At 49.1% G+C, this 57,642-nt stretch overlaps 1 protein-coding gene and 1 pseudogene across 1 annotated transcript; both read left to right on the top strand.

The window, feature by feature from the left end:
• The first annotated feature begins 13,824 nt into the window (after window positions 1-13,824).
• On the top strand, window positions 13,825-24,858 carry TBX21 (T-box transcription factor 21). Its single transcript, XM_004434605.3, has 6 exons — window positions 13,825-14,413; window positions 21,644-21,798; window positions 22,150-22,271; window positions 22,903-23,061; window positions 23,198-23,259; window positions 23,501-24,858. The coding sequence occupies exons 1-6, from the start codon at window positions 13,923-13,925 to the stop codon at window positions 24,117-24,119; spliced, it is 1,608 nt and encodes a 535-aa protein (XP_004434662.2). The 5' UTR covers window positions 13,825-13,922; the 3' UTR covers window positions 24,120-24,858.
• A 19,674-nt stretch (window positions 24,859-44,532) lies between these two features.
• On the top strand, window positions 44,533-45,199 carry LOC101390929 (protein S100-A11 pseudogene; annotated as a pseudogene).
• The last annotated feature ends 12,443 nt before the right edge of the window (window positions 45,200-57,642 follow it).

Genomic DNA, 57,642 nt, shown 5'->3' with positions numbered 1-57,642 from the left:
CCATGGGGGTGCCTCCCCTTCCCTATCTTCTCTCACCCCCGACTCCTGTCCAGACCCCACTTCCTGCCCTTCTCGCTTCTTCTTCCCTGTCACTCAGGGCTGCGAGCTGTGTTTGGTACTCATGCACGTCTCTCTCACCCTTGCTCCCTCCTTTCTTTCCTGGCCACAGCCACCAGGTGTGGAGGGTGAAAGGCCCGTAGCTAATTCAGGCAGGCTTCCAGGAGGAAGAGGACAAGGAGATGCCCGTGTTCCCAGAAAAGCTCTAAACCTCTCTCTGCCTGGCTGCTGATGCCCTGTACCTGCCTCCTTGTGCCTGGCCTGCCCCTAGTTCCCTTATTCTTCTCCTGGTCATCAGGACAGAGTCTGGTCAGGTGATGGTGTGAGAGTGTGAAGGGGAGAGAATTTGCACTTGGCGGGGCAGTGAGGGGAGGTGGTTAGAGACTGAGGCCCTCTTGTTCTAACCATGCTCTGGGAACACTGCATCACTTCTCAGAGCTTCTGTTCCACAATATGAGAAAAAAAAAAAAATGCAGGGACTGGATGAGGTGATTTTAATTTTCTTCTCAGCTCTGACACTTTGGCATTCTATATTTCTGAGATTCTTCCAAAATCTACTCTGTGGGATGTATCCCTTATTGCTAATCCTGATCTTTTCCCAGCTCATGAGAGAGGTGAACAGATGTGGTTTGGGGACTGGGGGCCAGTAGGTGCCACAACTGAAGGAGCTGGAGGCTGGGCCCGGGCGCCAGTAGGTTTGGGTTTGGCGCCTGGCAGGCCATGTACATTTGGGGGGACCTTCCAGCAGCCTCTGTTCTCTTTGCTGCCACACACATACATAGAAGGAAAAGGGGCGGGGAGGGAGAGAGACGAGGGAGGGAGGGAAGAAGGAAGGAAGGCAGGAAGGAAGAGGGGGAAGGAGGAAGGGAGGCAAAGAAAGAAACAAAACGAACAGAAGAAAAAGAAAAGAGAAGGGCTCGCCCCGGATCCAGGAAGCAGCCAGCCTAACCAGTAAAGTTGCCAAGGGGACGTGGAGGGGATGGGGAGAGGTGTTCCTAGTGGTGACAACCCTTCCACGTGAGTCTGTGAGGTGGGGGTAGTTCCGGGCCCTCCTGAGCTTGGGCTGAGTGGTGCCAGGGCAGAGTTGAGTGCCCCCACCCTGCCCCGTCAGTGCCCTCGGCAGGGCTGGGGTCCTGGAGGCGGCCCACTCCTCTGCCCACGGCCTCCTGCCGCTGCTTTGCTGCTCCTTCTGAAAACAACTGAAACCACAAAATTGGCTTGTGGTGGGTTCATATCAGTCACTGCTATTCAGCTTGGCTTCCTAGGATGACTAAGGGGGTTGGAAGCTCCTCCTATTAGCCCCCTAAATGTTCAGAGGACTCAGAGGCAGAAATGGAAAACTGTTTTCTTTTGGAGGCTTTTGCTGGGATGGGAGCCCCCCAGATGGCAGGGCTGCAGGCACTGCATTCTAACGTGTCTGTGGGCCCAGGAGTCTGGGGGGTCACCTCGGTGGGGGTGACCTTATTCTTAGGTTGCCTCATCCGACAGCTTGGAGTAGGGACTGGCTGAGGATGAGGACACTTGGATCCCCCAAAGAGTCTCCTTTCAGTCTGCCTCTTCCAGCTCCAATTCTCAAGTGAGCTGAGAGCTGAGCTGCTGCTGAGGGTGGGACTGGGCACAGTGGGTCCCATGGGCAGGGCCTGGGTATCAGCCTGGCAGCCCAGCTGTTGCTTGGGCCTGGGACCAAAGTCCTCAGTTGGAATTCCCCTACCTCCCTCCCAGATGGCTGTGTGACCTGGAGACAGTCCCCTCCCTCTCTGGACCAAGTTCTGCTGGTGGTCTTCAGGCAGGAGTGGTGCAGATGGGAGAAGCCCGGCCGCAGATGTGGACGCCCAGCCCCCAGGCCCTGGTCAGTGTCATCTAGAGTTTGACAGTTCTGGAGTTTGACAGGGCCTACCTCTCCGTCCTTCCCCGGAGTGAGGAAGAGTCCTGAGTTCGGGGTGGAGGTGGGGCAGGTGAAAGAGACCCTTTCTTTTTTCCTTCTGGATGTTAAAACACTCTCGGCCCCTTTTCCTATCTCCTCCTTCCTGTGTATTAGTGGTAGCAGCACCGAGGGAGGAGGTCCCATCCCCTCATCTCAATGTTATGTAAAGCGGGGTAAGAGCATCCTTTAGAAAGTTTTGCTATTTTTATTGATCTGTAAAATCTCAAAGGGAGAAGTACGCTTGCCATGCAAATACACGTCAAGATGAGTCTCCAGTCCCCTTCCCCCATGTCACGCCAACCCCACTCACAGAGGATGCTGGAACTGCCCAGCTGTGCCTGAGCGTCCCAGCTGCCCGGTCCTGCCATTCCCTCTGGGCTTAGGAAATGAGCCCAGACTGGGAGGCAGGAGGGTGGGTCCTACCCTCGCAAGGTTTTCCCTTTTGGTGACCCTGTCACTAAGCCTCGATTTTCCCTTCTTGAGATGAAAGACTGGGATTCTTTCGGCGCTGACCTTCGTGTATCTGCTATGCTAGTGACGAAAGGGAAAAGATAACCATTCCCTTGACCCCTTCTGCCCGCCCGCACCCCCATCACCGCGGTCCTCCGTGCTCCCCGTGCCCAGCCCCACCCCCGGTTCTGCGCTGCTCTCGTTCTCTTTCTGACTGTCCATTGTCTCGGTTTCTCTCTCTCCTGCTTTCATTCTCCGTCTCTCCATCTCTCTTTCTGTTTCAGCTCCCTCCTTCTCCCCACCCTGCCTCCGGGCTGGGGTGGGCGCACGTGAGGTTTTCAGATTGCTGACTCAGGCCTTTCTAACCACCCCCTCCCCAGGATTCCGTTTCCCCACGGAGGGAGACCCTCCCCAAACTCGCCTGCCCTCATCCAGGGTCTGGGAGTGGGGTTCTGATGACTGGGGTCCACGTCTCTCTGAGCCTTTGAGCAGGTGGGGAGGTTGAGGGTCTGTGTGACTTACCTACCACCTGCCCCCACCAGCTGAGGGCTAGGGGGGTCCCCGGGTGGGAGGAAGAGGAGTCGGTTTTTTGAGATGGGAAGTGTCTACCTCCTCATTGATTCCTGAATCCCCCAATCTTTGAGGGGGCTCAATGGGGGGCTTCTTCTCAGTTAAGGAGGGGAAAGAATCTGTTTAATGGCCCCCCGAGGATGCAAGGTGGGGAGGAGGGTACAGACCAGACTCCAGATTCTGGGAGGGATGGAGAGTGCATGTGAACAGGAACATAGAAAGAACATAAGTGTGGAAAAAATTCATGTCACTCATAAGCACACCAGAGGCATGACGTCTCCCCTCCTCCACCCCACCCTCACCTTTGGGAGTTAGGGGGGCTCACCCCCAATACCACTCATACACGTGTGTTAAGCACACACAGGCGTGCACACACACACCGCGCTCGCACATCCGACGAGCTAGAAGAACAGGACTGGGGAGCTGGGCTGAAAGGGGGAGGAGGGGGACAGGAAGGCAGGGTAGCCCCACCCCCACCCCATGCCCCATGCCCACCCTCCGCCTCCCCTCCGGTAGCTGGTGAGGTCTCTGCCCCCTTGACTTTTCCCAGCTTCGAGGAAATACCTCCCTTTAGGGGAAAGCGAGATCGTGAGGGGAAGCAGGGGAAGCACTGACTCGGGCAGAGGCATGAGCCTGATTTTCCAGTCTGGGGCGGGGCGGAGGGAGATGGCACTGGGGACGCCCGGGCGATGGGGCCTGACTCAGAGCCAGAACCACAGAGCTCGTCCGCTGTATTGTCGTCGGGGAACAAGAAGCCACCAGGTTTATAAGAAACTGCGATTCATCTCTGCCCCCTTCCACCCCTCTGCAAGGAATCAAGGTTAGACTCGAGGAAGAAATTACAGCCTGGGCAAGGAAGGGACTCTGCCTCAGATGATCTCTTTGGAAGTCTTCCCTGGGTTTGTTAAAGAAAGATGGCAGGTTCAGTGGGTCTTAGATCTTGAGGAGAGTCTGGGGCCAGAGGATGGGGCCCTTGCGTTCCCCTCTCCTCACTCCCAGCCCACAATGGGAACTCTTAAGCCCCACATGCTATCCCCAGAGCTATTGCTGAGGCTGCAGCCGGGGCATACAGGGGTCTCCAGGATCACAGGCTGTCGGGTTGGCATGGAGAGGGGTGGGGCAGCTGGCAGCTCCAGCTGGCTCTGCAGGCCCCCTCTTGGCCACTGGCTCACAGGTCCCAAGGTGAGAAGCAAGAGGGAGAGCGAGGGCAGGTTCTTTGAACAGAAGGGCAGAGCTGAAGGTGTGATGAACCTCAGAGTGGGCAGGGAGAGGGAGGTAGCACTGCCTGGCAGGGAGCATGCCCAGTGGCGTCCTCCTGCCATTTCTAGGAGCTGCCCAGGCCCCCTCCCAACTCAGATGGAAACACCTAGCAGCTTGGATGTGAGGCAGTGGTCCTGGTTGCCAGGGGCAAGGAGTTCAGAGAAGTGAGGAATGCCCCTCCCCACCCCACCCTGCCCCGGGCACCTGGAAACCAGGACTCCTGGGTTCTTCCCCTCTGGACCCGTTTTCCTCCACTGCCAGCATGCCCGGCCCAGCGTGGCTGTGCGTCTGAGCCAGTCCCTGCCCCTTGCAGTTCCTCAGTCCTGCTTCCCACCCCTCTTGCCCCATAGGTTGGGTGGGATTAGCTGAGTAACGGAGTTTAATTCTGTAGGGTCATCAGATGGAAAAGGACACCAGGAATGACTTCCCAAAGTACAGAGGAATGCTCACCGGGTGACCTGAGGAGGTCTTACGGTCTTGCCTTTCTCCAGAGGAAGGGAAAGGACTCTGAGCTGGACTTGGGTTGAGTAGGATACCTTGTGAGGAGAGAAGGATAGGGGATAAAAATAACTGAGAGCCTGGGGAAATTGAGTCACCCCTCTGAGCATCAGTTTCCTCATCTGTAAAATGGGAAGAACAATAGTATCCTCTTTGGGGTCATGGGAAGACACAGTAGCAGCATAAGGGCTCAGCACTGGGTCACCAGCTGTGTGATCTTGACAAGGTGCTTAACTTCTCTGTGCCTCAGTTTCCTTGTCTAGAAAATGGGGACAATGATCCCTGCCCAGCTGACCTCACAGCATTGTGCAGTCTACTGAAATCAAGAGTATGAATTGCCTGGGGTCTTCTCTTGTCTCCTCCTCCACGCCCCCAGCAGCAGTGAGGGGAGTGGGAGAATCAGGAAGAACTTGGGTTTTTCCAGTTTCCAAACTCACTGGGAGTCGAGGGATGAGACCAAGTACAAGCTAGACTCGGCAATATGTCCAGGGTAGTGGGAGCCTGGCCACCCTGGTACATGGCCCATTCCTGGGGCCCTGAACCTTCGGTGGTGAGTGGTGACCCCAGGTCAGTGTGTGCATGTGCGTGTGCGTGTGTGTGTGTGTGTGTGTGTGAGAAATGCAAAGACCATGGCCAAGTATCTCAATTCCCAGCCACTGGTCCAGTTGCTAAGGACTTGCCTGACCATATCCATGCCTCCCCAACCCACAGAACACGTCAGGTTCTGGTGCCACTGACTGGGAAGAAATGGAGGCAGGCACGGGGAGGGGGGCGGTGATGGGCAGCCACACCAGCTTCATGCCCTCTGTGGCTGGAGGTCCAGGGGCTGTCTCAGGGGCCTGCGCAGAGCGCCAGCTCCCCATGGCCCTGGTGGAAGGAGGTTGGCAGGACGCCTTGTGACACTTCTTGGGTAACTGAGGGGGGTGGGCAGCAGACAACAGGCTCCCGGGGAAATCTCAGACTTGCGTGTCAGAGCGGATCTGTGTCTGGGGTGGTAAGTGGGGTTAAACTCAAGGTCAGACCTAGCCAATCCATTTCCGTGCCAACATGGCCTTGGGTGCCCTCCACTGCAGTGGCTGAGACCCAGGTGTCCACTCAGCTGGAGATGACACTGCTAATGCCTGGTTTGTCCCTCTACTCCGGACACTGGTTGGCTGCCTGGTTTCTGCCTGTGCCTGGGATGTGTGAGGAACAGAGCATGGCACGTAGATCCTGGGCTTCCCTGCCACTCCCAGCTGCAGGTCCTAATCTCTCCATGGGTTGCAGGGATCTCAGAAAAGGAAATGGAATTAAGCTGCAGTATGAGGGGCTGTGGGAAGACGACTGAAAGAACTTCCCAACCTTCAGTAGATGAGGTAGGAGGTGGCTCTACATTGCTTAAATAGAAGGAACACCACCAGGTGTCTCAGAGTTCTGTACAATCCAGACACAGTCGCTTAACCTCCATCTATTAAGTGCTTGGAGATCATCAACCTGCCTGGGTCTCCTACCTCACTCCTCCTTGCTCTCTGCCTTATGCCTTTTCCAGGCAACTGTTATGTTTCATGACAGGAGTTGAGAGGGAGGAAAAGGAGGGAAGGAGGAAAAAGGGATCTCTGAGAACAAGCTGGAGGGCCAAAGTGGACCCCAAGCAGGATGCAGAGTTGACGAGATGTCAAAGGGGATGCAGTGATAGGTGAATTTGTTCAGATGGGTAAGAAATGTGGAAGAAGTCAGCAAGCTGCCTTTGCAGCAGGAGGACCTGAGGCTAAAGGTAAGAAGGGCTTCCGGTGGGGGCAACTGTCTCAGTGTTTCTGGAATAGAATTTGTATATATTGTGGGTGGGGTAGAGGTGGACAGAGGAGGAGCTGCATCTTCCTACCTTTGAGGAGGAAGATGGTACAACAGGAAGGCCAGAAGGTGGACTGCGGGTAGAATTCCAAAGTGTCCCCATGAGACAGGCTGAGGGAGACAGAGGGCCAGCTGCTGGGCCTGCTGCTTTCTTGTCCCCACTCCTAGCTCACCCGCCCCCTGCAAACACTCCTCAGCTCGCCCACCCCATTTTGGCCCGAAGCCCTGGGGAAGCTTCATGGCGTTCTCACCACGGACCCAGTGCTGGCTGCGGCTTCTTCCCTTTGACCTATTTTTTAATCATCTGATGGGATTTTCACCCCCCAAACCAAAGCCCTAGCGCCCTGGGCCCGTCAGCTCCACAGCGTGTCAAAACTGCCCCTGTCACTTTGCGTTGTTTTCTCAGTCCAGCCAGCCCCTCCCCCAGGGCCCGAGAGCAATGGCTAATTACCCAGCTGCTGAGCCCTCACCCCCACCCTGCCCCTCCACCCCCAGCCCCAACAGAGGGGCCCCAAGGACCGCTGGGAGGAGAATCTGTGGCCTCTGCACCCTCATGCTGCGTGGCAGGAAGTCCTTCCTGCTATCTAACCTCCATTCTTCCCTCTGTCCTGCCCCTGGCTGTATCGACACAGAGGATGTTGGTACTGGGAAGGGACTTTAGGATACCCGCTGAGGGACAGAGGGGCAACCAGTCTCCTGCCCTGAGTTTAGGGAAGTCTTCTGCCCCCCTGGCTCTCTCCCAGAATTCCAGAGGATGGTCTCTGCCGACTGTCTCATTTTACAGAGCAGACAACTGAGGCAGAGAGGGAAAGCATCTAGCCCGGGGTCAGCAGGGGCTAGTGGTGGGGCCAGGATCAGAACCCAGAGCTGCCCATCTGTCTTTCCATTTGCTTCTGGGTCCTCCCCACTTGACGTCTGTTTCAGTTTCTGTGCCACTCTGTCCCCACCCCTGACCAGGCGTGTTCCCTGCTGTGTTCCTCTCTCCCTTGCCCACTGGCATGGCCGAACTTCATCCTGGTGTTTCAGGCCTGTCCAGCCAGCTTCAGGCACCATTTAAGAATGGGATCTGTCCCTTCATCTCTTGGACCCACTACCACCTGTCTCCCCTTTGTGCCTCCTTCTTTCGTCCATCCCTGGTCTAGCCCATAAGTCTGTTCCATCTCGCCCCCACCCCACAATGTTAACCAGATAGACAAGCCAAAGGGCCTCAGGACAGAGATAAGCCCAGAGCAGACTCACAGATGGAGTCCTGGACAGACAGACGGGCAGACATGCAGCAGGCACACTGAGACCTGGATAGATCAAGATACAGAGAGAGAGAGACATAGAGATACAGAGACCTAAGCAGACTCAGAGCCCCAGAGACAGCAGACAGACACAGAGAGATGGGTGCAGAACCTAGACTCAGAACAAGCACACAGAGGTTTTACAGATCGCAGAGAGAGAGGCGGATGTAAAAAATACACACCGCCATGCAGGCAGAAATACAGGGACCCAAGAGACGCAGAATCAGACAAACAGCAGAGAAACACAGAGATTCAGAAGCCCCGAGAGACTAATAGAGTCACAGGGCAAACGGACATACATACGGCTCACAGGAAGCCAAAAGAGGGCTTCGGAGAGAGAAGGGCCTGAGCAGGGGCTGTTTTGCTGTCCTGTGGCCAGAGGCCCCAGGGGTGGCCTTACGTGGGAGGCCTGTCCTGGCAGAGCCTGACTGTGCCAGGGAATTGTGGGGTCTCCAAGAGCACAGGATGGGGAGCAGAGAGGAGCCCGGCTGTGAAGGGGTTAACCCCTCAGCCTGTATCCCACTCAGCTCTTTTCCTTCCCTCCCCCCACCCGCCACACCAGCTCCCTTTACCCAAAGCCCTGGGTATTCCCCCCCACCCCCACTCCAGGTAACCGGACCCTGCTTCCTGCCTGAGATTAAGGGCCTGTCTGCTGAGATTCCCCAGGAAGGGGTGGGGACCCAGCCTCTCCCCTGGGCCTTGCTGAAGCTCGGGCTTGCCCATCATAACCCGGCATGCCCCCATAGTTACAGAGTTGCCCAAGTACCCAATATCTTAACGTCCCTTCAGGAAGGTGCAGGAGCCCTCGCCTGGAAACAGTGGGGGTGGGGTGCTGCATGGGTGTGGGTGTCTGTTGGGGGGTGTGGGTCTTGTGTGAAGAGCTGGGGCTGGGGTGAGAGTGGTTAGAGACTGAGAGAGGAGAGAGGATCCGAGATCCGGTGCTCACAGAGGGAGAAGGACTGAAATGCAGGAGGACCCAGTCGTGGCCTAGAGCCCAAGGGTAAGGGCTGCCCAGCATCAAGGGCTGCAAGGGGAGGGAAGGGTGAGTCAGCCTGGGGTTGAGAACCCGGAGCCCTTGACCTTGGGATGAGCCCACACTGACCACCTGGTGCTGGGTGCTGGGGACTCGGAACTCCTGCAGCTGTCATGGGGGGAGGGGGTCTACAGGTGCCTGTCACTCGCCTTCTGCCCTCCCTGGCTGTTAATCCGATGGTTCCGGCCATGCTCTCTGCAGGCCTGGCAGTCTGAGCCCCGGGGTGGGGGGGTGGGGGGAGGGGTGTGTTTCAGAGCGGGTGGGGTGAGCAGAGGCAGATGCCCAAAGAGCTCAGGGAGACGGGATGTGGGACAAGAGAAGGGGGTGCAGCTGCAGGGACTGGATCACAGTCTGGTGTAGCTCTGTGGGCAGTGAGTGTGCGCACATGTGGTGATGTCGTGCACAGGCTGGTGTGTTGCAAGTCCACACCCGAGGGGCAAGGGGGCTGAGGAGCTTGAGAACTCTGGCCCCAGGGTCACCTTGCTAGGAGCTCTTTGCGGGCAGGGGCTGAGCCTGATTTATCTCTGTGAGCCCAGAGTCCCCAGGGTCTGGCCCATCCTAGCCCTCAGTACCTGAATCTCCAGACAACAGTGCGTGGGCATCATGAGGGAAGCCTGTCCTTTCTGAGATGGGGTCTTATATACGGAGAAGTTCTCTTTTGGCCCAAGGCCCTGAGTGGAGGCTGGAGGCTGGATTTGAAGGTCCCTTTGTGGGGACCAATGGATGCCAGAGGGAGGAAAGGTAAGATGCAGGCAAGTGGAAAAGGGGAAAGAGGAGGCAGTTTAGCACAGACTGTGCCTCTGTCCTGCTCCTGCCTGGGGCAGAACCCCTCAGCCTTTACCTCACACCTCACTTGAGACCCAGTTCATCCTGGTAGGTCTATTACTCCATTTACTGACAAGGAAACCCGAGAGGTTAGGATACTTGAACAGCCCACACAGACAGTGATGGTTGGAATTGGGGTTCCAAGCCACCCCCCCCATTTCCCTCTGCCCCAGCCTCCAGTACCCACAGATGTCTCCACCTCTCACTGCTCGTCTTCCTCTCTTCTTCCTCTTGCATCCCCCTCTTGCCTGGCATGAGACTTTCTCACTGAGTCATGTTCTGGGTTTCTGACTCTGCGGTCCCTGTCCCTCTCCATCTCTAAATCTCTCAGAAATGCAGCCCAGGCCTCTCACTGTGCTCTCTCCTTCCTTTCCTGCCTCATCCCCGACACGCTGCCTGGCTCTCTGTCTCTTATCTCCTCTCTCACAGCTTCTCAGGCTGTGCCCAGCAGGGTGGAAGGCAGAAATCCGGGTGCTGGTGCCCCTGTGTCTGGGTCTCTACTAGCAGCCAGCCTCTCCCCAGCTGCCTCACTGTACTTGCTGCTCAGCCCTTCTGCACCGTGCAGCATGAGCCCATTCAGGAGCTTTCAGGGGCCCTGGAGGAGTTCAGGACTCCACACACTGTAAGGAGAGGATTCAAGTGGCTGTTAGATTCTGGGATGAAGAATTGTCTGGTCTTGGAGCTTCGATAAAAGAATCTTCTCAATGCTTGTAGCAGCCATCCTCAGACATTCAGCCTCCTTCCCTGCACCGAGGAGGGCACAGCAAGCAAGGTCAGGGCACACTGACTTTCTTAGGATGGGACATGGCTTGGAGGTGGGTGAGCAAAGTGGCAGGGGGCCTGAGAGAGGGATGCGTGGACTCCATGGGGTCCAGCGTCACCTGGAGTCCCTCTTAAACGCACAGACTCTGAGGACCTGCCACAGGCCTGCGAATCAGAGTCTCTGGAGGCAGGTCCCAGGAATCCACATTGTCACAGCTTCCCGGCACAGTCTACGACACACAGGTGTGGCCAGTGCTGTGTGACATCAGGGAGCCAAGCTCATTTTGAGTCTTGATGGGAAACGGCTGGAAGAGAAGCCTTGAATACACACAGAGGACAAGAGGAAAACCGGGGTCCAGGTTGGGGGGTTAGGGGCAATTTTCTTTTCCGTTTTCCAAACCTTTTCTGATGTGATCATATGACTTTTCGTTTATTATTATTGTTCTCCCTCAAAATGGGAAGGCAAACACTCTTGTGGGAAGAGCACTGGATCAGGAGTCAAGAGACAGGGTTCCAGCCCTGGCTGTGCCACGAATGGAGTGTATGAGCTTGCTAAGTTGTTCAGCTCCCATATTTCCCATCCAGGCTGTCTCATAGACCATGACTCCCCCATCCTGGACACACACCCTGTGTATCTTTGCTCCCGCCCCACCAGGGCCAGCTTTCTGGATGCTCAGCAGGTTGATGGGATGAGAGAGGGGCTGGGAGGGGCAGTGATGGGGAAGAGAGGGGATCCCAGGGGGCGTCCTCTCCTGCTCCTCCTTTCCCACCTCTCCATCCCTGGGGCCTCGGAATAGGGTGAGGTGGCAACAGGAGGAGGAGGTGTCACTGCCAGGGTTATTCTTCTCACCCAAGCTGGCAGAGGGGCGGAACTGGCAGTGGTGACACCAAGGCCACTCATCCCCCGCTTTTCACAAGCACATTCTTTTTTGGATGGAAGAAATTGGAGGCAGGCAGGTGAGGAATCTGTGGTTGATAGCCAGCCTGTAAGACCCTCTAAGAGCCCATGAGGTTACAGCGAGACTGCCCCCAGCCACCCTCTTCCTCCAGGGATATGTCCCCACGTCCACCTGATTCTGAGATTCATAATCCTTCCTGCCCCAGAAAGCTGGGTGGGAGCTCAGGTCATCGTGATCAGAGGCAGGGGGATGGATCACTTGACCTGAGGATCAGCATGGAAAAGAGGAGGGGGAGAGAGAGGAACAAGACTCCATTTGGCCTTCCACAGCCAAGTACTTAGCAAAAAGAGGTGTCAGCATTCAACAGTCTCATGTGTCCTGGGGAAATCAGTCATTCAGGGGGAGTCTTACTGAAATCTCTCATGTTTCCCCCAAAGCAGCCAAGGGTCCCAAGGTCACCCTCTCTTTCAAGCAATGCTCCTCTCTTGGAACAACAGGCAGAAACTTCCCCTTCCTTAAGGCAGGGGCATGGTGGGTAAAGAGGTGGGGAGGCCAGTCCCGCGGCTCTGGGGCTGTCGGTATCTAGTCTCCGTTATCTAGTCTCTGTTCTCAGGGTTCTCAGGGGAGGCGCCGATTCTCTCTCCTCCCACCCTCCCTGGGTCATGACCGCCTCCTGGGGTCTCCAGCTTCGCCTTCGCCTGCCAACCTGCCTCTCCGTTCAGCTCTAGTTGGGAGCAGAGAGTCCCCACGGGCCCCTAAGGGTGAAGCCCTGTTGGGCTGGGACAGAGATGCAGAGATGGGGCCAGCCCCCAGGGGAGAACTGAGGAGGGCTGGGGGGATGGGGGGAAGAGAGGTTAACCTTCAACAGGATGAAAATGTTACAGTATTTTTCAAAACTCTTAAAAATGTAAATCTTTATCTGTATATTGACATGCAAAAAATTCCGTAACACCTTGTTGAGCGAAAAAAAACATTACAAAGCAGCACGTGTGATGTTTAAATAAAATTATGTATTTGTGTGTGTGTGAGTGTGCAAAAGACTGACACAGAGGCAGTGTGCAGGGAGTAACATCTGGAAGGATATTCTCTGAAATGTTAATCTTGTTTGCCTCAGGGGGTGGAATTTGGGGTGTTTTATACAGTCCTATTTTTACTTTTACTGCTTAAATTTTCTGTATGAGTATGTTTTATCTTTATACACAGGAAAACTCTCAATGATGCTATTTTCAATTTGGGGGAAAAAGGATTGTTTTCATCATCAAAGGAATATAACTACATCAGTCACAGAAAAGGAAAATACAGAAAGAAAAGCTCCCGTAGTCCCATCAGCGAGGCAGCCCTTCAGAACATGTGGTGGGTTTCCTTCCTGTCAGCGCCTCTGAATCTCTTCACAGCAGCTTCTCCCTCCAGGTCTAATAATAGATGGGAGGGGGCTGCACAGGGACCCCCTTTCATGTAGGGCTCACATCTCCTCTGAAAAGTACATCAGGCTGTTTCCCCGGTCTACAGATGAGGCTCTTGAGGCTGACTTTCAGGCAGGGGAAGTGACTTGCCCAGGTCACACATACCTGAGTGATAGGCAGAGCCAGGCCTGAAACTCTGAGTCCTGGCAGCCCAGTGCCACTTCAGTGCTCCCAGCTGCCATGCCCAAGTCGGGGAGCTTTTGTGGCCGGGCCCAGCCCAGAGCCCTGCAGACCCAGCGGCTGCTGCCGTTGCAATCCCCTTCAAGGAGCTCTTCCTGGGGCCCACCAGGTTCCAAGTCTGCCCTGGGGCTGGAGGAACAAGTTGCATCCGACACAGCCCACCTGGGCTTCTGGCCGGGAAGGAGAGCGAACGCTTTACGCAAAGCCACTTAGCTTACAGAGCCCGGGCACACAGTGGGCGTCAATGAATATCTGTTGAATGTTCATGGTCGAAGCGGCTCTGAGGCTGCGAGTGCTCTGAGAAGGCCCCAGTTCCATCTGGGCCATCACTGAAGGCTTCCTGTAGGAGGGGGCCTTTGAGCTGCGCCTTCAAGGACGGGTAGAATTTTCACGACGGTCCAGAGGAGAGAAACAGGCTGGTGTTTCGGGTGGAGGGGTCGACTCTCCCAGAAGGCGAAGTCTTTCAGCGCGAACTACGAGGCACGCGGGGACTTGCTCGTCTCCACCGTGGGGGCCCTCCAGTCCTCGCCCGCCGGCCGCGTAGAATTTGCCGAGTATTAGCCACGAGGGGGCGGGGTGAGGCGGGGCGGGGCCGAGGTGGCGGGGTTGGGGGGGAGGGGGGACCCGGAGAGCTTCATAAAGCCACAGCAAAGGCGCCGCGATGCTAGTGACAGCGGCCCGCTGGAGAGGGAGCCCGGGAGCAGCCGCGCGCCCGCCAAACGCGGGCGCAGGACCCAGGCGTCCGAGCCCGGGCTCCGGTGGGGCCCCCGCCCCCGGGACCCCGCCCCGCCCCCGCCCGCCTTGGCCCACCCGACCCTCTCGGCCGCCCCCGCGCGGAAAGGGGCCGGTCCTCGACGGCTGCGGGAAGGTACCAGCCCGCCCCGGATGGGCATCGTGGAGCCGGGCTGCGGAGACATGCTGACGGGCACCGAGCCGATGCCTGCGAGCGACGAGGGCCGGGCGCCGGGCGCCGACCCACAGAACCGCTACTTCTACTCGGAGCCCGGCTCGCAGGACGCAGTCGACCGTCGCGGGGGCGCCAGCCTGGGGGCGCCCTACGCGGGGGGCGCCCTAGTGCCCGCCCCGCCGGGCCGCTTCCTCGGAGCCTACGCCTACCCGCCCCGGCCCCAGGCCGCCGGCTTCCCCGGGGCGGGCGAGCCCTTCCCGCCGACGGCGGGCGCCGAGGGCTACCAGCCGGGGGACGGCTACGCGGCCCCGGACCCGCGCGCCGGCCTCTACCCCGGGGCGCGCGAGGACTATGCACTGCCGGCGGGGCTGGAGGTGTCCGGGAAGCTGCGAGTCGCGCTCAACAACCACCTGTTGTGGTCCAAGTTTAATCAGCACCAGACGGAGATGATCATCACTAAGCAGGGCCGGTGAGTGAGCCAGGCGCCGGGGAGCGCGAGCCGCCCCGCCAGCAGGTGGGAGCCTTGGCCCGCCCGCCCGCCGGAACAAGGACGTGTTTTCTTCTCTTTTTTTCTGTCTAGACTTTGCTGGTGTCTCCGTGTCCCACACAGTTTGGGCTTAGGCTTTGAGGGGAGGGAGAGGGAGTTGTAGTGCGGACAGGAAAGTTCTGGGGGTTGTTTACTTCTGTTAACCGTATCACTTCTAGGACTTGACACCAACAGGCAGAACTCGGAAAGAGAGATGGACGAGAGTGGGCGCAATGAGAAGTTGTCATGGGTTACGGGAGGGGTGCCTGTAGTTCACCCCGAGTTTGTGTGTGCCCCTGCGCTCTGCCTGAGTGGGGGTCGCAGTGGGCAGAGGGGGAGCGTGTGTTGTGGGTCTGACAGGGCAGGACACCTCTTAGCCCCTGTGTGTGGGGAAATGGAGGGGAGGGCAGAGTCTTGCAGCGTGCTTGCCGGACAGTAACCCAGCCTTCATGGGCGTGGGGCTGTGCCCACTTCTCCCAGGCCTTTGCTGCTGTTGTGCACATGTCAGCTTTGGGGGGAGGAGGTAAGGCTGGGATTTGGTGACATGGAGAAGCAGTCGCCAAGTTTCCCTTCCGGTAGTACTTTGAGATCATATGCCTGGTGTGTGTGTGTGTGTGTGTATGTGTGTGTGTGTGTTGGGGGTGGTAAAGTGTGTGGGGGCCCAGATCCTTCCAGGTACAGGCCCCTGCCTGAGGGCACAAATGCTCATGGGCCTGAGCAGGTGAATCTAAGCCATAGCTTCAGCCAGTCCCACACTCTGCACCCTTCAAGGTCTGTCCCCTGAAAGCCTGCCCACACGCCTGTCCAGATATTCACCATCAGCCTGCGGAAATTTGGGAGGGGGAGCCCCATGGCTCGGTGGGTAAGGATCCCCTGAGCCCAGTGCATGTGGAGTAGGGTTTGGGGCTGAGGGTGCTGCTTCCGGAGAGAGCCTCCTTCACGGGGAAAGAAAGAGAAACTCTTGACTTATGTGGTATTTGTTTAGTAAGCAACACTCGGAGTGGGCCCTGCCGGTGTCTGGTGTGTGCGAGTGTGCGTCTGCCCTCCCCACTGGGGGCCCGTGTGGGCAGGTGACCAGGGAGGACCTCTGTGTGGCGGGCCTGTGTCACTAGTGGACTCAGGAAGTGTTGAAGAGTGGATACCGAGTATGGGGCTTGGGGAGGATGAGAGAGAGGCCATGCTGGGCCTCGGGGTTGGCATTCAATCTGGGCATTGCTGGAACATTCTTCCCTCCCGATGGTTTCTGTGGGGTGGCCTGGGATTGAGGGACCTGTCCACCACCCACAATTGGCTTCAAGTGGCTAAGCTGTTCCCCTTTCCCTGGGATGAACCCGGGAAAGTTGGCATTTTCTTTTATGGCACGGCCTTCATCTCCTAAGCCTTCTGATGTTTCCCCTCTGCTCCCCCGACCCCTCGGCTTGTCTGAGTACACCCAGGCACAGCCCAGGCTTCTCGTCCCATCCTGTCTGAATTGGAGGGGACCCAGAAGATCCTGTCCAGTCTCCTCCCTGCAGAGAGAGGGAAACGGGCCCAGAGACAGTAAGCGACTCTTCTGAGGCCACACAGCACACCTGTCGCTGGCAGAACTGGCACCAGAACCCAGATGGTATCAGCCTGGGTTTCTTTCTCGGCCCCCCTCGGCCGGGAGTTGAAACTGCCTCCCGTACTGTCCAAAGGCCTTGATGTATTCAGCTGCTTTCACTTCCATTATTTCACTGTGCGCTAGGCAGGCCAAGTGGTCTCCCCATTTTACAGCTGCAGGCACTGAGGTGCCGGTCTATCTAGTAGCCTCCCCTCTGTTGTGTGGTCAGGAAGCGTTCCCACCCTGGGAGCTGGCCGGGGTCTGCCCACAGCCTGCTGCCAGGCCTCTGCCTCTCCAGTCTCGAGGGATGGGGTGGACGGATCATCAGCCAGCGCTTCAGGGCTCTGGAGGGTGCCAAGCTGGGTGCTGGGCTGACTGCGGGTCTACACGCAGGCTTTTTAGGGCGGTAATCTCTGAGTGTGGATCGCCATCTCTGCCTGTTTCTTTCTTTTATGTTCCTGCTGAATAATTCTCTCTTGAGAAGTTTCGTTGTCTCCCTTTTATGTCCATACACCTACTTTGTTTTATTATGAAAATTCTCCAAAATTTTCAAAAATACAAAAGTGAAGAGAGAAATGTAACAGGCCTCCATCTACCCACCACCCGCTTCAACAGTTGTCAACGCTGGTCCCGTCTTGTTTCTTTATCCTCACTCACTTCTACCCCTCTGGTCTGCAACTGTATTAGTGATAGAGTACGTAATCATTAAGTCCTAGACACTACGTTATTTCATTCTTAAATATTTCTCTGTGCACCTCTAAAAATGGCTTTTTAAAAATAAACACGGTACCATTAGCAAACCTGAAAAGAAATTCCCGAATATCATCCAATTTCCCTGATTGTTTCACAAGCGTGTGTGTGTTTTACAATCTTCACACATTCCATCCATGCTGAGGGACTACTTCAGGCACCTCAGGGTCCCTGTTGGGAGGGGCAGTGGCCCGTCACCATTTCCTTTGATGCCTCCCCTTGGATCAGGCCTCAGGGACTGCATGCTGGGGCAGAGGGGACAGAGGACACACCACCCCCAATTCCGTCGCACCGGCCCTGAATCACCCCATATCTCAGCTTGGGCTCCAGTGACTGGGAAGTTGGTGGCCATTTCCTCCTGCTACTAGCTTCTGAAAAGGAAGACTTGGGCTCAGAGAGCAGCTCCCTTTCTGTCTTCCTGCTTTGGTGGGCCAGCCTGTCCCTCCGTGGGTTCCAGTGACCTGCCAGTCACCACCGCATCACCCACGGCCTTCTTCCTTTTTGAAAAATCCTTCCAGCCCAGGCCCACTCACAGCCCCACAGCCTTTCGCCCTGGGCTGACTCACTCCCTCCCAGATCCTTCCTCTCCCACCCACCCTAGACCCATCCCTCAGTGTGGACAAATGACACAGTCTCGCTCTCCCCCATGGGCAGGAATGGGGTGGGGAGCAGGGGGGTGATTCCCCGGTCCAAAGACTGATCCAGGCCGTTCAGATGGGGCTGGGGGCGGAAATTGGGGCCAAAATGATGGGTGGACCACCTGGAGACTTTCGGTGTCCAAGTTTATACGTTTGTGGAGACTTGGGGTGCCTGATAGTGCCCCCCTGGACTTGTGTTTCTGCGTGGCAGCGTACGTGTGCTGTGAAGGTGTTGGCAAGCATACGAGAGTGGATGGTAGACATTCTCAGTAGAGGAAGAGAGAGCTGGTGTCTGTGTGTGGATGTGTGGGTGTGCATTAATTGCTGGCAATCCCCACTTTTCTGGGTGTGATTAGTTGATTATTATAATTAAGATAACTTTGGGTAGCTCCGTTGTTAAGGAGCTCAATTTGCATTTGTGTCTGTGTGTGTGAAGTTACGGGTTGATAAAACCGTTTCGGTCCCACACAGTCCTCGATCACTGGCCTCACAGCCATTGTGGTTTTCCTTTCTCCACGTTCCTAACTCCAAGAACTTTTTAGATGAAAAAAAAATTTTTTTAGCTTTATTTAGGGCTGGCTGGCTTCATCTCTCTTGCAGCAGGTGAAACCGGCTTTGCTTTATGTTCGGCTGTTTGCTGGTGGCTGTCTGATTTCTATTAAGTGGTCTGGGGTGGGTGGGAGGAGGAAATCCTGGGACGCCCGAGCTCATTTTGCCTTTTGATAGGTACAAGGCATTGCTGAATCCCCTCCTAAAAGGGGGGAATCAGTTTACACACCCACCAATAGTGGACGAGAGGACCCATTTTCCTTTAGGCTCATCAGCATTAGGTATTATCGATTTTTAAACATTTTGCCAACGTGACTGACGAAAACCATCTCCTTTTAATTTGCACTTTTAGTGCCGGTGAATTGGAGCATGTCAGAGGTGTTCAGGCCGGGGGAGGGATATGATGACCCTACGAATCATTTCAAGGTGGGTTGGTCTGTAGGGGCAGCAGAGGATTTTGGGGTCTTGGACCCTGTCTTCTGAGGCTGGAATGGTAAGTGGGCTTTTTGGGGTCCCAGACCCATCTCCACTCCCTGTTCCTTCCCAGCAAAGTGTCGTGTAAATCAGGGGCTATTTTGGGATGCCAGCTGGTGGTGATTCTAGACTTTTAGGGTGAAATTGAGACCTCCCTTCTCCTCTCTCTTTTCCCCGTCTACTTCCTGTGTCTCCTCCGTGTCCCTCTACTAGCGATAAGCAGCAGCTGTAGGGATGGAGACCACAGCATGCACTCTGCCGTCAGGAGACCCTGGCTCTGCTCTCCCGCCAGGGAGCTGTTGCCAAACCTCTCTGAGCCTCATTTTCTTCGAGTATAAAATTGGAAATAACATTTTATATCTCAGAGGACTGGTTCAGTGAACTGACTGCTGTAGAGGTAGAGGCTCAATGAATATGTTTTCTTCTCTTCCTGTATTCCTCCAGTTTGGATAGGAACCTGTTACCCTATAGAAACGTGTGAGTAACCTGACCACCGTCATAGAATGAGTTGGTGGTAGAAATGGGTTGAAAATATTCCTCCACCCTCGATTGCTCAAGGCCTCATCCCTAACCTTTGATTTCTCAAGTTGACTGGCCTGCTGAGCCCCTGGGACCCAGGGCCTGAAACCAGAAGTCTGAACTCTTGCTCAGGGTCCTTTAGCCAGGCCAGAGGGCTTTGACAGCTCTGGGCCTGGGGGAAGGTGGGATGGGAGTGGGAAGCAGAGAGGGTGAGCTGAGTTTCACATCTTTTGAACTTCTTAACAGCTCTCAGAGGAAATGTAGGCAGGAATTATTAACTCCATTTATGGGTGAAGAAACTGAGGTTTGGTTTGGGAATTAACTTATCCAAGGTCATAGGGCCAGTAAGTCTCTCTTTCTCAGCCCAGGAAAAGTCTGGGGAAGACAGGAATGTGACTGGGCCCTCCCGGGAGACCTTCCCAAGGTTATTAGGGGTGTTTCTCTGGGACCCTCTGGGGACTAGGATCCACCCAAAAGTGTTGCTAGGCCCCAGGAAGTCTCCCATTCCCAGGTTTCTTGATTCATGGACCAGTGCCTTTGTTCCCCTCTGGCAGTGCTTCCTGTAGGAGGAGGAGAGAAGTATGTGGGAATAAAAAGTAATTCTGATGAGGATTGGCTCTGCTGTCCTGAAAACTCTGCTCTTCCTGCTTGGGTTAGAAGAGAAAGGCTAAGCCATTGGAGCTGGTGATGGCATTGGTGCTGGTAGAGCTGATGATGGTGACGGGGGTGGTGATGGTGGAAGTGGTGGTTGTAGTAATGGTGATGATGGTGGTGGTGATGGTTGTAGAGATGGTGGTGGTGATGGTGGAGGTGGTGGTTGTAGTGATGGTGATGATGGTGGTGGTGATGGTTGTAGAGATGGTGGTGGTGATGGTGGAGGTGGTGGTTGTAGTGATGGTGATGATGGTGGTGGTGATGGTTGTAGAGATGGTGGTGGTGATGGTGGAGGTGGTGGTTGTAGTGATGGTGATGATGGTGGTGGTGATGGTTGTAGAGATGGTGGTGGTGATGGTGGAGGTGGTGGTTGTAGTGATGGTGATGATGGTGGTGGTGATGGTTATAGAGATGGTGGTGGTGATGGTGGAGGTGGTGGTTGTAGTGATGGTGATGATGGTGGTGGTGATGGTTGTAGAGATGGTGGTGGTGATGGTGGAGGTGGTGGTTGTAGTGATGGTGATGATGGTGGTGGTGATGGTTATAGAGATGGTGGTGGTGATGGTGGAGGTGGTGGTTGTAGTGATGGTGATGATGGTGGTGGTGATGGTTGTAGAGATGGTGCTGGTGATGGTGGAGGTGGTGGTTGTAGTGATGGTGGTGATAGTGTAGATGGTGGTTGTAGTGATGGTGGTGGTAATGGTTGTAGTGATGGTGGTGATGGTGGAGGTGGTGGTTGTAGTGATGGTGGTGATGGTGGTGGTGATGGTTATAGAGATGGTGGTGGTGATGGTAGAGGTGGTGGTTGTAGTGATGGTGGTGGTAATGGTTGTAGTGATGGTGGTGATGGTGGAGGTGGTGGTTGTAGTGATGGTGGTGATGGTGGTGGTGATGGTTATAGAGATGGTGGTGGTGATGGTAGAGGTGGTGGTTGTAGTGATGGTGGTGATAGTGTAGATGGTGGTTGTAGTGATGGTGGTGGTAATGGTTCTAGTGATGGTGGTGATGGTGGAGGGGATAATTGTAGTGGTAGTGGTGATGGGGGTGGTGATGGTTGTGGTATAGAAGTGCTTCTTTCTCGGAATTATACTCTGGTACAATAATGCAGCATCCCAACCTCAACTTCCTCCAGTTTTCCTGGGAACCAGTACTTTGAGCATGAGAACTGTGCTCGATAGAGTTCTCTTTCAGGTGGATGGGAAGCTCCACCTAGGACCTTAGCTTCTTCTCTGAAGGCCCAGCCCTGGGGCAGGCCATACTACAGACATCAGGCCCAGGAGGATGGGTCAGGGAGAGCCTGTGAATGGGTGCCATGGGGCTAGGAGTGTGTTAGCACCATGAGAGCCACAGTGGAGAGGATGGATGGCAGACTCAGGCCAGACTGGGGCTCAGGGGGCTGAGTCCTGAGGACCTACTAGGAACAGCCTGTAGGGGGCTGGCTTGTGGCTTTGCTCCTCCCTAGGAAGCAAACTTCCTTCCTTAGGTTAGAGACAGTGCTGTGCAGCTAACGTCCAGCAACTGCCTCTCTGAAAGCAAAACATCTTTAAAAGCCCTGATTTGTAGTGTTTGCTGATTTCTGTGGTGTAAATACTCCTACGATAGCTGATTTCAAGCTGCCGACGTGGTATCAGTGAGACATTGAGTTGGGAAGAGACGTGCAGTAGCGCGCATTATATAGTATTTGCACCATTACAGGTACGATAGCGGTAAATAACCTCAAGAGCAGAGATAATAGTAAAATGTAGTAAAAGAATCGGGAAGTGATGATTTTTAAGTGTTTATTATCTTGGTTTATAGTATAACGTATTTAATTGTAAGTTTATATAATTTAATTTTTAATTATGTCTGTGTTTAATAACTGGCTGGCAAACTTCCTGAACATTTTCACTTGGCTCTCGTGAGGTGTGGAGGCCAGCTGCAGCACACCACTGATGGCCTTTGCACAGGGGTGGCTGCCTGTGGGGTTGGGGACTAATGGATGTTGGTGGGTCTCTCTGTCCTCCCCAGGCGAATGTTCCCATTCCTGTCATTTACTGTGGCCGGGCTGGAGCCCACCAGCCATTACCGGATGTTTGTGGACGTGGTCTTGGTGGACCAGCACCATTGGCGGTATCAGAGCGGCAAGTGGGTGCAGTGTGGAAAGGCCGAGGGCAGCATGCCAGGTATGCGCCCCCTTGGGAGCGGTGGGCACTCTTTTTCTCCAAGACTGGGCGCCCCCTGGTGGATCCAGGAGGAACCCCCAAGTCCCTGCCCCACCCCAGGATTTAATTCCCCGTCTCATCCCCCCATCCCACCCCATTCATCCACTTCTCGCTTCCGTTCTGTCATCTCTTTTCTACTTTGCACTAGCTTGTCTTCTGCTTAGTCCTCTGCCTACACCTCCCCTTGCCCTGCCCCATCTGGTCTTCCTCCTGCAACCTTTTTGACATCCCCCTCAGAACAGGCAAAGAAGCCCCACACCATCAGGGGTCTGGTCCCAGGGGCTGCATGCCAAAGAGGTTCACTGTCTACAGGAAACCGCCTGTACGTGCACCCAGATTCCCCCAACACTGGAGCCCACTGGATGCGCCAGGAAGTTTCATTCGGGAAACTAAAGCTCACGAACAACAAGGGGGCCTCCAACAATGTGACCCAGGTGGGTGGGACTCCTCCTCAGGGGCTAGCCCTGCCCCCCCCCCATCCCCAGGGCTGCAAGGGGTCCTGAGGGCTGACTCTGTTCTGTAAGAACAGAGTGCTCTCTGACTCTGGTTCTTTTCCACCCACCTTGAGGGGAAGATGAGATGGGAGGAAGCTGAATCTCAGGGGCAGACAGGGGGTCACATTCAGGCCAACATGGGCTAAGCCAGCCTGGGGGTTTCTTCATGGAATCCCGAGCTGCCATCGCTTGTGTACTGTGCTGGGCGTAGAGTTAGAGCCAGCGGTCCCACGGAGTGGTTGCAGAGTTTCTCTGAGTTGAGCAATCCTACTAAAAGGGCCCTTATCCCTGAAAAGCTGTTTGTGCTAATACCTTGGTCACAGTGGACATCTAGGGGTAGGAAATGGGGCAAGAGGACAGAACTGGTGCTGTGAAGAGGCTGGGGACTGGAGCTGGAAGGCATGGGAGAAGTTACATGGGAGGTGGCAGGACAGGGGAATGAACGTGATGACCTCAGGGTCCTTTCTAGCTTGGCCATAGGGCCAGACTTGGGTGGGGGTGGGGGCGGGAGATCCTTCGAAATCCCTCCTCCCCACCCCCGTAAACATCTTGTTCTCTCTCCCTCTGTCAGATGATTGTGCTCCAGTCCCTCCATAAGTACCAGCCCCGGCTGCACATCGTTGAGGTGAATGATGGCGAGCCAGAGGCAGCCGGCAACGCCCCCAACGCGCATGTCTTTACTTTCCAAGAAACCCAGTTTATTGCTGTGACCGCCTACCAGAATGCTGAGGTGAGGGCTGCCTGGTTCAGTGTGGGCCTGAGCCTGGGATGGGGAGAATGCAGCCCCCCGTCTCCCTTGGGAGAGATTTTGGAAGTTCCCTAGGCCAGACTCAGAGCTCAGGTGACTCTGTTTCCCCTCTTTCTAGATTACTCAGCTGAAGATTGATAATAACCCTTTTGCCAAAGGATTCCGGGAGAACTTTGAGTCGTAAGTGCTACTGGGTTCAACTCGCCTTTGCAGAGGCCTCCTCTTGGTCCCTCCTGAGACTGAGGCTGTAGACATGTGCTCAGCAATTCCCTCGCTGCCCCTGAGGATGGGAGAGGGTGGGGTGGGTGCTGGAGGGCAGGCCAGGGAAGGAGGGTCTGGGGAGGGACTTGCAACTGGCAGGCTCGTAGGTGACCGGTTCTGCTAGTGACCCCTGTGTTCTTGCCGCCTATTTTTTTTTTAGCATGTACTCGTCTGTTGACACCAGCGTGCCCTCCCCGCCTGCACCCAACTGTCAATTGCTTGGGGGAGACCACTACTCTCCTCTCCTACCCAACCAGTATCCTGTTCCCAGCCGTTTCTACTCCGACCTTCCCGGCCAGGCCAAGGATGTGGTTCCCCAGCCTTACTGGCTGGGGGCTCCCCGGGACCACAGCTATGAGGCCGAGTTCCGAGCAGTCAGCATGAAGCCTGCATTCCTATCCTCTGCCCCCGGGCCCACCATGTCCTACTACCGAAGCCAGGAGGTCCTGGCGCCTGGAGCTGGCTGGCCTGTGGCCCCTCAGTACCCTCCCAAGATGGGCCCAGCCAGCTGGTTCCGCCCCATGCGGACTCTGCCCATGGAACCTGGCCCTGGATCTTCAGAGGGGCGGGGGCCAGAGGACCAGGGCCCCCCCTCGTTGTGGACCGAGATCACCTCCATCCGGCCAGAGTCTGGTGACTCAGGACTAGGGGAAGGAGACTCTAAGAGGAGGCGTGTGTCCCCCTATCCTTCCAGTGGGGACAGCTCCTCCCCTGCTGGGGCCCCTTCTCCTTTTGATAAGGAAACCGAAGGCCAGTTTTATAACTATTTTCCCAATTGAGCAGATGATGTGATGAAAGGAACAGAAACAGCGTTACTAGGTTGGAGGACACCAACTAACTAGACAACGGACTCAGGACTGAGCGGTCTGCAGCTCCCTCTGTCCCTTCTCCTTTTGTAGTTGGTCAAGGAAGAGGGGGCCCAAGAAGGATTCTGGGGTTCACTTGCTGCTTCCTGGCCCACAGTGAAACCTGAGAGGCATGTCCCCCGCTCCTTCCTTTGCCCTAACTATGATCATTTACCTGGTGCTGCTTCTGGCTGTGAGTTCCCAGCTGGAGAACAGAGAACAGAGAACAGGAGGCCTTGGACACAAAGGAGCTTCCTCTCTTCTGGGGGAGGGGGCTGGGGGTCAGGGGGCAAAAGCCTGGAACTGGAAACTCTCTTCCTTTGTGGAATAACTTTGAGCATTTTTGTTTGTGTATGTGTTAATCCCGGTTCTGAAAATAAAGATCCATGGATTTTTCTAACAGTCAGCCAGCCAAGGCCAGGGAGAGGACTCAGGGACTTTGGGGAGCTGGCCTGGGCCCCACCTGCTCAGAGACAGTGGGGTCCTGAGGAAGGGGCTGGGAAGGGGGGATGGTGCACATCTCAAGAAGCAAAGTCTTGGGGGGAGGGTGTGCGCATACTCTCTTCTTTTTTCTGTTTTTTGGAATGGGGGAGGCTATTTATTGTACAGAGAGTGGTGTCTGGATATATTTCTTTTGTCTTCATCACTTTCTGAAAATAAACATGAAACTGTTGAGCGTGTCCTGTTTCGGCGCCCGGGTGAGGGCCATGGGTGGAGACTCCACTGGGAATTGCGAGTGCACCAAAGCTGTTCTGTTGGCTCGAGAACAGAACCTGAAGTTCCGAAGAACCTGCACTTCCTCGAAACCTGAAGTGGCTTCACTCAGCGGATGAACTCAGTTATCGCAGGGCCACGTGTCCTGCCTTCAGCGCTCAGGTTGGTGGTTGATGCCACCTCTTCAGGTGTCCTGGGATAGAGAACCATCCCTGGGCCTGCGTGTGCCCCCTGCCCTGTGGAGGGGGTGAGAGGGCAAGGCCGGAGCGGGGCTGGGGTGGGGTGGGGACTCTTCGGGGAAGGATGGTCCTTGATATCTCTCTGCATTTCGAGCAACTTTGGCCCCCCATCTTCATCTTAGGGTTGTTCAAGGATTAAAGGAGTAAATGTAAATTGGACCACATGGAATTGCTGTTTTTATAAATCAAGAACAGCCAAATATTGGCAATTTTATGTGGTTCAACCTAATACATGTAAAGGGTTGAGAACAGTGTCTGATAACCGGTGAGCACTCAGGGTGTAAACTGTTGTGTTATCATCTTCCAGCTCTGCTTCTCTCTCTACACACCTGAACTGTGTGTGATACATGCTGCTTTTAAAGAATTTAAGCAATGCAGAAAAGTATAAAAACAGCAATAAATTATCCCAAATCTTACCACTCGTCAATAATTATTAACATTAGATGGGTTAGATAGAAATACTTTTATAAAATTGGAATCATACTGAAAATGCTTTTTCTTAATGAAAACTATTGAATTTTAGTCAACAGAATTTAATAATACCAAAAAAAAAAAAAAAACCATCAAACCATCAAGACCCCCAAAACTCTCAAGTGAATGATGGGGATTGCTGGGCCGGCCCCATGGCTTAGCGGTTAAGTGCGCACACTCTGCTACTGGCAGCCCGGGTTCGGATCCCGGGCGCGCACCGACGCACCGCTTCTCTGGCCATGCTGAGGCCGCATCCCACATACAGCAACTAGAAGGATGTGCAGCTATGACATACAACTATCTACTAGGGCTTTGGGGGAAAAAACAAATGATGGGGATTGCTGAACTCAAGACAAATTTTTCTTCATAATAAGAAATGTTTCCTGAAAGAGCGCCCTCAGGTTAGGAAGGAAGCTGATGGGAAAGGTGGAGAGGTTGGATGACTATGTGTGCCTTGTCTGGTCCAGGGAGCACCCCATTCTAATGCGGGAACCCCACTGTGGGCTTTGGGGTGTTCTCCCAGTTCTGTCTGGAGCCTGGAAAACTTCGCTTTGTTACACAGCTCACGGCCCTCCTTTACTGGTCCCTGCCCAGAGGTCTTCATCAGTATCTAATCAGAAGAAGGAAAAGGTAAGGAGACAGATTTGGTTCCATGCTTTCTGGATTTGGAAGCTCATAATTTCATAAATGACATCAGGAATTCTGCCATGTTGCCCTTTGTGAGTGTGGATTATTCCTCCCCCTGCCCACCCTCTGGCTGTCACTCTCTGCAGTTAATGGTATTAAGTGGGGCCTATTTCCTTTCTTGGGAAACTGCTGTTGGCAATTATAATACTCTTTTCCCCCACTGTTTTTAAATGGTTTTGGTTCACTTCATTAGCTATGAAATGAAGGGAGTTATGATCAAGCCATACTCCGCCATTTTCCCAGAAGTGTGGCTGCATGTGTTTTGATGCTGTGTCATAAAGGTTCATTGCTATTATTTCTTCACTGTTAAGTGTACCTTTTACTGAATATATAGATAACTAAACAATATATTTATTTTACTGAATACATATGAATATATTTTATTCATATATATACACACACACACAAGAGTCTTTAGTTAATGTGATGTACTTTACCTTAAATATTATATGATATGGCATTAATATTCCAACTTGTGCTTTGTTTTTGTTTGAATTCATCTGATAAATATTCTCATTTTTAGTTGATAATGTCTTAGTTTCATTTTTGTTGTGGTTATGTGTTTGTCAAGCAGCAAACTAATGGATTTAAAAACATCCTAGGGGCCGGCCCGGTGGCACAAGCGGTTAAAGTGCACGCACTCCGCTGGGTGGCCCGGGGTTCGCTGGTTTGGATCCCGGGCGTGCACTGACGTGCCGCTTGTCAAGCCATGCTGTGGCGGCGTCCCATATAAAGTGGAGGAAGATGGGCACGGACGTTAGCCCAGGGCCAGTCTTCCTCAGCAAAAGGAGGAGGATTGGCAGATGTTAGCTCAGGGCAGATCTTCCTCAAACAAACAAACAAACAAACAAAAAAACACATCTTAAGAGTCGTTACTTAAAATATTTTCCATTTATTTGTAAATATGATGATCACTCATTAACCCACCACACAACTCAAGAACGGAAACACTAATAATATTGTAGCTAGCTATGTATTACCCCATCCCATTTCCTGCCTTTCCTTATAGATAACTAGTATCCTGAATTTTGTTTATCCTTTTTTTTTTTGCTAAGGAAGGTTCACCCTGAGCTAACATCTGTTGCCAATCTTCCTCGTTTTGCTTGAGGAAGAATCACCCTAAGCTAACATCTGTGCCAATCTTCCTCTATTTTGTATGTGGGTCACCACAGCATGGCCACCAATGAGTGGTGTAGGTCTGTGCCCCGGAACAGAGCCAGGCAGCTGAAGTGGAGCTCATGGAACTTAACCTCTAGGCCACAAGGCCCACCCCTATCCTTTTCTTGCTTTTTAAAATTGTTAACACTTTGTATATCTAATTATTATGTTATGTAGTTTTAGTTGTTTTGAACTTTATAAAAAGTATATGTATATGTGTGTGCGTATATATATTTAAATACTATGTATAGTACATATGTATATCTTTATATTATCTTTCTCTGCATGAACATGGAATATTTCTTCATTTAGGTTATCCTTAAAGTCCTTCAGAAAGTTTTACAATTTATAAGAGTATATCTTGTACATCTTTTATAAGATGTATTCTTAAGTTTCTTTTCTCTATAAAAGGTATCTTTTAAAAATACATGTTTCCTAACTGTTTCTTACTGGTATATAGAATTATAATTGTTTTTTGTATGCTGATCATAAGATCCAGCCACTTTCCTAACTCTCTTATTATTTTTTAGTGGTTTTCTATAAATTCATTATTTTATCTATGGCTAATCAGATTATTTCAAATAATGACATTTTTATTTCCTCCTTTCTAATCATTATGCTTCTAATTTCTTTTTCTTCCCTTATTGTGCTGGCCAGAACTTCAAGTGCTAGTTTCTTGCCTTTTGGGGATGATTTCCCTGTCTTTATTCCACTCTTCCCCTTACGCTGGTTTGGCATTTCTGTAATCTATGTCTGTTATTTTAGTGGTTACTCTATACATTTTAATATGCATACTTAACTTAACAAAATCTTAGTGTTGGATGGTATTTTTCCCTCCTTTATGGTCAATAAAACAATTTTAATCACCTTACCTCTGATCTTCTGTCTCCTGACTTACTGTTGTTTTCTCTCTCAATTTACCGATTTTGAACATTTCAGTTCTTTTTTAACCCCCAAGATTAGAAAAGCCTGTATTACTTTATTGAGACGGTACTTGTTTGGGCTTACCTTTATGTTACCATTCTTTTGTCCACTTTTCCTGTTTTTCTACCTCTTCTACTGGGATCATTTTCCTACTTTGTAAACTAAATCCTTTATGAGTTCTTTTAGAGAGGATCTCTTTGTAAATTCCTCGTGTGCTTGTTTCTTACAAAGATTATTATCCCCCCCATTATTGAATGGTAGTTTTGCTGAGTAAACAATTTTCAGTGGATAGTAATTTCTTCTTATTTTATAGAAGTTATTCCACTGCCTTCTGGCTTCTGTTGTTGAGAGATCTGCTGCTACTCTAATTATCATTCTTTTGTAGGAAGCTGTCTTTCTCTTTCTGCTTTCCAGATCTTCTATTTATATTTGGTGTCCAACAGATTCACTATATGACAAGGTATGAATTTATTTTTCTTGATCATATTTGGGATACATTGTACTTCCTGGATTGGTGTATTTGTGGTTTGCATCAATTCTGAAATTTCTCAGTTATTATCTCTTTAAATATTACTTCTTTACATTCTTTCCAATTTCATCCTTTGGGACTCCAGTCAGATGGACGTCAGACATTCTCATTCTATTGTTAATGTCTCACAACTCTCTATTATTTTTTGTTCTTGTAGTCTCTCTCTGCTGCACTCTAGATAAATTCCTGGGATATATCTTTTAGTTTAATTCTACTTTCAATAGCATCTAATATGCTGATTTTTTTTTTACAGTTTACAAAGTACTTTTCATAACTGTTTTATATATGTCCATTAAATTTTTTTCAATGTTATGCTTTGTATTTCTATAAGTTCTATTTTTTCCAATTTGTACAATCCTGATGATTTCCTGTTGTATGTTTTCCCTTATAATTGCGCTGTTTCTGTAAATATTCTACACACAACCATTCTGTGTTCTGTATTTGACATTTCCAACGTCTGCTGTCTTTGTGGAGGGTAGTGGTAGGGGTGTTGTCTAAGTATACTGTTTCTTCTGATTCTCACTCATAGTGGATTTGCCTTCTCGCATGCTTGGTGGTGTTTGTAAGTCATGTTTGACTTTTAACCCGTGGGAGTCCCGTAAGACTAACTTGGAGAAAATTTCTTCCACAGATGTTGCCTGCAATTCAACAGATGTGGAACGCCAAGTTGTGGCTGGAATTTTCTCTCCAGCAATATAGTCAACTTCTTGGCTCAGGGCTCCAAAAGAGTGAGACAGAAGCTTCCAGGCCTCTAAGGGCTGGGCCTGAATCTAGGACAGCATCACTCCTACTACATTCTATTGTTCAAGGCCAGCCATGCACAAGGAGAAGGGAAATAATTACCCCTCTGGATGGGAGAAATGGCATGTGCTTCCTAGCCACGGTCCTGGGATCTTTTCTTCATCGTTAGTATTTGTATTTTCATTAGTAAGTATTTCTTCATCATAGCCCAGGGATTCCCTTCATGTCTTTCTTGTGTTGGATCTCCAGTTTCCTGGATCAAATGTCTTTTTCTTTCTTTGTTCATTATCTTGTTTTTCTGAAAGACATTTTTTTTTTCTGAAGGAGTTTTCTGGTGCACAGGAGGTAAAACTTCTGAATTTTTAACATGTCTGAAAATGTCTTTATTTCACTTGCACATCTGAGTGATAGCTTGACTGGATGGGTATAAAAGCCTTAGTTGGAAATAATTTTCCCTTGCAAGTTTCAAGACATTCCTCCATTTCTCTTAGTTTTCAGTGTTGCTCTTAAGAAGTCTGGTGCTATTTTGATTCATGATCCTTTGTGTTAGGTGTTTGGATCCTCTCTTTGTCCCCAGTGTTTTGAACATTCTAGATTATATGCCTTGATCTGAAACCTTTTTTTTTTTTCATTTATTATTCTGGGGCACTCAATGGGCCCTATCAATTCAGAGACTCTGTTCTTTGTTCTTAGAAAGTCTCCCTTTTATCCATTTTTTTCTCAACTCCTTTTAATCATATGATAGATATCCTAGGCTGATCTCTAATTTTATTTCCTAACATTAATCCTTCTTCTCTTATTATTTTTCAGAGAGTTTCTAGTTTTTATCTTCTCATTCTGTTATTGACTTTTAAATTGCTCCTGTCTTGTTTTTAATTCCAAGAATTCTCTCTTGTTCTCCAGATGTTTTTATAGCACCCTATACTTGTTTTATGAATGAAATATCTTCTCATATCTCTAAATATATTATTTGGAAGGGGGGGTTTCTTTTGCTTCTTGCAGTATTTCTGTTTTTTTAAAGTTCCTTTCTCTACTTGTTTATTTTAGACTTTCTCTTTCATATTGGAGGCTTTGCTCAAATATTGGGTGATTCTTGACTGTTCATGTTTAAGAAAGAAGCACTATAAAAATAATGATAACTGAAAAAGAGCAAGGCACTAAAAGTTTACATGAAAGCTCTTGTGTGTGTATGGGGAGGGGTTAATCAACCAGTGGGCTTCACTTCAGGGTGATGTAGAAGGATGATCAGATGGGGGAACTTGCAACCGTGTGCTGGAGCTGGCTTGCACCAGGTTGCAAAAGCCAAATGTGCGTGTATTTCCCAAATCTGCATTCAGCAACATTGTGTTGGTAGCTTGAAATTGTCCTTGGGAATATTTACACCTTGGAAATCGACAAATGCTACAAGCAAGAGCATACTTCCTCCTAGATTGCTGATCGTTAAACGTTTACTGCCACACCACCGGGAGCTGGTTTATTAGGTTGGGAATCCTTACAACGAAACCTAAGAGGAGTGTATAGAGGTTTTTTCTCTTAAGCTATTATTCAGTCCTCCTAGGGAGACTTCCAAATTTCTCCCTGACTGACAGCATTCTAGGGGTGGGATATGAGAAGAGAAATCAGGAATCTAATTTTTCTTTTACAAACTTTCACTTAAACTTTCAGCTTTGCCTCGCCTCTCTTAGTCACTGTCCTTGGTATCCCCAAGTTCCATGTCTGTTCTTCTCATTTTCTCCAGAGAATAACACTCTGGCCTTTTAGGTGGTGGTGGTAGTGGGGTGGTTGCTTGGCTACGCAGGGTGGGAAGTAGTCACAAGTATCTTGATATCCGTGATTTCAGATTTTTAGCCAGTCCACCAATTTTCAGCACCATGCCTCAACTCCACCTCCCACTGTGCCTGACACTCCACCTCCCACTGTGCCTGACACTCCCAAATCCTGAGCCTTTTAAAGGTTATTTGGTGTTAAATCAGTTCACTTATTGTTAATCCTGTTTGTAGGCATTTCAGGGTGTAGCCGCATTTTAGGTTGTTACTCCATCTTGCTTAATCAGATACCACTTCTCCATCTGCTTTCTATATTCCAAAGATTTGTTGACGTTTATTGTCTGCTTCCTTTCCCTCTGCTATTCTCTTTGCTTCTGTGGTTCCATACATTAAGAAAATGCTTATATTATCATTTTAGTAAGCAATATTCAAATTTTAAACTGAATGCTCTTCGTCGATTTTGAATGGAAACATAAATCTTTCAAACTTCATAAATTGCCCCTCCCCATTTTAGGAAAGTTTTAATTTTATCTCTGATTACCTCTCATCCAGTTAGTAGTTGTTTTTCAGGGGCATCTGTAATTCTTTGACTTGATCGCTACTCTCTGTTTCTCTTGCTATTACAGTCATGTGTCGCTTAATGATGGCATTCTGAGAAATGCGTCATTAGGCGATTTCATCACTGTGCCAACGTCATAGAGTGTACTTACATAAACCTAGATGATATAGCCTACTACACACCTAGGCTACATCGTACTAATCTTGTGGGACCACTGTCATATATGCAGTCCATCATTGACCAGAATGTCATTATGTGGTACATGACTGTACTTTATTTTCTTCTTTTAAAACTTATATTCTGTACTCTGGGAGAGATTTCCAAATTTATCTTAGTAATGGAATATTGACTTGAGGATGACCGAAGACTGATTTCTAAGGAGAAAGTGATCTGGAAGGTTAAATACCTGTACTTATGATTTACATGAATGCCTTTGTGAGTGTCTATGGTTACAGCCATGTCTTAATATGTTGTTTTATAAGCATTAATAATGGCAAGAGTTATAAATAGCTGGGTATAAAAGTAACTGTTGGGATCAAGATGTTAAAGTAGATTAAACACTAATTTAATCTTTTCTCAGACTCAGCAAAACCCAGCCTGTTCCTAGATCACCTAGAACCTAGATCACCAATTGTTCCTCCAAATAGGGAAAAGGGACACAGAAATTTCTTCAGGAAATATCTGAGGAAATACAACTAGCTATGCTCACATCCTTATATGACAAGCATCCTTATGTAATAAAAGAGAAGCTTTGGCACAGATACGTGGCCGAATCATGTCCAAACACACCAAATCAGAATGGTCTTTCACTACACTGATTTGGTTTTCCCTCAGTTCAACTGTGCTCTTCAGAGCCTTCATTGGGAGTTTAATTTCTACCGTTGGATTTTAGTTTCTTTTTCAATTTTATCTTATCTCACCTATCTCCTGTTCATCCTGGCCTATTATATTTGTATCTCAATTCTCTCCTAAGAGATTTCTTTTATTTTATCGAAGATGCTGAATAGTTCCCTGAAATTTTCTTTTGCATCTTGAAATGGCAAGATAATTTAGTAAGGCAACTTACTATGTGGAATTATTAGCTATAAATCAGTTAAATGAGTAGTTGAACTGCAGCACTTTTTGAGCAAAATAATAGATACTTTGTCTTTGGATCACACTCCTCCTTTATGAAGCCTCTACCCACACCCTCTTCTTTCCGAGGGTAAGCCCCTGAAGGTCACGTTTATATGATGTGACCCTGCCTGCCCCCATTCCCCATCATAGCTGATTGGAAGATGGTTGATACATGAAGGGATTGGGGTTGAGAGTCATTCGTGAGTTTGAGGCATTGCTTGAGTTTGGGTTATGTAAACTGTGGTGCAACAGGGCAGCCAAGTCTATGAAAATCAGAGAATGCAGTTTGTGGGGACAGGAGCAGAAGAAGATGTACAGAGAGATATAGCAATAAACTATCAGAGAGGGAGTGAGTGATAACAAGAGCAAGAGTGAGAGTGAGAACGAACTTCCTGGTTCCAGTTCCTCTTGAGGTCCTACTGAACTTCCTCTTTGTCCTCGGAGCCACACCCATATGCTAACAACAATTTCCCTTCAGTTTGGAGTGAGAGTCTGGGATGACTAAGAGAGCCTTGATTAAGACATCCCTTCTAGTCATAATAAGCAAATCACATCATCATGAGTAAGAGGATGAGGAAGATGCTGCATGTTTTGTTCCTATAGTGGGAGGACGTGTATCCAGCTCATTCCAAAGTAATATCTGACTATTGGGAAACAAGGTGAAAAGCTGGAGGGGTGGTTTACGGTGGGGGGACAGAGGCTACATCTTCATTTTACCCATGTGGAAATTATTTTCTGACTCCGCCTTTCCTAGGTCTTGCTGAAGTATTAAGGTGTAGGTTCCATAGAGGTAGCAAAAACTCGAAAAGTTTAGCCGATGGCCAATTCCTGTTCACGGAGTTAAAGGTGAGAGAGAGCAATCAAAGCTTCTAGCTTGATGGTGAGGACCACAACTATAGTCTGAAGGGGAGGGTTATATCCAGGGCCTGCCTGCTCCTCATATTCAATACCATCCGGAGAAACCGAGGGCTGTAGGCCAGTGAAAACATGGTGAGCATACATTTGGATGGTTGCTGTGACTTTGGAGGAAGAGTGGGTTGCTTTATAAAAAGAGAGAAGCCTGAGCGAGCTTCATCTAGATGAGAATGAAGCCTATGGAGCTGACAGCAGCTTGGCAGGGACCGAGGGCACTCTCCAAGCTGGCCCTTGACCATCACCAGGGCCTGGGAGCCTTCTTGGACAGTGGACTCAGTGACAACTTTATTCTTCTGAGACTTTATATTATGAGAATTTTCAAACATACCAAAAATACCTCAAATTTAAGTTATTAACATATTGCTTCATCTATTTTTTTCAGACGTAAAGTAAATTATGAACATCATGATATTTCACCTACAAATATTTCAGTCTGCATCTCTTAAAAATAAGGACACTTTCTTACCTAACCACAATGCCATTGTCACACCTAACAAATCAACAGTAGTTCCTAATATGTTCCTATACTAAGTTCTTATTCACATTCACACCTAACTGTCCCTCAAATGTCTTTCGCAATTGATTTGTTTGCACAGTTCCCAAAATCCACGCCTTACATTTGATTGTTATTCCCCTTAAACATCTTTTAATATGAAACAATCCCTCTGCCTTTTTTTCATGCTGTTGAATTTCTTTTTTTTTTTTTTAATAATTTTATTTATTTATTTATTTATCCCCCAAAGCCCCAGTAGATAGTTGTATGTCATAGATGCACATCCTTCTAGTTGCTGTATGTGGGACGTGGCCTCAGCATGGCTGGAGAAGCGGTGTGTCGGTGCGCGCCCGGGATCTGAACCCCAGGCCACCAGCAGCAGAGCACGTGCACTTAACTGTTAAGCCATGGGGCTGGCCCATGCAGTTGACTTTCTAAGAAGCCAGATCAGCTGTTCTTTAGAGGAGTATCCCACTTTCTGGATCTGACCAATTGCTTTTTCATGGTATCATTTGACTAGTTCTTCTATTCCCTTCATTTTCTACAAATTCTAGAATCACATTCTAGAATGCACAGTCACATTCTTTTATTTTAGAATGCACATTACAATGCACAGTCTCTCTGGTTGTCCAGCTAGAACTCTTTGACCAACTTTATAGTGAAAGGTATTGTAAATGATATTCAGGCAGGAACTAGTGTCATATCTTCAAAGATTGGGACACCTGAACAATACATACCCTCTACTTGTGCCCATAGGTGGGCCGCCTACTCACTCTAAATCTAGAGGTCTCCAAGAAAAATAAATACATTTCTTTTGAGCTACTATACTCTGAGTTCTATTTGTTACATCAGCTTAACCTGTCCTAATCAATACACCCTCCTCTCCACTAAGTCATCAAGGGAAATATGTGCATAAGAGATAACGAATAGTCATTATCATAACACCATTTGTTGACTAGTCCATTAGTTCCCCACTTATTTATAATGCCATCAGTATCATATACCAAATTCCAAGATATACATGGATATGTTTCTAGATATTTTCTTCCTTTCATTCATCTATTTGTTTATTACTATGCCAATAATACACTTTTAAAATGAAACACTTTACTTTGAGATAATTGTAGATTCACATGCAGTCGTGAGAAATAATACAGAGAGATCCCATGTACCTTTTACCCACTTCTTCCAGTGGTTAACACTTGCAAAACCATGATACTGAGATAGGCAGGAAGCTAGATATGAGCTGGGAGCAAGGCCACTCCACCAGGTGCCGTGTCCTCATTATTGGACAGGCACTCCCCTGGACCCTGATTGACATACAGCACTCCCCTGGACCCTGACTGAGAGTAGCCCCAAGCCTCATTATACCCTCATTTGCATTGCGATTTTGACCCCCCTTGTGGGAGATCACCACCATGACAGTTCCAGAGATGCCTATATAAGGAAAAAATCTCCCCCTCCCGACTCGAGAGTGGAGACAATGCCCCGATTGGCACACGTTCCAAGACCCTCACCCACCCCTGGACCCAACATTCCCAAACCACTGACCACCACAACTTTAGTGCAGTTGCTCCCCCTCGAGCCTGTCCGCCCCTCCCCTTGGGAGTGTACTTTCACTTTGCTAATAAATCTTCCTCTGTTAAAACTGCTATGTGTCCACTCTCAAATTCTTTTGGGTCTGTGGACCAAGAACCTGGGACCCCACCGCACCAATCTGACTGGTGCCGGCAACAATACAATATCACAACTTGGATATCAACATTGATACACTCAAGAGACAGAACATTTTCACCACCACAAGATCCTTCATGATGCCCTTTTAGAGCCACACTCACTTCCTTCCAGACCCCACCCCCTCCTTAACCCCAGGGGGTTACCCACTAATCCATTCTTTGTCAATTTTTGCTTCATATATTTTGGGGTCTCTGTTATTAGGTGTGTATATGTTTATAATTGTTACTGAAACTTTTATCAATGTATAACATCCTTCTTTGTCTTTTGTAGCCTTCTAAAAAAATTTAAAGTCTACTTTGTCTGACAATAATATAGCCACCCAGCTCTCTTTTGGTTACTATTTGCATGGAATATCTTTTCTATCCTTTCACCTCACCCTCTTCACGTCCTTATATCTAAAGTGACTCTCTTGTAGACAACATATAGATGGATCATTTTTTTTCACTCTCTTTGCCAATCTCTGTCTTTTAATTGGTGTATTTAGATCATTTAGACCATTTCCTGTGTTCTATAAATTTCTCTCTCAACACTGCTTCATCCTATAAATTTTGATATGTTGTCTTTTTGTTTTCATTTAGTTCAATGTATTTTTAATATTTCTTTGAGACTTCCTCTTTGATATATGGATTATTTAGACATGTGTTGTTTAGTTTCCAAGTGTTTGGAGATTTTCCTGTTATCTTTCTGTTATTGATTTGTAGTTTGAGTCCACTGTGATCGGAGAACACATTCTATATGATTTAAATTCTTTTAAAATTGTTGAGTTTGTTTTATGACTCAGGATGTGGTCTATCTTGGTACATGTTTTGTGGGCACTTGAAAAGAATGTGCATTCTGCTGTTGTCAAGTGGAGTGTTCTATAAATGTCAATTAGATCCTGTTGTTGATTGTTTTGTTAAGTTCTCCTGTATACTTGCTGATTTTCTGTGTAGTCATTCTATCAATTGTTGAGAGAGGGATGTTGAAGTCTCCAATATAATTGTGGATTTGTCTATATCTTTTTTCAGTTATATCAGTTTTTGATTCACATATTTTATACTCTGTTTTTTGGTACATCCACATTCAGGATTGTTATGTTTTCTTGGTAGATTGACCCTTTCGTTATTTCTGTTTTTGGTAATTTTTTTTTGTTTTGAAGTCCACTTTATATGATATTAATATAGCCACTGCTGCTTTCTTTTGATATTTGCATGATATATCTTTTTCCATCCTTTCACTTTCAATCTGCCTATAGTATTACATTTGAGGTATGTTTCTTGTAGACAGCATATAGTTGGATCATATTTTTTTATCCACTCTGCCAATCTCTGTCTTTTAATTGGTATATTTATACCATTTACATTTAATGTAATTACTGATACATTATGGATTAAGTCTACCATTTTATTTTTTGTTTTAAGATTGTTCTCTCTGTTTCTCATTTCTCTGCTTTCTTTTTCCTGCCTTCTTGTAGGCTACTTAAACATTTGTTAGAATTCCATTTTGATTTATCCATAGTGTTTTTGAGTATCTCTCTCTATGGTTTATTTTAGCAGTTATTCTAGTTATTACATTATATATTATGTATATCTTATCATAGTCTACTAATGTTGTCATTTTGCCAGTTAGACTGAAATGTGGAAAACTTACCTCCCTTTATGTCCCTTTACCCTCCCCAATTTTAGTATCATCTTAAATATTTTCTCTATATACATTTAGAACCACATCAGACAGTATTATAATTTTTGTTTCAACCATCAAACATAATATAGAAAACTCAAGAGGAGAAGGAAAGCTTATTGAATTTACTCATATTATGATTATCATGTACTTCCTCCCTTCCTGATGTTCCAAGATTCCTTCTTTTGTAGTTTTCTTTCTGTTTAGAAAACTTCCTTTAGTCATTTTTTTAAGGGTAAGTCTGCTGGTAACAAATTCTCTATTTTCCTTCATCTGAAAATATCTTGATTTACCCTTCATTCTTGAAGGATGTTTTTGCTGAACATAGGATTCTGGGATGACAGTTCTTTTCTTTCAGCACTTGGAAAATATGCCATTTCCTTCTGGGCTGCATGGTTCCCGATGAGAAATCCACTGCCATTTGAATCGTTTTTCCCCTATAGGAAAGATGTTATTTCTTTCTCATTGCTTTTAAGATTTTTTTCTTTGTCTAGTTTTCAGAAGTTTGACTGTGATACGTCTTTGTGTGGATTTCTTTGATTTTTCCTAATTATAGTTCACTCAGCTTCTTGAATCTATAGGTTTATGTCTTTTGTCAAATTTGGGACACTTTCAGCCATTATTTCTTTGAGTACTTTTTCGACTCTGTCCTCTTTCTTCTCTCCTTCTGGGACTTAGATGACAGGAGTGTTGGATCTTTTGTTATAGTCCTACAGGTCCCTGAGGCTCTATTCATTTTTGTTTTCAGTCTATTTTCTCTCTGTTGTTCATTTGGGTAATTTCTATTTTTCTATCTTCCAGTTCACTGATTTTTTCCTCTATCTCTTCCATTTTGCTGTTGAATGCATCCATTAAGGTTTTTTATTTCTGTTATTATATTTCTCAGTTCTAAAATGTCCATCTGGTTCTTCTTTATGTCTTCTGTTTCTTTGCTGAAATTTTCTATGTCTTTGACGAGGCTTCCTATTTTTTCATTTGTTTTGAGCATGTTTCTTGAAGCATTTTTATCATGACTGCCTTAAGATCTTTGTCAGATGGTGTTAATGTGCCTGTCATCTGTGTTGGCACCTACTGATTTTCTTTTTTCATTCAGTTAGAGAACTTCCTGGTTCTTGACACGACAAGTGACTGTCTATTGAAATCTGTACGTTTGGGTATTGTGTTATGATACTCTGGGTCTTATTTAAACCTTCTGTTTTTAGCTGGCTTCCTCTGACACTGCTCAGACAAGGAAAGGGTTGGCACCCCTCCTTACTGTCAGGTGAAGGTGGAAGTCCAGGTTCTCCACATCATCTCCACTGACATGGTGGTGGTTCTGGAGGACTACTCTCAGTGGGCATGAACGTCCTGATTCCTTATTCAGCCTTTCCTTGACATTACTCCAGTGGGTTGAGAGGAGGGAAAGTCAGTTACCTCCTTACAGCCTGGCAAAGATGGATCTAGATTCCTCACTTGGTTTTTGCTGGCATGTGTGGGGATTAGGCGACAGATATTTTTGGTAGTGTTTGGCTGTAGTAAAGTGACTAGTCTCCGAAAAGTTTTCTATATTGCTAAGCTGCCCATTTCCTTATCCTTTAGCTAGAGAGAGCAGGCTTCCATAGGGTTTTTGTTTGTTTGTTTGTTTGTTTGTGTCTGTTGGTGTTTCCAGGTTGCTGGCTTCTCCAGAACCCAGTCTGGGATATATGGGGCAAAAAGAAAACCCAGAGAACTGACCAATGTGTCATTTTTCAGGTCACAAGGTCCCTATGCTGGCCCACCTTCTTTTCTCCACCTTTCAGAATCTTCTTATGTTGTTTTATGTATGAGATCCAGGGTTAGTTGTATTTAGCAAGATGAATAGAGAAAATTATGTCTACTCCATCTAGACCATCTGGAAACTATCTACTCCATCTGGAAACTGAACCATCCCCAATAATATATATATATACATATTTTTTTTTGCTGAGGAAGATTCTCCCTGAGCCAATCTTCCTCTATTTTGTATGTGGGTCACCACCACAGCATGGCTGCTGATGAGTGGTGTAGGTCTGCGCCTGGGAACTGAACCCAGGCTGCCAAAGCAGAGCACACCAAACTTAACCACAAGGCCATGGGCCCAGCCCCAATAATATACTTTTAATTATTGCAGTTTTATATTATGTTTTGACATTTGGTAGCAACCCCTCCCTTATTAATTTCTTTTTTTTTAATTGTATTGGTTATACTCATGACTTACCTTCCAGATTAACTTTATTTTTTTAAAGATTCCACCCATTTTATTTTTCCCCCCAAAGCCCCAGCGGACAGCCACGTGCCGTAGCTGCACATCCTTCCAGTTGCTGCACGTGGGACTCGGCCCCAGGATGAACGGAGAAGCGGCGCCTCGATGCGCACCCGGGATCCGAACCCGGGCCACCAGCATCGCAGCGCGCGCACTTAACCACCAAGCCACAGGGCCGGCCCCCAGATTAACTTTAGACTCAGCACTTCAAATTCCCTTTAAAAAATCCCATTGGGTTTTTGATTGGGATTATATTAAATTTATAAATTAATTAGAGGGAGGTATCTACTGTATTAGAATAATAAGTCATTCCATCTAAGACCAAGATCTCTTTACTTTTTTTTTCATGCTGTATGTCATGTCCTTCATTGAAGATTCATAGTTTTCTTGAACACTTCTCGTTAAATTTATTCTGACAGTTACAGGGTTTTTAAAACTGTAAATGTGATATTATTAACTAGCACTTTCTATTGGTAAGAGTCATTGGTTTCTATATATTTATCTTGTATCTGGCCACTGTACTTAATCTTTTCATTAATTCCTTCAGTGGCTATTTTTTTTTTCTGTACTAAGCATCTGCTTCCCCCACATTTCTTCTGGTAACAATTACAGGAGTGCATATATAATCCAGTACAAGTCAATCACAGCACCTCATGCTCCTAGATGAAAGGTGGGCACATGACCCAAGACAAACCAGTCAAGACCCTTCCTAGGATTTTTATGGGTGATTTGACAGGGAAGAGGTTTGTTTCTTCTCTGGTCATGGAGTTGTCAGATACAATCCTGGGTACTACTGGTAGCCAATTTTCTCTAATTGCATAGGGAAAGCTATTCTAATTTGGAAGATAATGAAGCTGAAACAGAGTATGAAACCAAAACAATTGAGAGAGAGAGAGAGAGAAAGAGAGAGAGCACGCAATATTTGGTCCTTGTTTCCAATATACCCCTGCCTTTCCTATCCCATGAGCCAATAAGCCCCCTCTTCTTTAAATTACTTTGAGTGAGGTGGATTTATTTACAACTAAAAGAATCTTGACTGTACAGAACTGGTATCAGGAGTGGGATGTTGTAAGCAACAGAATTTAAAAGGTGAACCTGGCCAGGTGGTGTGGAAAGCAGTGAGAAACCATTCTTTGCAATTTGGGAAGATAATTATCCTCATGGAAATGGATCAGCTGGATTAACCATCTCCTGTTGTACTTTAGAGCTCAGGCTGTGTGCCTAATGGCGTTGTAATTATTGGGGATTTGATAGAAAAATGTTAGATATTGAATGTGATATACTACTTGTGATCTTCAGTATGGTGCTACAAGATAACAAAAATCTTTCTTTTAAACTGGACCATAAAAAGAGATTGGATAATTAGCTTTGTTAAGAAAGATCTAGTCTGTTTGTAACCAATGACCTAAGACCACTGAGAGACAATTGTGTGCTACATGTAATTGTAAAAGCTGAATTTAATTTTCTATGCTAAAGTTAGGAGGAGTCAGAGGAAACAATCCATTATAATCATAATCTGTTTGTTTGTTTGTTTTCCATCTCTCTATTCTTCCTCAGGGTTGGATAATTCCCCTCATAGTCCCAAAGCCCTCATGACTGACGGCAGCTCCTGGGGCTACAAGCTTCCTTGTTCAATATCATCAGAAGGAACAAGACCACGCCCCAACATTTTCAGTGAGTCCCATGATTCACTCTGATTGGGCTGCCATAGATCTGGAGCCCATCCCTGAACAATCATTTTGGCTAGGGAGACAGGAACATACTGACTGGCACACCCCTAGATTTGGGGATAGAAAACAATCCCAGATTAAATCTCTTGGCTGAGAATGGGAGGGGGAAAGATGGTTTCCCAAAGGAAATTCAAGGTCTCGGTCCCAGAAAGGATGGTGGGCAAAGAACCCCAGATGTCCATATACCAAGGAAGAATCTTAACCTAAGGCCTAGATGGACAGTCAGAGCCCCCAAGCCTGTTGCTAAGAGACAAACCACAAAAGCCAGGTTCAGAATCAGGTTTCATGACTGGGCAAGATTTCCAGCATTGGTTACTTGCACATGGCGTCCCTAGGAATGGAAATGGCAGACAGCCAACTAGGATTTAAGGCAGTTGTGTCACCAGAGAAATCCCAAGCCTGGCAAACAGGGGCCTCCGATTGCTCAACTCTGAGATAATTCCAACTCTAACTATGCCAGCGGGGAGTGGGGCACTTGAGCAGGACACCTCCCAAGAGGGGACTTCCCTTTAAATTCCTCTTGGGTCTGGCCATGGACGAGATAAATCTAGGCAGTGGCCAAAATCAGGGGCAATCAGACATGCTAAGACACACCTGATTTCACTGCCAAGGAAGTGAGTCCTTGTAAGTCCTGCCTTCTGCCTGTGGTATTTTCCAGACTGTGGACCACTGTCTGGTATTTTCCCTTGTCCACTTTCTTTTAAAAAATATACTTAAAATTTTTTTTACAAAAATAATAAGTACTCATTTTTATAACACCAAATAATATAAAAAGTTATAAAATGAAACTTTAGTCTGTTCCTAGACCCTCCCCTATTGGATCCACTCCTCCCCCCTGGAGGGTTACACTATTAAGAGTTAGGTACGCATCCTTCAGAGGTTGTCCTATGTATGTACCTACAAGTACAAACATACATCTAAACTGTGCAAGACAGTCAAATTGAAAAATTAAAGTCTTCCTCCATCAATCTGATGCCCATCCCCCAGAAGTAATCATTTTCAACCATTTCTCTTTTTAGCCTTCCTGACAATACTTCCATAATGCCAGAAAATATGCTAATATCTCCAATTCATCGTTTCAACAATATCTCCTGACTCGCTGCAATGAAAGATAACGAGTTTAGCTTGCTTTCACTGCGTCCCTTCTTTCCCTAATCCCTGCCAGTCACGTATTTACTTACCCTTTCTATTATTTAATTTTAGGACTTTAAATAACATATTTAAACATCTATTTCCTGACTTCTCTTCAGATTGTTGCCTGTACAAAAAGGACTTTATTTTATTCTCGTACCTGATTGCTATTTTGGCTGGGTATAATCTCCCATCAACATCAGTTAGGATTAAGTATAGTGTAAATAAGGGACCCAAAACAGCAGTGGCTCGAAGTTGAAGTTTATTTTCTTTCTCATGTAGAAGATTGCAGGGGACTGGGCTCCTTCCAGTTTTCTACTCTGCCACACTTAGGATGTGGTCCTTGTCTTCATGGCCCAAGATGGTGGCCTCATATTGGCTTCCAGGCAGCAGGACGGATGGAGGAAGGTGCAAAGAAGGAAGGGACAGTCACATGGCCACACTTAGCTTTAAGGGAGGCTGGAAATGTAGCCTTGCTTTTGGATGGCTACGTGCCCAGCCAAAGACCCAAGGTTCTATTACTAAGGAAGAATGGGGGACAGACGCTGGGGACACTAGCAGTCTTGCCACTCCCTCTGCCCTTTGCAGGCTTGCTCACCTTCTTCTTGTCGGGATTGTCGGTGAGACATCTGATGACAATCTGATTTTCATTCCTTTGTACGTAATCTGTTCTTTCCCCTGGAAGATTTCACATGAGAGAGAATTACATGTGCAGAAGCCTTGGGGCCCGAGAATACAAATCATTTGCTCACAGTGCTGTGACTTGAGATTGTCCTTTTCTGACTCCTTCCTTCCTGTGCCCTCTGCGTTCACCCACTCAACCAATGTGGGTGCTCTCCAGCTGTGTACCTTCGGCCTTCCTCTCACTCTCCCTGAGTGACAGCATCCTCCCATGGCTTTAGCCGCCTCCCACTGGGTTGAATTCCAAATTTATCTCCACAGCTTACATCTCTTTCTCAACCTCGAGATCCAAAACAATCCAGTCATCTACTGGTATCACCACCTGACTGACCCACAGGCTGCCCGAGCTCCTCACGTGCCAGTCTGAGCTCTCCAGTTCCTCTCACCTCACTGCACAGCAATTCGCCCCTTTGCCCAAGGCAGAAACCCACCATTTCTGACCGGTCTACACCTCTATATGTTGCTTCCTCTCCCTGAACTTCCCTCTTCGTTTCTTCCCTTGATTAATTCTCATTCATCTTTCATAACTCTGTTGAGGGGTAACGTTTTTGGCAAAGTGTTTCCTGGTTTGGTTCTGCCTCAGTCTGGGTTGGGTGGCCCTCTCTTGGGTTCCCAAGCTAGCTGGAGAGTCCCCGTATCCCATCACCATTGCGACACTTTCTGATCTTCTGCACCCTCGTCTTGACTGTGAGCTATTTGATGGTAGAGATGGGGTCTTATCTCTGCATCCCCAGCATCTGGTAGAGCATTTGGCACATAGAAGTGGCAGCTTCAGCGCTTGCTGCGCCCTTCCCCAGTCACAGCCTCCGTGCCTCGCTCTACTCCAGCGCGGCAAAAATGTCCAGCCCTACAGAGACTGAGCGGTGCAAGTCTCTGATTGCTGTTTTCCAGAGATATGCTGGAAAGGACAGGAACAGCAGCAAACTCTCCAAGACCGAGTTCCCAGCCTTCGTGAACAGAGAACCGGCTGCCTTCACAGAGAACCAGAAGGACCCTGGTGTCCTTGACTGCGGGATGAAGAAACTGGACCTCAACTGTGATGGGCAGCTAGATCTCCAAGAATTTCTTAATCATATTGGGGGCTTGGCCACAGCTTGCCATGAATCCTTTATCAAGTCTACTTATTCCCAGAGTAAATCTCAGGAGCCCTTGGGCCTGGCCTCCATACCCGCCCACCTCTTTTCCTTCCAGCCTCCCAACCATCATCTACTCCTCACAGCCCACACATACCCTGAGCCCAGCACACCCGCCACCCCATGCCAGCCACTCCTGCTGCTGTTAATAAAACAATATCGTTTTTTAACACACACACACACACACACACACACACACACAAAAGGGGCAGCTTCCATTTTCTGCTGTCCAGCTAATTTCCCATACACCTCCTGATAACTGCACCCCCGTTTCTTTGGGGGACTTCCTCCTTCACTCCACGTGGTCCTGAGGAGCTGGGAATTGGGGTGCTCTCTCTGCTTCTGCCTCCTCTACAGATATGGACATGTGACCCAGGCTGGATTAATCACAGTCTCCCATGTCATTAATCACAGTGATTAGACCAACGGGTATCACTGACCAAGCAGGACCAATCAGACTCTTCCTTGGGATTAACATATAGACATGGGAGGGAGGGCCTCTCCACGCTGGGATTGCTAGTTGAGAGGATATGTTGGGATTGCTAGTTCAGATGGTATGTTTGGATTGCTAGTTGAGAGGATATGTTGGGATTGCTTGCTGAGATGAGGCACAGAGCTGTGGGTGGCTATCTCCCCTCCACGTGAAGGAAGTCTCTCTGCAGAACAGAGACAAGTGGAGATAAAACATGGGCAGAGAGGGAGTTCTGGTGGCCTTGAGTCCCGAGTTCCAGTTCTGTTGGCTCCTATTGTTCTTCCTTCACTCCTTTAGGCTCTCACAGTCCCTCCCCAGGTGCATGAACCAACAAATTCTTTTTTTTTTTTTTTTTTTTTTTTAAAGATTTTATTTATTTATTTTTTCCCCCAAAGCCCCAGTAGATAGTCGTGTGTCATAGCTGCACATCCTTCCAGTTGCTGTACGCGGGACGCGGCCTCAGCATGGCCGGAGAAGCAGCGTGCCGGTGGGAGCCCCGGATCCGAACTCGGGTCGCCAGCAGAGGAGCGCGCTCACCCAACCACCAAGCCACGGGGCCGGCCCGTGAACCAACAAATTCTCTTTCTGTTTAAGTTGGTTTGAGTGGGGGCCGGCCCCGTGGCTTAGTGGTTAAGTGCGTGCACTCCGCTGTTGGCGGCCCGGGTTCGGATCCCGGGCATGCACCTACGCACCACTTCTCCAGCCATGCTGAGGCCGCGTCCCACATACAGCAACTAGAAGGATGTGCAACTATGACATACAACTGTCTACTGGGGCTTTGGGGGGAAAAAATAAATAAAATTATAAGTCAGTTTGAGCGGGTTTCTACCTCTGTAACTGAAAGAGTTCTGACTAACGGAGAACTCCGTAAAGTTTAATGATAACATTAAGAAACTAAGTGAGCCATCTCCAGTGCCTCTCTCCCCCTCGCTCCCTCTGAGCACGGCAAGATGCCTCACCTATGCTCTTTGGAGAGGTTGATACCATCGCTTGCTTTCACTTATGGTGTCAAGTCTGAACTCTTCAGTTTGGCAAGTGAGACCTTTCTGATCTGATCCCAACTTCCCCAGCCAATCTCCTGCCCTCTTCCCAGGCAGCCTCTGTGTCAGCCAGATAAATGCTCACATTTCTCTGAATTTGTCCTGTTCTTTCAGACTGCTGCATCTCTGCACGAGCCTCAACCTGGAATGCTCTTCTCCCTCCCACCCCTCGATGAATCCCAATCCACCCTCCAAGACCAATCCCAAGTGGCACCTCCTTCAAAGCCTTCCTGCCCTACCCAAGCAGAGTCTAGCCTCCTTTTCTGCAACATCACCTCTGTTGTACACTGAGTGCCCATCACACTGAACTGCAATTATGGTTGACTCATCTGTCTTTCCTCTACTAGACAGGGTTCCCTAAAGGCAGAGAGCTGCTCTTTATCCACCTCTGTATCCCCGTCTCCCAACACCCACAGCAGAGTGTCAACGAACACGTGGTGAGTGAGTGGAGGTTTTAGGAACAGGCTTCATTTCCTCATCTGTAAAAGGGTAGAAAAGGAGTTCTTCTGACCGACACTCCCCCAGGTTTCAGGTTTCAGAAGAGAGGCAAGTCTTGTGACCCTCGCCAGGACACTCCTCCATGCAGAGAGGTGGAGAGTGGGAAGGCAGTGTGGATGCCACCTGACTGGCCTGTGTCTACACTGGCTTCTAGTTGTTAGTGATGGGAGAACTTAGAGAATTGCCTTAGGGAACTCTGACTCTCCCTGAGATTCTCAGAGCTTTGAGTAGCCCTGCCCCCCTCTCACTTTCCACCGCACAAAAGTGATAGAAAGAACCAATAAGGTAAAAAAAAAAGGGAGGGGGTTTCTTAGAAATCTCTTGACCCTCTATTCACGTGGCAGGACAGATTCATCCCCGGGAGGTGTGGGGCGAGCTTTGGGGGAGTCAGAGAAGGGGCTGGGGGAGGTTCTCTCTGTTGCTTGCACGCACATCCTCTGGCGGTGCCTCTGTGTTGTTTATGAGGTTTCCCACACCAGTGAGAGGCGACACGGTGGAGGGTCTGGAATCCAGATTGGCTGTGTGACCTCAGGCAAGTCACTTAAGTTCTCTGTGCCACAATTTCCTCATCTGCAAAATAAAGATGATAATAGTATTTACCTCACAGGGTAGCTGTGAGGAATCAATGAGTTATTTGTAAAGTACATAATAAGTGCTATGCAAATACTTGTTTAGACTATATTAGGGTTTCATGTGTTGAAAGCCAGTCTTGGGATCCCAGAACCCTTTTCATGCTTAATAAAGGGACCCCTCAAGGAGCCTGTGAGGGGACTAGGTGTGGTGGTGGTGGAAAGGGTCATGGAGGATGGAAAAGATACAGTGAAATTCCTCAAGTATCCACAAGAGGGCACTTCATAATGGAGAGCCTTACCGGCCTCATTGCCTTGTTTGCTTCCACTTGGGTTTCTGTATGAAAGCAAGTCAATCAGAATCAGACCACAAATGGGTGATAATGGCTGAAGGTGCTGCCCAGTGATGATAAATGACTCATACAGGAGCACCTCCTAACTCAAGCTATGTGCACTGCGATACACACCACCTCTTACTCCTCAGAGCCCCAGATATCCCCATCCTTTAGCACTGTCCCCAGCCTGCTACCCTGAGGGCTGTCTGGATATTTGGGAAAGGGAGCGTCAGGTGCTTCTATGCCTGAATATGCTGGTCCCCCCCCCCGCCCCGCCCAGGGAGTCAGACCGCTCCACTAGCCTCACCCAACGGGTCCTCAAAATGGTTCTGACTCTTACACCATCACAGAACCCTCTCGCACCCTTCCTGCTCCCCCAGCTACCAGAGCCTGACCAGAGTCTGCGCTGGGTCACGTGGGTCCAGCTCTGGTCCTCATCTCTGGTTTTCTAGAGAGAACAATAAGTGGGGGAGTGAGGCGGTGAGATGGGAGGCTTCCCTCTGCCCCACTGAGAGGGTGAGGGTTGGGGCCGGGGGGAGACTAAGCCCAGCGCCTGATTCAGCAGAGAGCTCATGACGTACAAGGGACACCACTGCTGCTGGGTCCCCCTAGCAAAGGGTAGAGAAGGTGGAGGAGAGGGAAGGGAGGTCTCTTCCCTCTCCACTGCTCCCTTCCTCCCCACAGCCCGGGCCCAAGGCCACCTCTCCTGCAGCCAGCTCTGGAGCCCAGCTAGGACAGTCACCTCTGACCCCCTCCGCCTTCACACTTCCCCACACAGAGGGGGTCAGGGGCAGAGAAAGAACCCTGGACGCTGTAGGAGACCTGGGTGCTACACCTGGCACTGTCAGCTACCGTTGTCACCTCCCTGGGTCTCAGTTTCCTCAGCTGTAAGATAGGGATAACTGTGCTACCCAGGGTGGCAGACGGGCTTCTGCAGGAGATGGAATCCGAGCTTGGAAGGCTGGGAGGGACAGAGTTCCTGCCAACTGTAGATGGGAATCAAAAATGGTTCCTAAAATAACCTAACAGTTTACCCGGGGCAGGAACAGAGCAGACAGTAGAACCCAAGGATCCTCTTGAAAGATGGGGCCCCACATCTCTGTGGTCCCCTTCACAGTCCCTGAGTGAGAACACAGCATGTCTGTTAGCTGACTGATCCACCTCTTCAGCTGAGTCGTCTCGGGCTGTGGGGAGTTTCTGCCCACCCACATCAGACCCAGAGAGAAACCTGGCTAAAAGGAGCCAGAAAGTTCTGGAAAGGCAGGAAGTCCCAGGCTGGCAAAGACGAAGGCTGAGGGGGCAGAAATGGGCACTGGCTCCAGGCATCACCTTCAGCGCGCGCTCTGGCACCGGCACGGGGTGGCCCGGGATGGGAGGTGGCCAGGCTCGTGTGGACAGCCAGCTTCACAGGAGCATCGCGGCCAGAGCCGCGCCACCCAGCCCGGTGGCTCGGGTGCAGCCGGCCCGGCGGCCGCGGGGCGGAGCCCGAGGACCAGAGACGCCCGAGTTTGAGGCCTCGGCCGGGCGAGAGGGACCTGGCGCGCCGCCCTCGGTCGCCTCTGCCCAGAGCGCGGGACACCCAGCTCCCCCGGGGCTGGCGGGCTCGGGGCGCGCGGGGGAGGCGCGGGGTCTGCGGCCGTCCTCGGACCCGGTCACCCGCTGGCGGGAAATCGGGCCGGGATGCAGGAGGGAGGGCACGGGGGCTCCCGGGCGGGGCCGACGGGGCTCCCTCCGCGAACACTAACGTGTGTCCCCTGCCCCAACACGGGCCCCCGGGCGCTGCCGGACCCGGACGGTGCCCCCGAGCCTGCAGCCCGCCCCCGCAGAGAAGGCCAGCCCGGGGCGCCCCAGTCTTGGTGGCCCTCTACCACTTACAGTTAGTTACTATAGGGGACGGGGAAGCTATAGGATGACGACGGAAAAGGCATCAGGTCCCGTAAATTAAAGGACTGGGCATCAAGAGGTGGTTGGATTAGGGGAGGGGAGAGTTTGGAAGAACAGCTTTTGGTGGGGGGCGGTGTTGGAGGCACAAGCCACTGCGGACATTATTTTATGGAGGGGTTGGAGGGTCTATGGACCCTTTCCAGGCTTAAATTCTCTGGGCATTTATTTAATTACACCACTGTTGGTTTTTGCTTGCAGATAGAAGTGATGCAAATCAATTTTAGAAAATTTGAAAATTGACAACAAAATTAAGAATATTATCATTGTTCTTACACCTATCACCCAGAGACAATCATCTATATAACCAAACTGTGTAAATTCGTATCCTGCTTTTAATTTTATTTGTTTATTTATTTTCCCCCCCAAAGCCCCAGTAGATAGTTGTATGTCATAGCTGCACATCCTTCTAGTTGCTGTATGTGGGACGCCGCCTCAGCATGGCCGGAGAAGCGGTGCGTCAGTGCGCGCCCTGGATCCGAACCCGGGCTGCCAGCAGTGGAGCGCGCGCACTTAACCGCTAAGCCACGGGGCTGGCCCTGTATCCTGCTTTTAAAACTTAACATTATATCCAGAGCATTTTCCATTTCATCACATAATTTGTAAAAGCATGATTTGTGAAGTCAAGTCATATTTAATTGGAGGAGTAGATGACAACTTATTTAGCCAATGCTTTACTGATGGAAGGTTAGGTTGTCAGTCTCTAAACAGTCTCTAAATGATGCTGCAGCCAACATCCTTGCACATGAATCTGTACCAACATCTGCTTGTTCTTTTAGGATAAGAACTAGGAGTAGAATCATTGAGTGAAATATTGTGAATACTTTTTCTCAAGTTTATTTTAATTCTAGAAGAAGTACTTGTAAAATATACAAGCAATCCTAAAGGGTATGAAAGAGAACACTGAGGTCCTGCCCCCAAACTGTGTCTAACTCCCCGGAGGTGACACTGTTCACACTTTTGTAGTAAAGGTTTAAGATTTTCCCATGTGTGTTGACAGATAAACACACCCTAAGGTGTATATTTGTATATGATAAGGGAACAGCAGATCACACCAAAAATCAAATTTATTTTTGAAATCAAATATATCATTGTAAGAAAAATACACATTCATTGTAAAAATAACAACTAATCAAATATCATTAGGAAAGAAAGAAAGAACATATTTGTCATGATAATGATGAGCCCCCTCAAGCCCAGATTAAACTCTAACTCCAGGTACAGAAGACAGAAGAGCCCAGCACTTACTTAATCAGGAGCAGGCTGAGCTGAGCCCTGCAGTCACTTGGCCATTGGCCTGCCCTGACTGAGTGGGGCCCCACCCTAGGGGTTCACTGGGGGATGTCAACTCTGCCCTCAGGTCTAAGGAGCAGGAGGAGCCCGCCTCATGGGGCCCACCATTGTCAACCTGCAGTGTGAAAAACTCAGATCTCTACAACCACTGTCATAGGCATCATGTAAAAGTCTCTTAAGTAACAGATGGAAAAACGTTTCAGAAAGGGAAAGTACATGCTGGGGAGGGGCTCAGGCACCTTACATGACTTTTTGTTTCTAATCCTTGTAACAGCCTACATGGTGAACATTATTGCCCCATTTTACAGAAAAGTAGAAATCAAGACACCTGACTCCCGGGCCAATGTTCTACCCACGCCCAGGACTACTTCATCTTTCTGTATCGTTATCTGTCTTACCTCCTGACCAAAAAACAAGCCCTGGGTGGCAGGGCCCTGCCATCTCTGAGGCCACAGACAACGCTGTCCCAGCTGTGATTCCACGTGACAGAAGTCTTACTGAACCCCTCTCCTGAGCCAGGCCAGGGCAGGGGCACCTGGAACATGGTGGGTAACGTAATTCAATGGAGGCTTCCAAAAGGATTTCTGGCCCAAAGGGCAGATTAAGGCATGGTCAGAGCCGGGGCTGAGAGGGCTTCAGAGGACACTGTCCTCGGTACTGGCACAGGGAGTGAGGGCCCAGGGGGCCCCAGTAATGCTGAGACCGTGCTAGGCTCAGCTCTCAGCTGGTCCAGAGCCAGGCCCTGGGAAAGGCCTGTGGGAGGCTGCTTTCCTGCATGCAATAGGGGATGAGGGGATGGGCATTCCTTACACAAACAAACACACACACATACAAACACACACACACACATACACACACACCAGAAGCACATCAGAAGCCCAGACTTGCCTGTCGGAAGGGGACCCACCTGAACTGACACCCGAGGCACAGAGGGCTGAGCAGCCCTGGCTGACCTGCTGGGCATCTGCTTCCGTCCCCAGACCTTGACGCAGATCCTGGAGGATGGTTCAGAGTTTGATAGCCTGGGGGTCCCCTCACTGGTGGCCCACTGGTGTAGCCTTCCCCAGGACCCTGCTACATGATCCCTCATTCAAACTACTGAGTCATCTTAAATGACCTGTAACCTTTCTTTGCCCACATACGCCAAGCCCTGTTGTTTCTCTGAGCTTGCTGGAATTTCTGCAGCTCTGAGGGTTGGCGTAGAGGAGTGTCTTTCTGCCTGAGGAAGGTGGAGGAAGCCTCTGGGCTCTCCGACTACTATTGGAGGGTGTGGGGAGAGGCAGTTCCTTCCCAGCTGCATGCAGGAGAGCAGTTCATCCCAACAGAGCCGCTCGGATCAGGGGAGGCCATGTCTGGGCAGGGAAGACCCCTCCATTTGCTTGTCTTGGAAGGCCAGGCCCCCAGGAAGGCCAGGGACCTGCAAGTCTTTGCTCCGGGTCCCACGGAAGAGGCCAGCCCTTCCCCAGGCCCTGGGGACCCCTGTCCTCCCAGAATCACAGATCATAATGGCACCAGGATGATAGCTTCCATCTAACCTGCACCAGCCGCTCTGGGGTCTCCCCTCCAGCACTCCAGCTTCACTAGTCTGAGGGCTTCTCCTCTAGGCCCTCGCAGGGAGTAGGCCAGACTTTTATCACTGTGACCACCAAAGCAGACATGGCGACACTGGGAGGCAGGGAGGGGCACTCAGTCCGTCTTGCCTGACTCTACTTTCTTTCTTAAGGTTACTTGATTAGTTGTTTTTTTACAATGAATGTGTATTTTTCTTACAATGATTTATTTGATTTCAAAAAGAGGAAGCAAGGGTTGTAGATGTGATCTGCTGTTCCCCAATCATATACAAATATACACCTTAGGGTGTGTTTATCTCTCAGTGCAAGTGGGAAAATCGTGAACATTTACTACTCAAGTGTGAACGGTGTCACCTCCGGGAAGTTAGACACAGTGTGGGGGCAGGACCTCAGGGTTGTCTTTCATACCCTTTAGGATTGCGTGTATATTTTACAAGTACTTCTTCTAGAATTAAAATAAACTTGAGAAAAAGTATTCATAATATTTCCCTCAATGATTCTTATCCTAAAAGAACAAGCAGATGTTGGTACAGATTCATGTGCAAGGATGTTGGCTGCATCGTGATTTAGAGACTGTTTAGAGATTGACAACCTAACTTTCCATCGGTAAAGCATTGGCTAAATAAGTTGTCATCTACTCCTCCAATTAAATATGATATGACTTCACAAATCATACTTTTACAAATTATGTGATGAAATGGAAAATGCTTTAGATATAATGTTAAGTTTTAAAAGCAGGATACAAATTTAAACAGTTTGGTTATATAAGTGATTGTCTCTGGGTGATAGGTGTAAGAACAATGATAATATTCTTAATTTTGTTGTCAATTTTCAAATTTTCTAAAATTGATTTGCATCACTTCTATCTGCAAGCAAAAACCAACAGTGGTGTAATTAAATAAATGCCCAGAGAATTTAAGCCTGGAAAGGGTCCATAGACCCTCCAACCCCTCCATAAAATAATGTCCGCAGTGGCTTGTGCCTCCAACACCGCCCCCCACCAAAAGCTGTTCTTCCAAACTCTCCCCTCCCCTAATCCAACCACCTCTTGATGCCCAGTCCTTTAATTTACGGGACCTGATGCCTTTTCCGTCGTCATCCTATAGCTTCCCCGTCCCCTATAGTAACTAACTGTAAGTGGTAGAGGGCCACCAAGACTGGGGCGCCCCGGGCTGGCCTTCTCTGCGGGGGGCGGGCTGCAGGCTGGGGGGCACCGTCCGGGTCCGGCAGCGCCCGGGGGCCAGTGTTGGGGCAGGGGACACACGTTAGTGTTCGCGGAGGGAGCCCCGTCGGCCCCGCCCGGGAGCCCCCGTGCCCTCCCTCCTGCATCCCGGCCCGATTTCCCGCCAGCGGGTGACCGGGTCCGAGGACGGCCGCAGACCCCGCGCCTCCCCCGCGCGCCCCGAGCCCGCCAGCCCCGGGGGAGCTGGGTGTCCCGCGCTCTGGGCAGAGGCGACCGAGGGCGGCGCGCCAGGTCCCTCTCGCCCGGCCGAGGCCTCAAACTCGGGCGTCTCTGGTCCTCGGGCTCCGCCCCGCGGCCGCCGGGCCGGCTGCACCCGAGCCACCGGGCTGGGTGGCGCGGCTCTGGCCGCGATGCTCCTGTGAAGCTGGCTGTCCACACGAGCCTGGCCACCTCCCATCCCGGGCCACCCCGTGCCGGTGCCAGAGCGCGCGCTGAAGGTGATGCCTGGAGCCAGTGCCCATTTCTGCCCCCTCAGCCTTCGTCTTTGCCAGCCTGGGACTTCCTGCCTTTCCAGAACTTTCTGGCTCCTTTTAGCCAGGTTTCTCTTGTGAATCTGAGGTGGATGGGCAGAAACTCCCCACAGCCCGAGGCTCTTTAATTGGAGAAGGGCATCAGACGTGGGATATTAGATATAATAGTGTATCTTGTCCGTGGAGTACACTATGAGGGAGCCAGGGTTTGGCTTCCCTGCCTGGCCACCAGAGGGAATGGGAACCCAGCCAGAGGTGTGGTGGGCAGCACAGCAGAGGACAGCCCAGGCTGATGAGATCTCTAGTCTGGTGTCTCTTGAAGCCACACTTACTGCCTGCCTGGCCAGGGAGAGTTTATGTTCTGTTCAGTACTGCAGGCCTGTTAGACATCCCTGTCAGCTGCAGAGGGAGAGTGGGAGAGGGAGGGGCCAGATATCCAGGGCTGAGAAACAGGTTGTCTGGTGGGTACCTGCCTCCTGGGCTTTGTGGAGGAACCCGGTTACATAAGTTATGGCAAATTGTCCAATGGATTTGCATCGACACGGTAGATTGTAAGCACCCTCTGCGTCTGCTTTCGGAATCCAAATCCCACAAAATCCCGTCCAAATCTCACAAAAGGGCCAAAGAGATGGAGGGGGAATAGTGTGGGCAAACTGGAAATGCTGAAGAATTTCTACAATACGGAAATCAGTGACGATCAGCCTTCCTGAGGAAAAAAAAGTCACAGCACACATTTATGAAGAAGACTGCTCCTGAGCACGAATCAGGGGCGTCAGTTACATGCTGTGTCTGGAGCAGTGGGCACGGCCACACTTCCCCTTCAGTCATTCCTGCTGAGCAGCAGGCATGAGTGGCACTTGCTGAAATGTTGAGACAGAGTGTGGGCCCATGACTGGAAAGGCAAGATCAAGACGTCCTCACACCCAGAAGACTAACTCCCAGCTCATCCCTGCTTGCAGGACACTGTGCTCCCATTGAAGATCTAACATCCTGACAGTTAACTGAGCAAGCATGAGATGCTTAAAGCAGTACAGTTAGTATCTCCAGAGGGATGACTGGCAGTCTGTCACGTGGGCAGTGCCCAGTGAACCACACCTCCCAATATGCTGTCCTTGGTAGTCCCCTCTCACGTGGCTCTGGGCTGACCTATGACCTGCTTCAGTTGGTGCAGAAGTGTGCCAGTTCTGGGTTTAAATCTTAAGAAGCCTTGGCATGGTCCACGTTTGTGCTCTTGGCAGCTCTAAGCCACCATTTAAGAAGTGCAGATACACTGCTGGAGAGATGAAATAGGGAGACCAAACAGAGAGGCCCTTAGATGACGTGGAGAGAGAGAGAAGCCATCCCCGCTGACCCTACCCCAGCTGACCTGCCCGCTAAATGCAGCTGTATGGACCACGAGCAAGACCAATAGAAGACCCGCCCATGAGCCCTGCCAAGAGTACAGAATCAGGAGCAAACAGTTGTTTCAAGCCACTTACTTTTGGGGTAGTTTGTTAAACAGGATGCTGGACAACATTACACACACACACACACACACACACGGCCAGAAGTCCTGGAAATTAAACGTTTCATTGTTGGGGGGGGGGAAAACTTCAGAAAATAGTTGAATAACAGTATGGATACAGGAGCCAGCCTGGTGGCGTAGTGGTTAAGTTCACGTGCTTTGCTGCAGCGGCCCAGGGTTCACAGGTTCAAATCCCGGGAGTGGACCTGCACACCACACATCAAGCCATGCTGTGGCAGCATCTCACATACAAAATAGAGGAGGATGGGCATGGATGTTAGCTCAGGGCCAATCTTCCTCAGCAAAAACAAAACAAAACAAAACAGTATGGATACAGCTGATTAGTAAACTGGAATATTGAGCTGAAGAATCTCCCACAATATGGTGCAAAGGAAGAAAGTGATGGAAAAAGTGAGTGAAAAACTTAAAGTATAAGCAGAGTTTCCACATCCAACTAATAGAAGTTCTTCAGGAAGAGAGTAGAGAGAAGGGTCGGGGGGAAGCAGTAAAGAAATACAATAGCATTTCTCATAAGTCTTCATTTTGAGAGAGCCCAGTGAGGGTAGTGCAGGAAGAATTTAAATGACCAACCCACATATATGTTGTGTTGACATTTCAGAATCCAGTGATATCAAGAACATTCTAAAACTTACGTATGTTCACACAAAAACCTGTACGTGAATGCTCATAGCAGCTTTGTTTATAATAACCAAACACTGGAATCAGCTTAGATGGCCTTCAACAGATTAATGGCTAAACCAGCTGTGGTATACACATACCATAGAAAATTACTCAGCAATAAAAAGGAATGAACTATTGACACAGACAACAACTTGGTTGAATCTCCAGGGAATTATGCTAAACAAAAAGAGCACTTCTCAAAAGGTTATATACTGTATTATTCCACTTATATAACATTTTAAAATTGACAAAATTTTGGAATGGCGGTCAGATTGGTGGTTGCCAGGGGTTAGGGATGGTGGGCAGGGGGAATGCAAAGGAGGGAGATGTGGTTATAAAAGGGCAACAGGAAAGGATCCTTGCAGAGTTGGAACTCTTCAGCATCTCGACTGTGTTGGTGGATACACAATCCTACACAGGTGATAAATGGTATAGCACTAAACGCACTCATGCGTGTGCAAACAAGAATGAGTACAACTGGGGAACTCTGAACAAATTGGGTGGATTTTATCAATATTAACATCGTGGTTGTAATATTATACTATAGTTTTGCAAAATGTTACCAGTAGGGGAAACTGGACAAAGTGTGTAAGAGATCTCTCTGGATTATTTGTTACAACTGCAGTGTGAACCTATAAGTATCTCAATAGAAATTTCAAAAAAACCCACAAACCTCTTGGATGCATTTACTGCAAACTGATAAGACCTAAGACCTTGGAAAGTGGGATTCAGGAGGCGGGGATGGGAGGAAGAGCCACTTTTACCTTTTATTTTACAAGCCTGCGGTATTTAAATTTATTCTGCATCAAGAATGCATCACTTTTGTAACAAAAAGAAACAAATCTGGGGCCGCCCCGGTGGTGTAGTGGTTAAGTTAACACACTCCTCTTCAGGGGCCCGGGGTTCGTGGGTTTGGATCCCGGGTGCGGACCTACGCATCACTTATCAAGCCATGCTGTGGCAGCGTCCCACATATAAAGTAGAGGAAGATGAGCAGGATGTTAGCCCAGGGTGAATTTTTCTCACCAAAAAAAAGAGAAACAAATCTTTATATAGCTGTTTCAAGAACAGCTATATAAACATAAATACTTTAACTTTATTTTTTATATTAATATATTTGCAGTTTATTTTAGTGTCTAGTGTTTGATAAAAATCTGGCTTTATTTTTGATCAGATAGTTTATCAGCTGTCAGCACT

This window comes from Ceratotherium simum, chromosome 16 (genome assembly GCF_057802395.1).
Source record: "Ceratotherium simum simum isolate JZ-2026a chromosome 16, ASM5780239v1, whole genome shotgun sequence".
NCBI classification, from domain to species: domain Eukaryota; kingdom Metazoa; phylum Chordata; class Mammalia; order Perissodactyla; family Rhinocerotidae; genus Ceratotherium; species Ceratotherium simum.
The sequence above is the reverse complement of the archived record's forward strand: the minus strand, read 5'-3'. Positions and strand labels throughout refer to the sequence as shown.

Excerpts from the sequence above, each read along its gene's own strand:
- TBX21 (XM_004434605.3), top strand. The coding sequence starts at position 13,923 with ATGGGCATCGTGGAGCCGGGCTGCGGAGACATGCTGACGGGCACCGAG. Across the intron at positions 21,799-22,149 it reads GGCCGAGGGCAGCATGCCAG|GAAACCGCCTGTACGTGCAC; the intron begins GTATGCGCCCCC and ends CACTGTCTACAG. Across the intron at positions 23,062-23,197 it reads CCGCCTACCAGAATGCTGAG|ATTACTCAGCTGAAGATTGA; the intron begins GTGAGGGCTGCC and ends CCCTCTTTCTAG.